The 66,428-nt window shown below is 59.1% G+C and overlaps 20 non-coding genes and 2 pseudogenes across 20 annotated transcripts; 20 read left to right on the top strand and 2 right to left on the bottom strand.

Moving 5' to 3' along the window:
- Positions 1–15,785: 15,785 nt before the first annotated feature.
- Positions 15,786–18,357, bottom strand: LOC129532115 (dual specificity protein phosphatase 5-like; annotated as a pseudogene).
- Positions 16,075–16,199, bottom strand: LOC129529617 (uncharacterized; annotated as a pseudogene).
- A 4,149-nt stretch (positions 18,358–22,506) lies between the features above and the next one.
- Positions 22,507–22,625, top strand: LOC129529555 (5S ribosomal RNA). The gene has a single exon (XR_008675102.1). It is a non-coding gene; the product is annotated as a 5S ribosomal RNA (ribosomal RNA).
- A 2,129-nt stretch (positions 22,626–24,754) lies between these two features.
- Positions 24,755–24,873, top strand: LOC129529867 (5S ribosomal RNA). The gene has a single exon (XR_008675381.1). It is a non-coding gene; the product is annotated as a 5S ribosomal RNA (ribosomal RNA).
- A 2,129-nt stretch (positions 24,874–27,002) lies between these two features.
- On the top strand, positions 27,003–27,121 carry LOC134758066 (5S ribosomal RNA). Its single transcript, XR_010132872.1, has one exon. It is a non-coding gene; the product is annotated as a 5S ribosomal RNA (ribosomal RNA).
- Positions 27,122–29,250: 2,129 nt separating this feature from the next.
- LOC129529756 (5S ribosomal RNA) lies at positions 29,251–29,369 on the top strand. Its single transcript, XR_008675317.1, has one exon. It is a non-coding gene; the product is annotated as a 5S ribosomal RNA (ribosomal RNA).
- Positions 29,370–31,498: 2,129 nt separating this feature from the next.
- LOC129530090 (5S ribosomal RNA) lies at positions 31,499–31,617 on the top strand. Its single transcript, XR_008675631.1, has one exon. It is a non-coding gene; the product is annotated as a 5S ribosomal RNA (ribosomal RNA).
- A 2,129-nt stretch (positions 31,618–33,746) lies between these two features.
- On the top strand, positions 33,747–33,865 carry LOC129530159 (5S ribosomal RNA). Its single transcript, XR_008675722.1, has one exon. It is a non-coding gene; the product is annotated as a 5S ribosomal RNA (ribosomal RNA).
- A 2,129-nt stretch (positions 33,866–35,994) lies between these two features.
- LOC129529607 (5S ribosomal RNA) lies at positions 35,995–36,113 on the top strand. Its single transcript, XR_008675154.1, has one exon. It is a non-coding gene; the product is annotated as a 5S ribosomal RNA (ribosomal RNA).
- A 2,129-nt stretch (positions 36,114–38,242) lies between these two features.
- On the top strand, positions 38,243–38,361 carry LOC129529713 (5S ribosomal RNA). Its single transcript, XR_008675267.1, has one exon. It is a non-coding gene; the product is annotated as a 5S ribosomal RNA (ribosomal RNA).
- Positions 38,362–40,486: 2,125 nt separating this feature from the next.
- On the top strand, positions 40,487–40,605 carry LOC129529917 (5S ribosomal RNA). Its single transcript, XR_008675436.1, has one exon. It is a non-coding gene; the product is annotated as a 5S ribosomal RNA (ribosomal RNA).
- Positions 40,606–42,734: 2,129 nt separating this feature from the next.
- On the top strand, positions 42,735–42,853 carry LOC134758063 (5S ribosomal RNA). The gene has a single exon (XR_010132869.1). It is a non-coding gene; the product is annotated as a 5S ribosomal RNA (ribosomal RNA).
- Positions 42,854–44,982: 2,129 nt separating this feature from the next.
- Positions 44,983–45,101, top strand: LOC129529742 (5S ribosomal RNA). The gene has a single exon (XR_008675300.1). It is a non-coding gene; the product is annotated as a 5S ribosomal RNA (ribosomal RNA).
- A 2,129-nt stretch (positions 45,102–47,230) lies between these two features.
- On the top strand, positions 47,231–47,349 carry LOC129529779 (5S ribosomal RNA). The gene has a single exon (XR_008675334.1). It is a non-coding gene; the product is annotated as a 5S ribosomal RNA (ribosomal RNA).
- Positions 47,350–49,478: 2,129 nt separating this feature from the next.
- LOC129529828 (5S ribosomal RNA) lies at positions 49,479–49,597 on the top strand. The gene has a single exon (XR_008675362.1). It is a non-coding gene; the product is annotated as a 5S ribosomal RNA (ribosomal RNA).
- Positions 49,598–51,726: 2,129 nt separating this feature from the next.
- On the top strand, positions 51,727–51,845 carry LOC129529805 (5S ribosomal RNA). Its single transcript, XR_008675351.1, has one exon. It is a non-coding gene; the product is annotated as a 5S ribosomal RNA (ribosomal RNA).
- A 2,129-nt stretch (positions 51,846–53,974) lies between these two features.
- LOC129529874 (5S ribosomal RNA) lies at positions 53,975–54,093 on the top strand. Its single transcript, XR_008675390.1, has one exon. It is a non-coding gene; the product is annotated as a 5S ribosomal RNA (ribosomal RNA).
- A 2,123-nt stretch (positions 54,094–56,216) lies between these two features.
- Positions 56,217–56,335, top strand: LOC129529853 (5S ribosomal RNA). Its single transcript, XR_008675374.1, has one exon. It is a non-coding gene; the product is annotated as a 5S ribosomal RNA (ribosomal RNA).
- Positions 56,336–58,464: 2,129 nt separating this feature from the next.
- On the top strand, positions 58,465–58,583 carry LOC129529902 (5S ribosomal RNA). Its single transcript, XR_008675420.1, has one exon. It is a non-coding gene; the product is annotated as a 5S ribosomal RNA (ribosomal RNA).
- A 2,129-nt stretch (positions 58,584–60,712) lies between these two features.
- Positions 60,713–60,831, top strand: LOC129529887 (5S ribosomal RNA). Its single transcript, XR_008675403.1, has one exon. It is a non-coding gene; the product is annotated as a 5S ribosomal RNA (ribosomal RNA).
- A 2,129-nt stretch (positions 60,832–62,960) lies between these two features.
- Positions 62,961–63,079, top strand: LOC134758060 (5S ribosomal RNA). Its single transcript, XR_010132856.1, has one exon. It is a non-coding gene; the product is annotated as a 5S ribosomal RNA (ribosomal RNA).
- Positions 63,080–65,208: 2,129 nt separating this feature from the next.
- Positions 65,209–65,327, top strand: LOC129529938 (5S ribosomal RNA). The gene has a single exon (XR_008675457.1). It is a non-coding gene; the product is annotated as a 5S ribosomal RNA (ribosomal RNA).
- The last annotated feature ends 1,101 nt before the right edge of the window (positions 65,328–66,428 follow it).

Here is a 66,428-nt window from a genome sequence, read left to right as displayed (position 1 = left end):
CTAAGACAAAGCTCTTTTTATAATTTAGTGCCTGTGAAATCAGGATGTGTCTCACAACTAATGACATCTTAGCACTGTGTTATTGCTACTATGATCTGTTTCTGCCCACAGAACACTTCTGATGCCAAATGTGTGTGGTGGTTTGCCCTCACCGACCATTTCTCCGACACCAGCTAAGTGTTCTACAATTGAACTCTGACACTATCTACCAAGAGTTAGCTTGAAACTCACAGGTTAAAGGCTCGGTCCCACAAGACCACCCCCACTTCACATGCCAATTGCAATTTGGGGCCATCCATCCTTCTCATCAACTGGCTATAAATTGGGGGTTTCCACAACCCTCTTTTTAGGTTGGATATTTGCTAGAAGAGCTCACAGAACTCAGCATTTTGCTTACATTTACCAGTCCATTACAAAGGATACACATGAACAGCCATGTGCAAAGGTATATACAGCAAGGTCCAGAAGATGCTCAAGCACAGATGCTTCTGTCCCAGTGGAACTGGGGTGTGGCATCCTCCCAGCAAGTGGATGCATCCACTAACCTGGAAGCTGTTCAACCGCATTGCTTTGGGGTCTTACGGAGCTTCCATTACATAAGTAGGATTGATTAAATCATCGGCCATTGGTGAGTAACCCTCTAATCACTCTGGCAACCAGGTCCCATCCTAAAGCTATCTTGGCAACCACCAGGAGTTATCTCATCAGCATAAACTCATGTACAGTTGAAGAGGCTTACTATAAATAACAAAAGACTATCTCTCAGGAAATTCCACCAGTTTTAGAAGCTCTGTGCCAGGAACCTGGACCAAAGACCAAACCTTTATTTTTTATTATATGACAATATCACAATTATGGTTTTTACTGTATCATTTTTAAATAATACAATAAAAAAATCTTGGTGAGTCAAGTATGACTCTAGTTCTACTCCAGTAACTTCTCATAAGTTCTTAACCAGAGATATGGCTGTATTTATCACTTTATTGCTTTATTTAAAAATAGTATTGATCAAAGGTAACATCAAACGTAGTCATTGAAAACATGGGTCGATTTCCCAGAATCAAGTCCAACATGGAGGGGTAAACAGAGGCACAGGCCAGAGAGAGGCCTGGAGTCAGAAACTAGAGGAACAAGGTGAGAGAGGGGCTCCCACAGGCCAAGCAACTGTGAAGTTCCCAGCATCCTACATCCCCGACTGCTTCTGGCGTGGATGCAAGTGTGTTTAAGATTCAATGCCTCTGCACCTTTTCCCCTCCAGCATCTGCCTCCTCGTGTCTAAGTTTACCTTTTAAAACTCTGTCAACATGTTAGTTCCTTGAGCTCTTCCTGGATGCCACCAGGCAGTTACTGATCCCTCCCTCTGGGCTTCCACTGTTCTTTAAACATCTGTAACATGTTTTGTGATTATTGATTTATTTTTATGTCTTCTATTATTTAACCACTTGCTCCAAGGATGGGTCAGTCTCTGAATCCCAGCACTGGAGCAGTGTCCAGAAAAGAAGAAGCACTTCCTTGTTGGTTAAATGAAACTATTTAGGTGTTAAAACATACCTCTCAGGTGAACTGATAGCAAGCTCATGACAGAAGTTTATTTCACCCTGACTACAAGGAAAGCTATTTCCAACAGAGCCAGCTCCGATTTCCTTCTGTTAGAGAGCTTTCGATAGTTAAAAAATAATAATAATAACAGACAAGTGAGGCTAAATTGCCTTGCTAGATGAGGCACAAGAAAGGTAATGTTTTGCGCTAAAAGTCACTACGCAAATCTCAGACCCTGGGTCAGCCACCTGAGTTACATTCCACAAAACTAGGTGGGGAAATCTCTGGGAGGGCTTTTCTAGTCTCGTTACATTCCATGAGGGAATTGCTGTAACGTTTTACAGGAAATGCTGGATATTTATCCAAAAGCACAATAAATTTTGCTCCAGCCTACTTTTTCTCTGGTTTTAGTCCTACTTAGTACCCAAGTAGCCTGAGTCTTGTGGAATGGGGACTTTCAAGTCTTCAGTCACAGGGGTGCACATTCCCTGCTGGCTTCCAAACAGGGGCTGCCACACCACCCTGAGCAAGAATACTCTTACACTGGAGGCTAGGAAGGATAGGAAGGGAGGGATAGGGAGAGATTTGTTAAAGGATACAAAAAAACAGATAGGTAAGGGGAATTAGTTCTAGTGTTCTATATCACTGTAGGATGACTATAGTTAACAATAACATATTATATAGTTTCAAACAGTGAGAAAGAGGATATTGAATGTTCCCAACACAAAGAAATGATAAACATTTGAAATGATGAATACACTGATTACCATGATCTGATCACCAGATATTATTTGTATCAAAACATCACTAGGTACCTCATGACTATGTACAACAACTATTTGTCAATTAGGAAAAAATAAAATAAATTTTTAACAAAGAATGCTCTTAGACCAGGCACGGTGGCTCACACCTGTAATCCTAGCACTTGGAAAGGCTAAGGTGGATGGATCACTTGAAGTCAGGAGTTCGAGACCAGACTGGCCAACATGGTGAAATCCTGTTTCTACTAAAAATACAAAAAAATTAGCCAGGCATGGTGGTGCACGCCTGCAATCCTAGCTACTTGGGAGGCTCAGGTGGGGGGATCACTTGAACCTGGGAGGCAGAGGTTGCAGTGAGCCGAGATCGCACCACTACACTCCAGCCTTGGTGAGAGCAAGGTTCTGTCAAAAAAAAAAGAACGCTTCTAGATGTTGGGGTGAAGAAGGCTTTTGTCCATCTTGTGTTAATTATGACCTTTTTATTCTGTATTTTTGATGCTTTGACATCTTGGGGCCTTGCTGACCCTGGAGGGACTGCTTTCTCCCAGGGTAGAAGGTATTACTATTTGAACCACTAGACTGAGTCAAAATGATCTGTCCTCACCAGTGTGGATAGGCATTATTCTTCCAATTCCTTGAAGGTCTCAACAGAACAAAAAGACAGGGGAAGGGCAAATTTGCTCTTTATTCTGGAGCTAGGACATCCAACTTCTGCCCTCTGACATCAGAACTGCGGGTTCTCAATCTTGGGACTCTGGGACTCATATTAGTGTTCCCCATCCCACTCTACTCAAAGATATATTACTGTCCCCACTCCACTCAAAGATATATTACTGTTCCCCACTCCACTCTACCAAAGATACCTGATTTGAGTCACTCAGAAGACTAGGTAGGGGTTTATTGAGGGAGCTGGCAACCCATCCCCGACATGTGTGACCCAGCCAGAAAGAGAGCAGTAGGAGCCTCACTGCCTTCACCCTAGTGCTGCCATGTAGAGCAGCTAGAGCCTCTCCTGTGGACTTAAGCCTGACAGTGGGAGTTCCCTTAGGAAGGTAGGATCACCTTCACCTCTTTATCTTGGTTTCTTTATCGGTACAGTGGAAATGGTAATAATAGTACCTAAATCTTGGGGTTATCATAAAGATTAAAGTAATTAAAGCATGTGAAGTGCTTAGACCATGCCTAGTGCATAGCAGGCACTTCATAATCATTTACTTCAATAAAAACATAGGTCCTGGAGCCAAAGGCTTGACCTTAATTGATATGTGAACCAGGTAAAAGTCACTTAGCCATTCTGAGTTTCAGTTTTCTTATTTGTAAAATGAAAATAAAATAGTACCTATCTTGAAGGGTTTTCACGAAGATTAAATAAGCTAATAGGAAGAAATCACCATAACAGCCTGGCACCACAAATGTTAGTTAATAAAGCTTGGCAAGCCGGGCACGGTGGCTCACACCTGTAATCCCAGCACTTTGGGAGTCCGAGGCGGATGGATCACCTGAGGTCGGTGGATCATCTGAGGTCAGGATTTCGAGACCAAAATGGCCAACATGGTGAAACCCCATCTCTACCAAAATACAAAACATTAGCGGGTCACGGTGGCAGGCGCCTGTAAACCCAGCTACTCGGGAGGCTGAAGCAGAAAAATTGCTTGAACCTGGGAGACGGAGGTTGCAATGAGCTGAGATTGCGCCATTGCACTCCAGCCTGGGCAACAAGGACAAACCTCTGTCTCAAAATCAATCAATCTTGGCAATGAACACGGGTTCCTCCTGGCAAAGATTTTGGCTCTGTGGGGTAATGCTGCCCTCTGCCGGACAATTTGGTTTCTTGCTTTGTTTCTTTTAATAAACTGTTGGGTTTGTTCCCAAAGTCCCACCCCACCTAGCAAAAAGGTTAACATTCTTCAAAAAGATTATTTTCTCAGAATACGTTTCTGAGAAAATGAGTACAAACATGATTTGTTGATTCGCTATCCGCAAATGGCTTTCCTCATCTGAGGAACAAATGAGCCACTTGGAAGCTTACTTGGGCTGCAATTTTGTTTCCAATTTTATCTTTATGAAGAAATCCAGGCCGAGCGCAGTGGCTCACACCTGTAATCCCAACACTTTGGGAGGCCGAGGCGGGCCGATCGCTTGAGCCCAGGAGTTCGAGACCAGCCTGGGAAATATGGAGAAACCTCGCCTCTACAAAAAATACAAAAAATTAGCCGAGCGTGGTGGCACACATCTGTAGTCCCAGCTACTCGGTAGGCTGAAGTGGGAGATCACGCGAGCCCGAGAGGTCAAGACTGCAGTGAGCCGTGATAGTGCCACTGCTCTCCAGCCTGGCCCACAGAAGATAAGGAAAGAAGAGAAGGGAAGAGAAGAGAAGGAGAGGGGAGAGGAGGGGAGGGCAGGGGAGGGGAGGGGAGGGGAGGGGAGGGGAGGGGAGGGGAGGGGAGAAGAAAAAGAAATCCAGCTATGTTGGCCGGGTGTGGCGGCTCGCGCCTGTAATCCCAGCACTTGAGAGGCCAAGGCGGGTGGATCACTTGAGGTCAGGAGTTCGGGACCAGCCTGGCCAACATGGTGAAGCCCCGTCTCTACTAAAAATACAAAAATTAGCCAGGTATGGTGTTGCGCGCGCGTAATCCCAGCTACATGGGAGGCTGAGGCAGGAGAATCGCTTGATCTCGGGAGGCGGAGGTTGCAGTGAGTTGAGATCATGCCACTGCACCCCAGCCTGGGGGACAGAGTGAAATTCCGTCTCAAAAAAAAAAAAAAAAAAAAAAGAAAAGAAAAGAAAAACAGAAAAGAAAAATAAAAATAAAGAAAAATAATGTCAGCTATGTTGAGATATTGCTGCTTAATTTTTTTTAACTTTTCTTTTTTCTTCTTAAACTCAATAGTAAGAATATGCTTAACTTTTCCGATTTTCCTTATTATTGCTTTCCTATGAGTTGAGAATATTGTGATAAGGGCCTAGTCTGGTAATTTGCACACACATTGTATTCTCTTGTTACAGTTACAGAGTGATAAAATAAATAAATGAAAAGTCGTAGCATGGCAAAAAGTATAGCACTTGAAACACTGTAGTGTGCTAGTTGCCTCACTGTGGTTTGTGATGTGCCCAAAGCAAGGGGAAATAATGAGAACACCACACAAGGTCTCTGTCCAGACTATTCAACTCTGATCTTTGGATCACAAAAGCAGCCGTAAGATACATAAATGAATGAGCGCAACTGCGCTGTCATAAAACTTTATTCATAACTGTTGAAATTTGAATTTCACATAATTTTCAAATACTACAAAATATCATTCTTTTTATTTTTCTCAATTGTTTACAAAAGTTAAAACCATATACAAAAACAGGCAGCTGACAATTTGGGCACAGAATCTGTAGTTGTGGACCTCTGGTCTAGAGTCATCCACCAAGAGCAGCCAGATCCCGAGGGGACAGAATAGTGATTTAAACAGAAATATCATGGGGACACTATTGCTGCATTCTTTAGACCCTTGAGGGTGTCACTTATCTCTGCCATTCCCCTTGATGCAGCATTTTGTCTTGTTCTCTCTTGACTAGGGATATAGTTTTTTTAATGTGCAGAACATGCAGATTGGTTATATAGGTATACATGTGCCATGTTGGTTTGCTGCATCCATTAACTCGTCATTTACATTAGGTATTTCTCCTAATGCTATCCCTCCTCCAGCCCCCCACCCTACAACAGGACCCGGTGTGTGATATTCCCCGCCCCGTGTCCAACTGTTCTCATTGTTCAGTTCCCACCTATGAGTGAGAACATGCAGTGTTTGGTTTTCTGTCCTCGTGATAGTTTGCTCAGAATGATGGTTTACAGCTTCATCCATGTCCCTGCAAAAGACATGAACTCATCCTGTTTTGTGGCAGCATAGTATTCCATGGTGTATATGTGCCACATTTTCTTAACCCAGTCTATCATTGATGGACATTTGGGTTGGTTCCAAGTCTTTGCTATTGTGAATAGTGCTGCAAATAAACATTCGCGTGCATTTGTCTTAATAGTAGCATGATTTATAATCCTTTGGGTATATACCCAGTAATGGGATCGCTGGGTCAAATGGTATTTCTAGTTCTAGATCCTTGAGGAATCGCCACACTGTCTTCCACAGTGGTTGAGCTAGTTTACACTCCCACCAACAGTGTAAAAGTGTTCCTATTTCTCCACATCCTCTCCAGCACCTGTTGTTTCATGACTTTTTAATGATCACCATTCTAACTGGTGTGAGATGATATCTCATTGTGGTTTTGATTTGCATTTCTCTGATGACCAGTGATGATGAGCATTTTTTCATGTGTCTTTTGGCTGCATAAATGTCTTCTTTTGAGAAGTGTCTGTTCATATACTTTGTCCACTTTTTGACGGGGTTGTTTGTTTTTTTTCTTGTAAATTTGTTTAAGTTCTTTGTAGATTCTGGATATTAGTCCTTTGTCAGATGGGTAGATTGCAAAAATTTTCTCCCATTCTGTAGATTACCTGTTCACTCTGATGGTAGTTTCTTTGGCTGTGCAGAAGCTCTTTAATTTATTTAGACCCCATTTGTCAATTTTGGCTTTTGTTGCCATTGCTTTTGGTGTTTCAGTCATGAAGTCCTTGCCCATGCCTATGTCCTGAATGGTATTGCCTAGGTTTTCTTCTAGGGTTTTTATGGTTTTAGGCCTAATGTTAAGTCTTGAATCCATCTTGAATTAATTTTTGTATAAGGTGTAAGGAAGTGATCCAGTTTCAGCTTTCTACATATAGCTAGCCAGTTTTCCCAGCACCATTTATTAAATAGGGAATCCTTTTCCCAGTTATTGTTTTTGCCAGGTTTGTCAAAGATCAGATGGTTGTAGGTGTGTGGTGTTATTTCTGAGGGCTCTGTTCTGTTCCATTGGTCTATATCTCTGTTTTGGGACCAGTACCACGCTGTTTGGTTACTGTAGCCTTGTAGTATAGTTTGAAGTCAGGTAGCGTGATGCCTCCAGCTTTGTTCTTTTTGCTTAAGATTGTCTTGGCAATGAGGGCTCTTTTTTGGTTCCATGAACTTTAAAGTAGTTTTTTCCAATTCTGTTAAATCATTGGTAGCTTGATGGGGATGGCATTGAATCTATAAATTACCTCGGGCAGTATGGCCATTTTCATGATATTGATTCTTCCTATCCATGAGCATGGAATGTTCTTCCATTTGTTTGTCTCCTCCTTTATTTTGTTGAGCAGTGGTTTGTAGTTCTCCTTGAAGAGGTCCTTCACATCCCTTGTAAGTTGGATTCCTAGGTATTTTATTCTCTTTGTAGCAACTGTGAATGGGAGTTCACTCATGATTTGGCTCTCTGTTTGTCTGTTATTGGTGTATAGGAATGCTTGTTTGTCTGTTATTGGTGTATAGGAATGCTTGTGAGTTTTTGCACATTGATTTTGTATCCTGAGACTTTGCTGAAGTTGCTTATCAGCTTAAGGAGATTTTTTTTTTTTTTTGAGAGAGAGTTTCGCTCTTGTTGCCTAGGCTGGAGTACAATGGTGCAATATCAGCTCACCGCAACCTCTGCCTCCTGGGTTCAAGCAATTCTCCTGCCTCAGCCTCCTGACTAGCTGGGATTACAGGCATGCACCACCACACGCGGCTAATTTTGTATTTTTAGTAGAGATGGGGTTTCTCCTTGTTGGTTAGGTTGGTTTCGAACTCCCAACCTCAGGTAATCCACCCACCTCGGCCTCCCAAAATGCTAGGATTATAGGTGTGAGCCACCGCACCCAGGCAGACTAAGGGTATAGTTTTAGGCTTCTGCTTGGCTTTCCTTTTGTATGACGAATTTCACCTCACAGTCCTAGGATATGGTGAGGGTTTTTATACATCAATCTTCATATGGGATATTATTCTACAGTTTTTTCTTGTAAAATCTTTGTCTTGCTTTGGTATCAGGGCAATTGTAGCCTCATAGAATGAGTTAGGGAGTACTCCCTCCTCTTCAAGTTTTTGGAAGGGATTAAGAAGGATTAATATTAGTTATCTAAATATTTGATAGAAAAGTCAAGTCCAAGGCTTTTTTTTTTTCTTTTTTTTTTTTTGGTCAGGAGATTTTTGGTTACTGATTCAGTCTCCTTACTAGTTACTAGTCTATTCAGATTTTCAATTTCTTCATGATTCAGTCTCGGTAGGGTTCATATTCCTAGGAATTTGTCCATTTCATCCAGGTTATCCAATATGTTGGTGTACAATTGTTCTTAGCACTCTCTTACAATCCTATTCATTTATTTATTTGAGACAGGGTCTCATCTGTCACCCAGGCTGGGACAACAGGCTTTTGCCACCAAGATGGGCTGATTTTTCTTTTTCTTTCTTTCTTTTTTTTTTTTTTTTTTTTTTTTTTTTTGTAGAGACCAGGTTTTACCATGTTTCCCAGGCTAGTCTTGAACTCCTGAGCTCAAGTGATCCACCTGCCTGAGCCTCCCGAGTAGCTGGGATTACAGGCGCCTGCCACCACACCCGGCTACGTTTCTTGTATTTTTAGTAGAGATGGTTTCACCATGTTGGCCAGGCTAGTCTCGAACTCCTGACCTCAAGTGATCCACCTGCCTTGGCTTCCCAAAGTGCTGGGATTACAGGTGTGAGCCACTTCACCCTGCCAATCCTTTTCATTTTGACTGGATCAGATAGTAATGTCCCCAATTCCATTTCTGATTTTAGTAATTTGAGTCTTCTCTCTTTTTTTCTTAGTCAGTCTATGAAGTTTGTCAATTTTATCTTTAAAAAAAAAACAGCTTTTGGTTTTGTTGATTTTCTCCTTTTTTTAATGTTCTGTTTTATTTATTTCTGAAATAATCTTTATTTCCTTCCTTCTGCTAGTGTTGGGTTTAATTTTTTTCTTTTCTAGTTGCCTAAATTGTAAATTTAGGTTGCTAATTTGAGATCTTTTTGGTGTTTTTTGTTTTGTTTTGTTTTGTTTTTGAGACAGAGTTTCACTCTTGTTGCCCAGGCTGGAGTGCAATGGTGTGATCTCGGCTCACTGCAACCTCTGCCTCCTGGGTTTAAGTGATTCTCCTGCCTCAGCCTCCCAAGTAGCTGGGATTACAGGCACCTGCCACCACGCCCAGCTAATTTTGTATTTTTAGTAGAGACAGGGTTTCTCCATGTTGGTCAGGCTAGTCTGGAACTCCTGACCTCAGGTGATCCGCCCACCTCAGCCTCCCAAAGTGCTGGGATTACAGGCGTGAGCCATGACGCTCGGCTTTTTGTTTTTTGTTTTTTGTTTTTTTTAAATGTAAGCATTTCACACTATAAATTTCCCTGTTAGCACTGCTTTTACTGTATCCCAACGTTTTGCTGTACTGTGTTTTCATTTTCATTCATTTCTGAGTACTGCTGAGCCTTGAACAACATGGATCTGAACTGCAAGGGTGCATTTATACATTAATTGTTTTCAATAAATACAGTTGGTCCTCTGATTTCATGAATTCTGCATCTGTAACCAAAGGCAGATTGAAAATACAGTATTCACAGAGTGCAAAACCTGAGGATACAGAGGCCTAACTTTTTTAATACCCAGGTTTTACAGGGCCAACTGCAGGACTTGACTCTGTGTGGATTTTGGCCTACTTATGGGGTCCTGGAACCAATCCCCTGTGGATGCTGACAGTCAACTGTATTTTCTGATTTCTCTTGTGGTTTCATCTTTAACCCATTGGTTGTTTAAGAATATATCTTAATTTGTTCATGTTGCTGTAACAAAATACCTGAGATTGGATAATTTATTAAAAAAACAGACATTTATTTCTCTCAGTTCTAAAGGCTAGGGTGTCCAAGATCAAGGCATCAGCCCATTCAGTGTCTAGCGAGGGCCCAGTCTCTGCTTCCAAGATGGCACAACGTTGCTGCATCTTTCAGAGTGGAGGAACATTGTGTCCCCACGTGGAGGAGACAGGAGTGAATGAATCCACTCCTTCAAGTCCTTTTATAAGGGCTCTAATTTCATCCATAAGGACTTCTATCCTCATGAGATAATCACCTAAAGAATCCACCTTTTTACACTTTGTTTTTTTTTTTTTTTTTTGAGACAGGGTCTCATTCTATTGCCCCCATTGGAGTGCAGTAGCCTGTAGCCTGATCATGGCTCACTGCAGCCTTGACCTCCCAGGCTCAACCAGTCCTCCTGTTTCAGCCTCCTGAGTAGCTGGGACTACAGGCCTGCACCACCATGCCCACCTAATTTTTGTATTTTTTGTAGAGACAAGGTTTTCCCATGTTGCCCTGGCTGGTCTTAAACTCCTGGGCTCAAACAATCTGCCAGTCTCCTCCTCCCAAAGTGCTGGGATTACAGCATGAGCCACCACCCCAGGCCAGTGCCCACCTCTTAACACTATCATATTGGCAGTTAAATTTCAACATATAAATTTTGGGGGACATTCAGACCATAGCAGTGTGTTGTTTAATTTCCAAAAAGAAAAAAGGTCAGTTTATCAGTTTTACTTCTATTATTGATTTTTAACTCTATTCTGTTGTGGTCAGAGAAGATATTTGATATGCTATCTATCTTTTAAATTTTACTGAGACTAAAATTGTGGCCTGACATATGGTCTATACTGGAGAATGTCCTGTGTGCACTTGAGAAAAAAGTGTATATTGCTGCTGCTGGATATAGAGTCCTATACATGTCTGCCAGATTTAGCTGATTTATTGTGTTGTTCAAGTCCTTGTTTTCTTATCCTCTATCTGATCATTCTATCCATTATTACCAGTAGGGTATTGAACTCTCCATTTGTCTTTTGTAGAACTGTCTGTTTCTCCCTTCAGTCTATTAGGTTTTGCGTCATATATTTTAATGGTCTGTTACTAGGTGCATAAATGTTTACAATTGTTACATTTTCTTGTTATTTTAAACCTTTTATTAATATATATGCCCTTCTTTGTCTTATGTAAACCTATTTGATTTTGAAGTCTGTTTTGTCTGATATTAGTACAGCCACTACTGTTCTCTTTCGGTCACTATTTGCATGGAATATCTTTTTTCTTTTTTTTTTTCCTTTTTTTTTTTTTTTTTTTTTTTGAGATGGAGTTTTTTGCTCTTGTTGCCCAGGCTGGAGTGCAATGGTGTGATCTCGGCTCACTGCAACCTCCACCTCCTGGGTTGAAGCGATTCTCCTGCCTCAGCCTCCCCAGTAGCTGGGATTACAGGCACCTGCCACCATGCCCAGCTAATTTTTTGTATTTTTAGTAGAGACAGGGTTTCATCATGTTGGCCAGGCTGGTCTTGAACTCCTGACCTCAGGTGATCCACCTGCCTCGGCTTCCCAAAGTGCTGGGATTACAGGCGTGAGCCACCACTCCCAGCCTCTTTTTTCTATTTCTTCACTTTCATCCTATTCGTGGTTTTTAACCTAAAATTTCTCTCTTGTAGACAGCATAGAATTGGGTTTTATGTTTTTGTTTATTCTGCCAATCTCCATCTTTTGACTGAAGAGCTTAATCTAATTATATTTGAAATAATTACTGATAAGGAAGAACTTACTTCTGTCATTTTGCTACCTTTTTTTATATGCCTTATAGTTTTTCCCCTCATTTTCTGCATTACCATCTTCTGTTGCATTTGATTATTTTTGTAGTGAATAATTTTAATTCCGTTCTCATTTCCTTTTGTATATATTCTATAGCTGCTTTTTGTGGTTCCCATAGGAATTGCATTTAGGATCTTAAAGTTTTAACACTCAAATTTGGATTTATACCAATTTAACTTCAGTAACATGTAAAAACTCTTTTTTTTAAAGCTCCATCCCCCCTTTCAGTTACTGATGTCAAACAATTACATGTTTATGTATTATGGGTCCAAAAACATAGACTAAATTGTTTCTTATGCATTCGTCTCTTAAAACATGTAGAAAACAAAAAGTGAATGGTATTTTTGGGAAAAGCATAATTTTTAAAAAGAAAGAAAACAAAAAGTGGAGTTACAAACCGAAGTGTAAAGCTAAATAACAGATAGAGAAGTAATCTAAAAGAAAATGAAATTAGCCAGGTGTGGTGGCACATGCCTGTAGTCCCGGCTACTCAGGAGGCTGTGGGGAAAGGACTGCTTGAGGCCAGGAGGTCAAGGCTGCAATGAGCCATGATTGTGCCACTGCACTTCAGCCTAGGCAACAGAGCCAAACAAAACAAAACAAAAAAAAAGATATTTATTTGAGATTAAGCATTGCAAAGTGAATACGGAAGGCATATTCAGGGAGGTAAAAGAAGACAGGAGTTTTTTAAGGAAAAATGAGGAGAATTACATAATTGTTTTGAAATCATTATCATTGGCTACAAAGATCAATAGCACAGGTGGCCCCAGTCCAAGATTGTCAGGCAGCTGCTGGACAGATGTCTTCACAGTATTTTTTTGTGTAAGGCTGTGGTCTTTGTGCAAGTTTGTAGTTTTTGCAGAGTCTTTCGTGTGATAGTTTTTATCATTAGGCATACTTGTATGAGAACCCTCTCTTTGTGGCCTTCCCCAGCTCCATTTGTCAAGGTTTTAACACAAGTGACTTCATTTTGTTTCTGACAACTTTTCCATTTCCCCTTTTTGATCAAGATTGTTCTTTGAAAGCATCACTAACCAATCGTACTGTAGTTACATTCTGATTGTCCCTCAGTGCTGAGATGTACCTGTCCTGAGCTGTTAGTCTGGTCTAGCCCTGTGTTCAAGGGAAATGAATCGCGACTAGCGAAACCCTTTTTTGCCACATTTGAGCAACAAGAGAGGTTTAGAGGGAGTGGCTCTCAGGCTAAGTCTACCTGGAGTCCATTGTTAAGCCCAATTTTGTCTGTTCCATAGGCCTTTGCTATCATCCAAAGTTCTGGGCCAGAATTATTTTCTTAGGAGTTGCACTTTTGCATAAATTTGTTAAGCCATGGGCACAAAGTTTTTTAAAAATAAAATACAAAGCAAGGTTAGGCCAGGTGCAGTGGCTTATGCCTGTAATCCCAGCACTTTGGGAGGCCGAGGCGGGTGGATCTTGAGGTCAGGAGTTCAAGACCAGCCTGGCCAAGATGGTGAAACCCCGTCTCTACTAAAAATACAAAAATTAGCTGGGTATGGTGGTGGGCACCTGTAATCCCAGCTACTCGGGAGGCTGAGGCAGAGAATTGCTTGAACCCATGAGGTGGAGGTTGCAGTGAGCCAAGATCGCGCCACTGCACTCCAGCCTGGGTGACAGAGCAAGACTCCATCTCAAAAAAAAAAAAAAGCAAGGTTAATAGTAATATGATAACCCCAGTTTACATAATGATTTTGAGCCATGAACCTAGGATTAAATGCAATCAATTGAATAAATCAAATCATTATAGGGAACTAGGTGAGGTCTGTTATAACCATGTGGACTGTTTTTTTATTTTGTGTATTTGGGTCTCAACTTCTCCAGAAAAATTGTTCAGGTACAGCACATAGAATTAGCAATAACACAGGCATTTTCTTATTTAACCAAAAACTAATACGGAGCAATTTTATCATCTGGTATCCCATGACTGGGTTGAATTAAAGCCAAGAATGCTATCTAAAAAAAGAAAAAAGACCAATAGTACAATATGAACAAAAACCTGTGTTGGGGATGTTGCCAAAGTTACCCACTAGGTGCACTAAAGGATTTCTTAGATCAGGTTCTGTCGAGTTACCCACAGTAGCTACAATTGTGAAATTCAATTATGTCATTATCATGCCAAGTAAAAGAGGTAGGCATAAACAAGGAAAAATTAAAAGAAGCAAGATTCTCATGGTGATGGGGAGTCTTGTTCTATTATCTTGGGAAAAGCTGCCCACATCATGAAGCCAATCAACTTCTTGTTCTGGTTTGCAGTTTTAATGTCTCTGATTATGGCATCAGGTGGTCAGTGAACTTTCTGTATGGCCCATACATCAACTATGAGACTTGTCTTATAAAATCCAATTATGTTGGATATTGTGGTTCACAGCTGTAATCCCAACACTTTGGGAGGCTGAGGTTGGAGTATGGCTTGAAGTCAGAAGTTTGAGACCAGCCTGGGCAACAAAGAGACACATCATCTATAAAAAAATTAAAAATTACCTGGTCATGGTGATGTGTGCCTGTAGTTTCCAGGTACTTACGAAGTGGAGGCAAGAGAATCACTCGAACCCAGGAGTTCAAGGCTTCAGTAAGCTGATTGGGCCACTGTACTCCAGCCTGAGTGACAGAGCAAGACTCTGACTCAAAAAAAAAAAAAAAAATCAGCTAGTTTCAACTTACAGGGCTTCAGGAACACAGCAATTCTTGGTACTTACATGGAAGAAAGCTGGATTGGGGGAACCTAGAAAAATTTAGGTTGCAGTTCATTCTACAGGCAAATAATAAAAACTCAAAAACAATGCACAGGGCTATATTCTAGCAACAGGTGTATTACAGCTGTTCTTTGGAAACATAACTTTTCTCTTCACAGTCTTCCCAATTTCTACCAAAGATCATCAGAGAAAGACAAAATGTTTTGCAGAATGAGTTCAATTTTATCAAATTTTGCCTAATCATTTGCATAAGCATATCAAGAATAACAACTGGCTACATTGTAATTTCAGATTTAAAAACCTCTTGAGGCTGGTCACAGTGGCTCACACCTGTAATTCCAGCACTTTGGGAGACCAAGGTGGGAGGATTGCTTGAGGCCAGGAGTTCGAGACCAGCCTGGCCAAAATGGTGAAACCCCATCTCTACTAAAAATACAAAAATTAAGGCTGGGCGCAGTGGCTCATGCCTGTAATCTCAGCACTTTGGGAGGCCAAAGTGGGTGGATCACCTGAGGTTGGGAGTTCGAGACCAGCCAGACCAGCATGGAGAAACCCCATCTCTACTAAAAATACAAAATTAGCTGGTCATGGTGGAGCATGCCTGTAATCCCAGCTACTTGGAAGGCTGAGGCAGGAGAATCACTTGAACATGGGAGGCGGAGGTTGCAGTGAGCCGAGATTGCACCACTGCACTCCAGCTGGGGCAACAAGAGCAAAACTCCGTCAAAAAAAAAAAAAAATACACAAATTAGTCCGACATGATGGCACCAGCCTGACTCCCAGCTATTCATGAGGCTGAGGCATGAGAATCACTGGATTCCCCCTCCCAGGGGGCAGAGGTTACAGTGAGCCACGATCGTGCCACGCACTCCAGCCTAGGCGACAGAGGGAGACCTTGTCTCAAAAATAACAACAACAAACCCTTGAGGCTAGGTAGCCAAATCAAGACAGACTTTAGACTTTGTTTACAGTATCTATAAACCCCTTAAATATGACATTCCAAAGTCATGGCAATGTAACCAATATTTCCAATTGTATCTTGCTATAGAGGTGATTCTTATTGAACGTATGGAAATAATTACATTTCCATTAAAAATAAGTATACTCATGAAGTCATTTCCAAATTTTGGAGGTACTTAGTAGGAAGAAAAAAATAAATGCTTTCACTTTTGTTCATAAATGTATGCTTTATCAAATTGCTGAAAACTTTAGATAGCATAAGCGAAAATATTTTCTTAAATTTGGGAAACAAAACATATAAGTAAAGAGCCATCAGTATTTTAAATAAAAGTCATGAAAACATTATTAGTTATTCAATCTCATGTAATTAATTTTTTGTTTTGCTAAATCTTATTGGCAATTTCATGAATTCATCAGTTTCTTCATTAGAAGTTATGGACATCTTTTTTCCCAAGCACTTGGTAGTTGATAAAAGAGAAATATAAAATTTTTTTAAAAAAAGAAAGTTCTGGAAATGTTTATGTGGTCTGCTGATTTTATTTTCTTTTTCCATGTTGCCCCATTTATAATACAGACCAGGCTTGGACTGAGGTGTATATAGGATAGGTTTACTCTGCCTCCTCTCTCTATTCAGTCAGTGAAAGAGCACAGTCTGTGGTAAGCACCAAAAGGCCTCCATTGATCTTTTTTCCTTTTTGCTATTTTTATTTTGCACTATAAACAATAACAACAATGGTCAGTAACATAGAGCTTTTCTTCACATTTGCATGGATTGCAAAATCTGCAAATTCCAGAAGTCAGTGGCTTGAAGACAAAACAACTGTCACAAGAGACACAACACATAGAAGGACAGGAAGCTGAAGAAGACAGTTTTCAATATTACTGACCCAGGATACACAGCAAGTACCCTTTTCCGCCTGGCACCTGGTGCCGCCACCTTGATGGTATGATTTTTTGGTCTATGATCTGAAAAAATATTTTCTCAAATGAAGAGCTGCTGAGAAGAGGTGCAATGAGATAAGTTCAAGTATGAATAACAGTCATACTTATTCAAGTGTAGATTTGTATCATACTTATACAAGTCCAAGGTCAGTGAGGAAGCCACAGCAAAAGAGAAACCCAGAAAGGCCAACATCTTGCTACTTCAACCAACTGCCTCCGTTGGGCCCAAGAGGGTATGTAAAAAACATTTCAGGGTTCAAATTGGCATATATATCATGTCTCCACAAACCCTGTAGGGTTACTTTCCTGACTAGATGGTGATCAGCTTATTTCCTGAAGCAACGGAGACAGACATTGAGACTGCCAAAGTTCGAAAAATAAGGTGGAAATTGTGCTTCCTTCAAAATGAATTGGCTTCATAAGTGCCATTCTGCTGGTCCAGCAACTTCTTTCTCCCGTGTTGCTGCGGGTATTTATTGCCTTATGCTTGAAATGAAAAGGCGAACTTTGAGGTGCAAGGACTGGGCAGTCCCTTGAGGGCAGGGGGTCTGGAAGTACAGTAGTCAGCATGTGCTGTGCTCCTGTAATTGCTTGGCCTTCCTTCAATCCTGAGAACCTACCCTGAGGTCTGTGTGAAGTTCATTTGCAAGCCTGGTGACCTCTCACTATGTCACTGGGGCAACATGACAAAGTGAGGTCTTCAGTATTGCACAGATGTGAAATGTCCATTCTTAAAAACAAAAGTCATAGCTGCTCTTGGGGCTGGGCTTGTTCCTCTATCCCAGTTTTAGCAGAATGTGGCTGTGGCCACAGGGCTCCTGCTGAGCTCTGAGACTGTCCAGTGGGTGGGCACTGGAGCCAGCACTGAGGCAGGGAATGTGCAGTAGACACCCTTCAAGTCAGGGCTAAATGTCTGCAAATGGCTTATCAATGAAGAGCCTGCTGCCTCCCCCTGGTAGGAGGGAAGCTGGGGATTGGGTGTGGAAGGGAGGATTTCAAATTCCTACCGCAGGAGCTGGCCCATGAAGCCAAAGCTGGGTGAGATCATGCTCCTCTTCCACTTGACATAATTGAAGGCCTCCTTCAGGCAGAAGTGCTTGGTCTTTATGAGGTAAGCCATGCAGATGGTGGGTGAACAGGAGAACCCAGCTTCACGGTGGACCAGGACCTTGCCTTTCTTTTCTCTGACACAGTCAATGAAGTCTATTGCTTCTTGAAAGTGAGAGCTAATGTCAGCCATGTGGCCTTCTTCCACAAGGATCCATTTGTATGTAGGTGGGTCTTGCAGGCCTCACAGCCAGGTCCACAAGGGGACATTCAGCTGGGCTGTGATGTGTAGCTTGATGAGGAACTTGCACTTGGATGCATGGTAGGCACCTCCAAGGTAGAGGAAGGAAAGGATTTCAACTGGACCATCCTGATCATAAGCTGGCCTGTAGTTGATGTTTAGCACTACTAGCTTTCCACACTGGCTGATGAGAGCTCTCTCACTTTGAAACGAGTGAAACGAGTTTTACATCCATGCAACCCTGGAAGAAGGTCTCATATCCCCCTTTGAGGAAGTAGATCCGCCAGCAGGAGGGCAGGCAGGCGAGCAGTGAGGTGAGCACAACCCGCTGGGCACTCTCCTCGCGCAGCTTCTGCCCGTGGCGGCTCCCCTAGTTCATTCAGCACCATCACGGCCACCAGGATGCTGCCCTCCTGCAGCAGCAGCGTGCTCCGAGGCATCTGGCAGCAAGTAGCACGCTGACCCCACAGCCGCCCCGGGCTGGCGCACACCACTGAATAGAGGTTGATGTTGAGTGAGCCAGGCACGCTCAAGGTGGTAAAGGCCAGGTAGGGCCGGCAGCCAAGCACCATCCAGCCCGCCGCTGCCTCCTTGCGGAGCATCTTGCACACTGGCGCCAGCGACCCAGCGACCCAGCGCCACGTGCTCCACAGGTGCCCAAGGCCAGGGTCCCCATGGGCGACCCATGAGGCTGCAGCCGCTGACGGAACTAGGCCCTAACTGCAGTGCAGCTCTGCTTTCCATTGATCTTAAAGTTATTAGAAATCTGTATTCAAGAGTACTTGTTAGAGTTCTTTCTATGAATCTGATTGCAGATGCCTTTAGAGAAAAGTCAAAACAATAACTGTGCATAACAAAAACTTAGAATAGAATAACTATGGTTAAAAATCTGATGAAAGTTTATTATAACCAGAAATTGACAAGAAACTGGTTATTTTGTGTCAAACAACATAAGCAGAATTACAACTGATGACGTCTTAGATTTCTAGGAGTTTTACACAATTTTGGAACATTCATATCAATAACACACCCATAAAATATAACTGAAAGAAGATCTAGTGTAACTTATTTGACAATGTTTTTCATACAGTTTATCATCTTCAAATGAGCCTGATTTAGTTTAATATGTCTCTTTTATAAACATTTGAAAAGTTTCAGGGCCCTCTGGAACATCAAGTTAATTCAAGATAAAAAAAGAAAAGACAATTTAGGATGTGATCCCGGGAAAGCTTGCCAAAGATATCAAAAGGTTAAAAACACTTTATCAAAACAGCATCAAATGTCACTGTGAATTAATAGTCATTTATTTAACCAGGATGATAATCAAAATACTTCAAAATGAAATACAGAAAGTTACATGAATTTTTTAAAAAACCCTTAACCCTTTTAAGCGCTGTTTTGTCAAGCAATCAAAAACCTAATAAAAACAAGCAACAGGAACCACAGATAATTATCCTGATAAAATGTAAAATCTTTGTTTCTTAGACCAGTTATCAAAAAGGTAAAGAAATATCTCCAGCAATATGATTGCTTCAGCCTCCAGAAAGCACATTTAGAGAACCTGGAAGTCAAACCTGACGAAAAGGTACTTGAATTCAATAAGACAAAGGAAGAGTGTGTGCCCAAAATTAGTAATGTTTGCCATATTATAGAGGAATGTAAACAAGTACTCTAGTACCTTGAACAGGGTAATACATGGCTTTTAGAAAAAGTAAAAGCTGGCAGGCACGGTGGCTCACACCTGTAAACCTAGTATTTTAAGAGGCGAGGCAGGCAGATCACCCGAGGTCTGGAGTTTGAGACAGGACTGGCCAACGTGCAGAAACCATGTCATTGCTAAAAATACAAAAACTAGCCAGGCGAGGTTGGTGCGCGCCTTTAGTACAAGGTACTCGGGAGGCTGAGGCGAGAGAATGGCTTTAACCCAGAAGAGGAGGTTGCACTCCAGCCTGGCCAACAGAGCGAGAATCCGTCAGAAAGAAAGAAAGAAAAGAAAGAAAGAAAGAAAAAAAGAAAGAAAGAAAGAAAGAAAGAAAGAAAGGAAGGAAGGAAGAAAGGAAGAAAGAAAGAGAGAGGAAGAGAAAGAAAGAGAGAAAAAACAAATTTCAGACTATACGAAAAGCAATAATTCATTAAATAGGAAGAAACAGATCTCTAGCAGAAGTAATAGATTATAATGTGACTGTCTCAAAAATAAAAATTTTAAAAAAAGAAAAAGTAAAAGCATGTGAAATTGCCGGCTCACATGAAACAATTCAGGTATGTCAAGAAAAACCGAGTTCAGAATCAAATTATTCTGAAAGAAAATATTCAACTGTAAAGCTGCAGTTCAGAACATGGTTGAAATTTTAAAGAAACGGCTCTGGGTGGGTGAAGCAAGAGAGGGTCTTGCAAGAGGGGCAGCAAGGGATCCAAAACAATCCCCCCGCCGCAAGGCAAAAGACCAGAGAAGATCCCAGGACTGTGGGCCCTGGGCGTTGACACCTCAGAGCACACCAAGTCCGGAGCGGCCCAAAGTCATGGAAGCTCTGGAGCTCCGGAGCCGGGGAAGGCCTGGAGAGTCGGCGGAATGGAGGCTGCCCGGAGATCCCAGAGCTTGGGCAGGGGAAAAGGCCTCTGGCACTCCCGCGAGGAAACAGGGTGGCGCCGCGGAGGTCCAGCGAGTGGCCTAGGCGCAAGCAATCACGGAAGGCTCTAAGAGGCCAACAGAAGGCGCAAGGCGGCGGGCAACGGTGCTTGGGCGTAGACACGGAGAGCAACCCAGCCACGCCTCCGGCGAGCGGCTCCCGGTTCCCGATAAGATCCCCATGGCACCGGATTGGAGGTGGCGCATGGAGTCGGAAGGGCGTGGCTGAGCCGCGCCTTTGGGGCAGACAGGCTGCACTACCGGCGTCGAAGGCCATACCACCACGAAGGCGTCCGGTCTCCTCTGATCTCGTGAAGATAAGCAGGGTCTGGGCCAGACTGCTACTTAGATGAAACGCCACTTGAGAAAACCAGGAGACGCAGGCTTGTTTAGACTTCAAGTTTCTCCCTCTTTACCGTTTGGTCGCCGTACTTCTCAACCGCACCGTAAATCTGCTCCCCCTTTTCAGCACGCCTAAGCCCACGCCACAGCCCGGGACCGCTTAGTGTGGGCTAACCTGCAGCACAGCCAGGCAACAACATCACAACTATTCAGGATGGGCGGCGCAACACGATGAAACCGGATCCAGCAGACACAGCACGCCTCATATCACTAAGGTGCAGGCCAGGATTCCCTGCCGTTCGCGGTGCCTTCCCGCTCCCGGAACGACCAGGCAATTCAATTCACTCATCCGGCGCAGTCGCAACCTTATAAACCGGGGGAAGGGGCGGGCAGGGGCAGCGGGTACCACAGACGCCAGCCAAGACCTCCGCTCCAGAACGCATGGGCTGCTTTACCCGGGGGGAAGGACATTGCTTAGCCAACCACCACGAAAACAGTCCCTGTGAACCTGGATTCCTACTGCCCCCAACTTCGTGTCAACTCCAGTACCGAGGACACGCAAGAGACCCAGGCCTCCGAACGCGCCCGGTGCCACGGCTCCCGCCAAACGGGCGGGCGCACTCTGCAAATCTCGGGGCCCACTGCACCGCACCGAGAGCACAGTGAGGTGGCAAGAAAGAAAGGAACCTACGAAACCCACCTCCAAAGCAAGCAATTCATCCAAGAAAAAACCCGTCTCAGCGCTCCGTTGGACCTCTCCCATGGACCGCCTGGCCGCCCTGCTCACGCACAGCTCAAACCCCTACACCCTATTCCGGTCTGCTCAAAAGGGTCCTGCCTACCGAAGCAGGGTGCTTCCTCTCTAAGGCTCAATAGTCCTCGCTCTCTACCTCCCTCCACCTCTCTCTTCTATGTTTCCCCCTGGACCTCGCGTTACTTCTCTCGCCTTCCCTCTGTATCTCTGTCCCTCTCCCTTTCTCTGTCCTTCTTAGCCCTCTCTCATTCCTTATCCACCTCCCAGTCTCTCTCGATCGCTGTCTCTCTCCCTCTCTCGGTTTCTATCTCTCCATCCATCTTATCCTTGCTCTCCTACAAGCCGTGTGTGTATGTGTTTCAGTGTGTGTGTGAGTGTGTCTGTGTGTGCGTGCGTCTGCGCACCCGTGCTCGCGTGTGGGTTCCGGAGCGAGAATGACCGGGTGTGTCTGTGTGTGGGGGAGTGGATTTGCTCCTGCTGGTGGTGGGGTGTGTCTGGGTTTCTCTCAGGCCCTCTCACCCGAGATCAGGCCGCCGCCCCTAGTGCCAGCCCGGCGCAAAACGGGGCCACCCCACGACCGGCTACACCCCACGCCCTCTTGCCCCCCGGCCGGGTCTTGGTCGAGACCAGCGACCGTGGTGGGGGCGTTGTGAGAGAAAGGCACCGCGCGGCTAGGCCGGCTGTTGGCCTTTGGCCAGCACTGACGGCTCTGGGTGGGTGGGGCAAGAGGGGGCCTCGCAGGAGCCCCTGTGCGGCGAGGGATCCAAAACGCTGCGTCCGCCACAGGGCGGAGGAACGGAGGGCGTCCCAGGATGGTGGGCCCTGGGCCCTGACGCCTCGGAGCACTCCCTGCTCCCAGCGGGCCCGATGTGGTGGAACCTCGGGAGCACGGGAGCCGGGGGAAGGCCGCGGGCCAGCGGCTCGGGGGTCCCCGATCCGAGCCCCGCGGCCCCGGGCCGGCGGTGACGGCTGCAATCCGGCGGGCACGGCCCGGCCGGGCTCTTGGGGCAGCCAGGCGCCTCCTCGGGCGTCTACGGCCATACCACCCTGAACGCGCCCGATCTCGTCTGATCTCGGAAGCTAAGCAGGGTCGGGCCTGGTTAGTACTTGGATGGGAGACCGCCTGGGAATACCGGGTGCTGTAGGCTTTTTCTTTGGCTTTCTGCTTTTCTTTCCTTTTCTTCCAGACGGAGTCTCGCTCTGTCGCCCAGGCTGGAGTGCAGTGGCGCCATCTCGGCTCACTGCAAGCTCCGCCTCCCGGGTTCACGCCATTCTCCGGCCTCAGCCTCCCGAGTAGCTGGGCCTACAGGCGCCCGCCACCTCGCCCGGCTAATTTTTTCTCTTTTTCCTAGAGACGGGGTTTCACCCTGTTAGCCGGGATGGTCTCGAGCTCCTGACCTCGTGACCCACCCGCCTCTGCCTCCCAGAGTGCTGGGATTACAGGCGGGAGCCACCGCGCCCGCACGGCCTGCTGCAGGCTTTTTTGGCTTCCCCGCTGCCTCCCTTCCCCCTACAGTCGCCATGCTTCCCAACCTCCCCTGACTCTGCTCCCCCTTTACCGCCCACCTACACCCCCGCCGCAGCCGGGGTCCTCCTCCTGGGGGTCCGCCCCTACTGCACGCCGGGCAGCAGCGTCCCACCGCTTCCGCCTCGCCGCCGCCCCGCCAGGCGCCCGGCTCCAGCCTGGGAGGGCAGGGGGCCGGACCCCAAAGTCGCAGCCGCGGGGTCCCGTCCGTTCGCGGTGCCTTCCCGCTCCCGGAACGCCCAGGCCATTCAATTCACCCATCGGGCGCCGTCGTCGCACCCTTCCAAACCGGGGCAAGGGGCGGGCAGGGGCAGCGGGTGCCACGGACGCCAACCAAGACCTCGGCTCCAGAACGCATGGGCTGCTTTACCCGGGGGAAGGACATTGCTTCGCCAGCCACCAGGAAAACAGTCCCTGTGCACCCGGGATTCCCAATGCCCCCGACTTCGTGTCCACGACTCCAGTCCCGAGGACACGCCAGAGACCCAGGCCTCCGGGCCCGCCCGGTGCCACGGCTCCCGCCAAACGGGCGGGCGCGCTCTGCAAATCTCGGGGCCCGCCGCAAGGCACCCAGAGCACAGGGAGGTGCCAAGAAAGGCAGGAGCCTACGAAACCCACCTCCAAAGCAAGCAATTCATCCAAGAAAAAGCCCGTCTCAGCGCTCCGTCGGTCCTCTCGCACGGACCGCCTGGCCCCCGTGTTCTGGCGCAGCCCAAGCCCCCTCCACCCTATCCCGACCTGCTCAAGAGGGCGCTGCCTAACGGAGCCGGACGCTTCCTCTCTCAGTCTCTATCGCTCTCGCTCTCTAGCTCCCTCCGCCTCTCTCTTCTAGGTTTCCCCGTGGACCTCGCGCTACTTCTGCCGTTTTCCCTCCGTCTCTCTGTCTCTCTCTCTCTTTCTCTGTCCCTCTCTCTTTCTCAGCCTGTCTGTCTCCTTCCCTCTCGCCCTCCCCTCTCTCTGTCGATCGCTGTCTCTCTCCCTCACTCGGTTTCTATCTCTCCATCGATCTCGTCCTTGCTCTCCTTCAAGCCGCGTGTGTGTGTGCGTGCGCGTGTGTGTGGGTGTGCGTGTGTCTGTGTGTGTGTGTCTCTGTGTGTGTGTGTGTCAGTGTGTGTGTGTTTCTGTGTGTGTGTGTGTCCGCGAGCGCGCGTGCGAGCGCGCCCGGGTGTGTCTGTGTGTGGGGGAGTGGATTTGCTCCTGCTGGTGGTGGGGTGTGTCTGGGTTTCTCTCAGGCCCTCTCACCCGAGATCAGGCCGCCGCCCCTAGTGCCAGCCCGGCGCAAAACGGGGCCACCCCACGACCGGCTACACCCCACGCCCTCTTGCCCCCCGGCCGGGTCTTGGTCGAGACCAGCGACCGTGGTGGGGGCGTTGTGAGAGAAAGGCACCGCGCGGCTAGGCCGGCTGTAGGCCTTTGGCCAGCACTGACGGCTCTGGGTGGGTGGGGCAAGAGGGGGCCTCGCAGGAGCCCCTGTGCGGCGAGGGATCCAAAACGCTGCGTCCGCCACAGGGCGGAGGAACGGAGGGCGTCACAGGATCGTGGGCCCTGGGCCCTGACGCCTCGGAGCACTCCCTGCTCCCAGCGGGCCCGATGTGGTGGAACCTCGGGAGCACGGGAGCCGGGGGAAGGCCGCGGGCCAGCGGCTCGGGGGTCCCCGATCCGAGCCCCGCGGCCCCGGGCCGGCGGTGACGGCTGCAATCCGGCGGGCACGGCCCGGCCGGGCTCTTGGGGCAGCCAGGCGCCTCCTCGGGCGTCTACGGCCATACCACCCTGAACGCGCCCGATCTCGTCTGATCTCGGAAGCTAAGCAGGGTCGGGCCTGGTTAGTACTTGGATGGGAGACCGCCTGGGAATACCGGGTGCTGTAGGCTTTTTCTTTGGCTTTCTGCTTTTCTTTCCTTTTCTTCCAGACGGAGTCTCGCTCTGTCGCCCAGGCTGGAGTGCAGTGGCGCCATCTCGGCTCACTGCAAGCTCCGCCTCCCGGGTTCACGCCATTCTCCGGCCTCAGCCTCCCGAGTAGCTGGGCCTACAGGCGCCCGCCACCTCGCCCGGCTAATTTTTTCTCTTTTTCCTAGAGACGGGGTTTCACCCTGTTAGCCGGGATGGTCTCGAGCTCCTGACCTCGTGACCCACCCGCCTCTGCCTCCCAGAGTGCTGGGATTACAGGCGGGAGCCACCGCGCCCGCACGGCCTGCTGCAGGCTTTTTTGGCTTCCCCGCTGCCTCCCTTCCCCCTACAGTCGCCATGCTTCCCAACCTCCCCTGACTCTGCTCCCCCTTTACCGCCCACCTACACCCCCGCCGCAGCCGGGGTCCTCCTCCTGGGGGTCCGCCCCTACTGCACGCCGGGCAGCAGCGTCCCACCGCTTCCGCCTCGCCGCCGCCCCGCCAGGCGCCCGGCTCCAGCCTGGGAGGGCAGGGGGCCGGACCCCAAAGTCGCAGCCGCGGGGTCCCGTCCGTTCGCGGTGCCTTCCCGCTCCCGGAACGCCCAGGCCATTCAATTCACCCATCGGGCGCCGTCGTCGCACCCTTCCAAACCGGGGCAAGGGGCGGGCAGGGGCAGCGGGTGCCACGGACGCCAACCAAGACCTCGGCTCCAGAACGCATGGGCTGCTTTACCCGGGGGAAGGACATTGCTTCGCCAGCCACCAGGAAAACAGTCCCTGTGCACCCGGGATTCCCAATGCCCCCGACTTCGTGTCCACGACTCCAGTCCCGAGGACACGCCAGAGACCCAGGCCTCCGGGCCCGCCCGGTGCCACGGCTCCCGCCAAACGGGCGGGCGCGCTCTGCAAATCTCGGGGCCCGCCGCAAGGCACCCAGAGCACAGGGAGGTGCCAAGAAAGGCAGGAGCCTACGAAACCCACCTCCAAAGCAAGCAATTCATCCAAGAAAAAGCCCGTCTCAGCGCTCCGTCGGTCCTCTCGCACGGACCGCCTGGCCCCCGTGTTCTGGCGCAGCCCAAGCCCCCTCCACCCTATCCCGACCTGCTCAAGAGGGCGCTGCCTAACGGAGCCGGACGCTTCCTCTCTCAGTCTCTATCGCTCTCGCTCTCTAGCTCCCTCCGCCTCTCTCTTCTAGGTTTCCCCGTGGACCTCGCGCTACTTCTGCCGTTTTCCCTCCGTCTCTCTGTCTCTCTCTCTCTTTCTCTGTCCCTCTCTCTTTCTCAGCCTGTCTGTCTCCTTCCCTCTCGCCCTCCCCTCTCTCTGTCGATCGCTGTCTCTCTCCCTCACTCGGTTTCTATCTCTCCATCGATCTCGTCCTTGCTCTCCTTCAAGCCGCGTGTGTGTGTGCGTGCGCGTGTGTGTGGGTGTGCGTGTGTCTGTGTGTGTGTGTCTCTGTGTGTGTGTGTGTCAGTGTGTGTGTGTTTCTGTGTGTGTGTGTGTCCGCGAGCGCGCGTGCGAGCGCGCCCGGGTGTGTCTGTGTGTGGGGGAGTGGATTTGCTCCTGCTGGTGGTGGGGTGTGTCTGGGTTTCTCTCAGGCCCTCTCACCCGAGATCAGGCCGCCGCCCCTAGTGCCAGCCCGGCGCAAAACGGGGCCACCCCACGACCGGCTACACCCCACGCCCTCTTGCCCCCCGGCCGGGTCTTGGTCGAGACCAGCGACCGTGGTGGGGGCGTTGTGAGAGAAAGGCACCGCGCGGCTAGGCCGGCTGTTGGCCTTTGGCCAGCACTCACGGCTCTGGGTGGGTGGGGCAAGAGGGGGCCTCGCAGGAGCCCCTGTGCGGCGAGGGATCCAAAACGCTGCGTCCGCCACAGGGCGGAGGAACGGAGGGCGTCCCAGGATGGTGGGCCCTGGGCCCTGACGCCTCGGAGCACTCCCTGCTCCCAGCGGGCCCGATGTGGTGGAACCTCGGGAGCACGGGAGCCGGGGGAAGGCCGCGGGCCAGCGGCTCGGGGGTCCCCGATCCGAGCCCCGCGGCCCCGGGCCGGCGGTGACGGCTGCAATCCGGCGGGCACGGCCCGGCCGGGCTCTTGGGGCAGCCAGGCGCCTCCTCGGGCGTCTACGGCCATACCACCCTGAACGCGCCCGATCTCGTCTGATCTCGGAAGCTAAGCAGGGTCGGGCCTGGTTAGTACTTGGATGGGAGACCGCCTGGGAATACCGGGTGCTGTAGGCTTTTTCTTTGGCTTTCTGCTTTTCTTTCCTTTTCTTCCAGACGGAGTCTCGCTCTGTCGCCCAGGCTGGAGTGCAGTGGCGCCATCTCGGCTCACTGCAAGCTCCGCCTCCCGGGTTCACGCCATTCTCCGGCCTCAGCCTCCCGAGTAGCTGGGCCTACAGGCGCCCGCCACCTCGCCCGGCTAATTTTTTCTCTTTTTCCTAGAGACGGGGTTTCACCCTGTTAGCCGGGATGGTCTCGAGCTCCTGACCTCGTGACCCACCCGCCTCTGCCTCCCAGAGTGCTGGGATTACAGGCGGGAGCCACCGCGCCCGCACGGCCTGCTGCAGGCTTTTTTGGCTTCCCCGCTGCCTCCCTTCCCCCTACAGTCGCCATGCTTCCCAACCTCCCCTGACTCTGCTCCCCCTTTACCGCCCACCTACACCCCCGCCGCAGCCGGGGTCCTCCTCCTGGGGGTCCGCCCCTACTGCACGCCGGGCAGCAGCGTCCCACCGCTTCCGCCTCGCCGCCGCCCCGCCAGGCGCCCGGCTCCAGCCTGGGAGGGCAGGGGGCCGGACCCCAAAGTCGCAGCCGCGGGGTCCCGTCCGTTCGCGGTGCCTTCCCGCTCCCGGAACGCCCAGGCCATTCAATTCACCCATCGGGCGCCGTCGTCGCACCCTTCCAAACCGGGGCAAGGGGCGGGCAGGGGCAGCGGGTGCCACGGACGCCAACCAAGACCTCGGCTCCAGAACGCATGGGCTGCTTTACCCGGGGGAAGGACATTGCTTCGCCAGCCACCAGGAAAACAGTCCCTGTGCACCCGGGATTCCCAATGCCCCCGACTTCGTGTCCACGACTCCAGTCCCGAGGACACGCCAGAGACCCAGGCCTCCGGGCCCGCCCGGTGCCACGGCTCCCGCCAAACGGGCGGGCGCGCTCTGCAAATCTCGGGGCCCGCCGCAAGGCACCCAGAGCACAGGGAGGTGCCAAGAAAGGCAGGAGCCTACGAAACCCACCTCCAAAGCAAGCAATTCATCCAAGAAAAAGCCCGTCTCAGCGCTCCGTCGGTCCTCTCGCACGGACCGCCTGGCCCCCGTGTTCTGGCGCAGCCCAAGCCCCCTCCACCCTATCCCGACCTGCTCAAGAGGGCGCTGCCTAACGGAGCCGGACGCTTCCTCTCTCAGTCTCTATCGCTCTCGCTCTCTAGCTCCCTCCGCCTCTCTCTTCTAGGTTTCCCCGTGGACCTCGCGCTACTTCTGCCGTTTTCCCTCCGTCTCTCTGTCTCTCTCTCTCTTTCTCTGTCCCTCTCTCTTTCTCAGCCTGTCTGTCTCCTTCCCTCTCGCCCTCCCCTCTCTCTGTCGATCGCTGTCTCTCTCCCTCACTCGGTTTCTATCTCTCCATCGATCTCGTCCTTGCTCTCCTTCAAGCCGCGTGTGTGTGTGCGTGCGCGTGTGTGTGGGTGTGCGTGTGTCTGTGTGTGTGTGTCTCTGTGTGTGTGTGTGTCAGTGTGTGTGTGTTTCTGTGTGTGTGTGTGTCCGCGAGCGCGCGTGCGAGCGCGCCCGGGTGTGTCTGTGTGTGGGGGAGTGGATTTGCTCCTGCTGGTGGTGGGGTGTGTCTGGGTTTCTCTCAGGCCCTCTCACCCGAGATCAGGCCGCCGCCCCTAGTGCCAGCCCGGCGCAAAACGGGGCCACCCCACGACCGGCTACACCCCACGCCCTCTTGCCCCCCGGCCGGGTCTTGGTCGAGACCAGCGACCGTGGTGGGGGCGTTGTGAGAGAAAGGCACCGCGCGGCTAGGCCGGCTGTTGGCCTTTGGCCAGCACTCACGGCTCTGGGTGGGTGGGGCAAGAGGGGGCCTCGCAGGAGCCCCTGTGCGGCGAGGGATCCAAAACGCTGCCTCCGCCACAGGGCGGAGGAACGGAGGGCGTCACAGGATCGTGGGCCCTGGGCCCTGACGCCTCGGAGCACTCCCTGCTCCCAGCGGGCCCGATGTGGTGGAACCTCGGGAGCACGGGAGCCGGGGGAAGGCCGCGGGCCAGCGGCTCGGGGGTCCCCGATCCGAGCCCCGCGGCCCCGGGCCGGCGGTGACGGCTGCAATCCGGCGGGCACGGCCCGGCCGGGCTCTTGGGGCAGCCAGGCGCCTCCTCGGGCGTCTACGGCCATACCACCCTGAACGCGCCCGATCTCGTCTGATCTCGGAAGCTAAGCAGGGTCGGGCCTGGTTAGTACTTGGATGGGAGACCGCCTGGGAATACCGGGTGCTGTAGGCTTTTTCTTTGGCTTTCTGCTTTTCTTTCCTTTTCTTCCAGACGGAGTCTCGCTCTGTCGCCCAGGCTGGAGTGCAGTGGCGCCATCTCGGCTCACTGCAAGCTCCGCCTCCCGGGTTCACGCCATTCTCCGGCCTCAGCCTCCCGAGTAGCTGGGCCTACAGGCGCCCGCCACCTCGCCCGGCTAATTTTTTCTCTTTTTCCTAGAGACGGGGTTTCACCCTGTTAGCCGGGATGGTCTCGAGCTCCTGACCTCGTGACCCACCCGCCTCTGCCTCCCAGAGTGCTGGGATTACAGGCGGGAGCCACCGCGCCCGCACGGCCTGCTGCAGGCTTTTTTGGCTTCCCCGCTGCCTCCCTTCCCCCTACAGTCGCCATGCTTCCCAACCTCCCCTGACTCTGCTCCCCCTTTACCGCCCACCTACACCCCCGCCGCAGCCGGGGTCCTCCTCCTGGGGGTCCGCCCCTACTGCACGCCGGGCAGCAGCGTCCCACCGCTTCCGCCTCGCCGCCGCCCCGCCAGGCGCCCGGCTCCAGCCTGGGAGGGCAGGGGGCCGGACCCCAAAGTCGCAGCCGCGGGGTCCCGTCCGTTCGCGGTGCCTTCCCGCTCCCGGAACGCCCAGGCCATTCAATTCACCCATCGGGCGCCGTCGTCGCACCCTTCCAAACCGGGGCAAGGGGCGGGCAGGGGCAGCGGGTGCCACGGACGCCAACCAAGACCTCGGCTCCAGAACGCATGGGCTGCTTTACCCGGGGGAAGGACATTGCTTCGCCAGCCACCAGGAAAACAGTCCCTGTGCACCCGGGATTCCCAATGCCCCCGACTTCGTGTCCACGACTCCAGTCCCGAGGACACGCCAGAGACCCAGGCCTCCGGGCCCGCCCGGTGCCACGGCTCCCGCCAAACGGGCGGGCGCGCTCTGCAAATCTCGGGGCCCGCCGCAAGGCACCCAGAGCACAGGGAGGTGCCAAGAAAGGCAGGAGCCTACGAAACCCACCTCCAAAGCAAGCAATTCATCCAAGAAAAAGCCCGTCTCAGCGCTCCGTCGGTCCTCTCGCACGGACCGCCTGGCCCCCGTGTTCTGGCGCAGCCCAAGCCCCCTCCACCCTATCCCGACCTGCTCAAGAGGGCGCTGCCTAACGGAGCCGGACGCTTCCTCTCTCAGTCTCTATCGCTCTCGCTCTCTAGCTCCCTCCGCCTCTCTCTTCTAGGTTTCCCCGTGGACCTCGCGCTACTTCTGCCGTTTTCCCTCCGTCTCTCTGTCTCTCTCTCTCTTTCTCTGTCCCTCTCTCTTTCTCAGCCTGTCTGTCTCCTTCCCTCTCGCCCTCCCCTCTCTCTGTCGATCGCTGTCTCTCTCCCTCACTCGGTTTCTATCTCTCCATCGATCTCGTCCTTGCTCTCCTTCAAGCCGCGTGTGTGTGTGCGTGCGCGTGTGTGTGGGTGTGCGTGTGTCTGTGTGTGTGTGTCTCTGTGTGTGTGTGTGTCAGTGTGTGTGTGTTTCTGTGTGTGTGTGTGTCCGCGAGCGCGCGTGCGAGCGCGCCCGGGTGTGTCTGTGTGTGGGGGAGTGGATTTGCTCCTGCTGGTGGTGGGGTGTGTCTGGGTTTCTCTCAGGCCCTCTCACCCGAGATCAGGCCGCCGCCCCTAGTGCCAGCCCGGCGCAAAACGGGGCCACCCCACGACCGGCTACACCCCACGCCCTCTTGCCCCCCGGCCGGGTCTTGGTCGAGACCAGCGACCGTGGTGGGGGCGTTGTGAGAGAAAGGCACCGCGCGGCTAGGCCGGCTGTAGGCCTTTGGCCAGCACTGACGGCTCTGGGTGGGTGGGGCAAGAGGGGGCCTCGCAGGAGCCCCTGTGCGGCGAGGGATCCAAAACGCTGCGTCCGCCACAGGGCGGAGGAACGGAGGGCGTCCCAGGATGGTGGGCCCTGGGCCCTGACGCCTCGGAGCACTCCCTGCTCCCAGCGGGCCCGATGTGGTGGAACCTCGGGAGCACGGGAGCCGGGGGAAGGCCGCGGGCCAGCGGCTCGGGGGTCCCCGATCCGAGCCCCGCGGCCCCGGGCCGGCGGTGACGGCTGCAATCCGGCGGGCACGGCCCGGCCGGGCTCTTGGGGCAGCCAGGCGCCTCCTCGGGCGTCTACGGCCATACCACCCTGAACGCGCCCGATCTCGTCTGATCTCGGAAGCTAAGCAGGGTCGGGCCTGGTTAGTACTTGGATGGGAGACCGCCTGGGAATACCGGGTGCTGTAGGCTTTTTCTTTGGCTTTCTGCTTTTCTTTCCTTTTCTTCCAGACGGAGTCTCGCTCTGTCGCCCAGGCTGGAGTGCAGTGGCGCCATCTCGGCTCACTGCAAGCTCCGCCTCCCGGGTTCACGCCATTCTCCGGCCTCAGCCTCCCGAGTAGCTGGGCCTACAGGCGCCCGCCACCTCGCCCGGCTAATTTTTTCTCTTTTTCCTAGAGACGGGGTTTCACCCTGTTAGCCGGGATGGTCTCGAGCTCCTGACCTCGTGACCCACCCGCCTCTGCCTCCCAGAGTGCTGGGATTACAGGCGGGAGCCACCGCGCCCGCACGGCCTGCTGCAGGCTTTTTTGGCTTCCCCGCTGCCTCCCTTCCCCCTACAGTCGCCATGCTTCCCAACCTCCCCTGACTCTGCTCCCCCTTTACCGCCCACCTACACCCCCGCCGCAGCCGGGGTCCTCCTCCTGGGGGTCCGCCCCTACTGCACGCCGGGCAGCAGCGTCCCACCGCTTCCGCCTCGCCGCCGCCCCGCCAGGCGCCCGGCTCCAGCCTGGGAGGGCAGGGGGCCGGACCCCAAAGTCGCAGCCGCGGGGTCCCGTCCGTTCGCGGTGCCTTCCCGCTCCCGGAACGCCCAGGCCATTCAATTCACCCATCGGGCGCCGTCGTCGCACCCTTCCAAACCGGGGCAAGGGGCGGGCAGGGGCAGCGGGTGCCACGGACGCCAACCAAGACCTCGGCTCCAGAACGCATGGGCTGCTTTACCCGGGGGAAGGACATTGCTTCGCCAGCCACCAGGAAAACAGTCCCTGTGCACCCGGGATTCCCAATGCCCCCGACTTCGTGTCCACGACTCCAGTCCCGAGGACACGCCAGAGACCCAGGCCTCCGGGCCCGCCCGGTGCCACGGCTCCCGCCAAACGGGCGGGCGCGCTCTGCAAATCTCGGGGCCCGCCGCAAGGCACCCAGAGCACAGGGAGGTGCCAAGAAAGGCAGGAGCCTACGAAACCCACCTCCAAAGCAAGCAATTCATCCAAGAAAAAGCCCGTCTCAGCGCTCCGTCGGTCCTCTCGCACGGACCGCCTGGCCCCCGTGTTCTGGCGCAGCCCAAGCCCCCTCCACCCTATCCCGACCTGCTCAAGAGGGCGCTGCCTAACGGAGCCGGACGCTTCCTCTCTCAGTCTCTATCGCTCTCGCTCTCTAGCTCCCTCCGCCTCTCTCTTCTAGGTTTCCCCGTGGACCTCGCGCTACTTCTGCCGTTTTCCCTCCGTCTCTCTGTCTCTCTCTCTCTTTCTCTGTCCCTCTCTCTTTCTCAGCCTGTCTGTCTCCTTCCCTCTCGCCCTCCCCTCTCTCTGTCGATCGCTGTCTCTCTCCCTCACTCGGTTTCTATCTCTCCATCGATCTCGTCCTTGCTCTCCTTCAAGCCGCGTGTGTGTGTGCGTGCGCGTGTGTGTGGGTGTGCGTGTGTCTGTGTGTGTGTGTCTCTGTGTGTGTGTGTGTCAGTGTGTGTGTGTTTCTGTGTGTGTGTGTGTCCGCGAGCGCGCGTGCGAGCGCGCCCGGGTGTGTCTGTGTGTGGGGGAGTGGATTTGCTCCTGCTGGTGGTGGGGTGTGTCTGGGTTTCTCTCAGGCCCTCTCACCCGAGATCAGGCCGCCGCCCCTAGTGCCAGCCCGGCGCAAAACGGGGCCACCCCACGACCGGCTACACCCCACGCCCTCTTGCCCCCCGGCCGGGTCTTGGTCGAGACCAGCGACCGTGGTGGGGGCGTTGTGAGAGAAAGGCACCGCGCGGCTAGGCCGGCTGTAGGCCTTTGGCCAGCACTGACGGCTCTGGGTGGGTGGGGCAAGAGGGGGCCTCGCAGGAGCCCCTGTGCGGCGAGGGATCCAAAACGCTGCGTCCGCCACAGGGCGGAGGAACGGAGGGCGTCCCAGGATGGTGGGCCCTGGGCCCTGACGCCTCGGAGCACTCCCTGCTCCCAGCGGGCCCGATGTGGTGGAACCTCGGGAGCACGGGAGCCGGGGGAAGGCCGCGGGCCAGCGGCTCGGGGGTCCCCGATCCGAGCCCCGCGGCCCCGGGCCGGCGGTGACGGCTGCAATCCGGCGGGCACGGCCCGGCCGGGCTCTTGGGGCAGCCAGGCGCCTCCTCGGGCGTCTACGGCCATACCACCCTGAACGCGCCCGATCTCGTCTGATCTCGGAAGCTAAGCAGGGTCGGGCCTGGTTAGTACTTGGATGGGAGACCGCCTGGGAATACCGGGTGCTGTAGGCTTTTTCTTTGGCTTTCTGCTTTTCTTTCCTTTTCTTCCAGACGGAGTCTCGCTCTGTCGCCCAGGCTGGAGTGCAGTGGCGCCATCTCGGCTCACTGCAAGCTCCGCCTCCCGGGTTCACGCCATTCTCCGGCCTCAGCCTCCCGAGTAGCTGGGCCTACAGGCGCCCGCCACCTCGCCCGGCTAATTTTTTCTCTTTTTCCTAGAGACGGGGTTTCACCCTGTTAGCCGGGATGGTCTCGAGCTCCTGACCTCGTGACCCACCCGCCTCTGCCTCCCAGAGTGCTGGGATTACAGGCGGGAGCCACCGCGCCCGCACGGCCTGCTGCAGGCTTTTTTGGCTTCCCCGCTGCCTCCCTTCCCCCTACAGTCGCCATGCTTCCCAACCTCCCCTGACTCTGCTCCCCCTTTACCGCCCACCTACACCCCCGCCGCAGCCGGGGTCCTCCTCCTGGGGGTCCGCCCCTACTGCACGCCGGGCAGCAGCGTCCCACCGCTTCCGCCTCGCCGCCGCCCCGCCAGGCGCCCGGCTCCAGCCTGGGAGGGCAGGGGGCCGGACCCCAAAGTCGCAGCCGCGGGGTCCCGTCCGTTCGCGGTGCCTTCCCGCTCCCGGAACGCCCAGGCCATTCAATTCACCCATCGGGCGCCGTCGTCGCACCCTTCCAAACCGGGGCAAGGGGCGGGCAGGGGCAGCGGGTGCCACGGACGCCAACCAAGACCTCGGCTCCAGAACGCATGGGCTGCTTTACCCGGGGGAAGGACATTGCTTCGCCAGCCACCAGGAAAACAGTCCCTGTGCACCCGGGATTCCCAATGCCCCCGACTTCGTGTCCACGACTCCAGTCCCGAGGACACGCCAGAGACCCAGGCCTCCGGGCCCGCCCGGTGCCACGGCTCCCGCCAAACGGGCGGGCGCGCTCTGCAAATCTCGGGGCCCGCCGCAAGGCACCCAGAGCACAGGGAGGTGCCAAGAAAGGCAGGAGCCTACGAAACCCACCTCCAAAGCAAGCAATTCATCCAAGAAAAAGCCCGTCTCAGCGCTCCGTCGGTCCTCTCGCACGGACCGCCTGGCCCCCGTGTTCTGGCGCAGCCCAAGCCCCCTCCACCCTATCCCGACCTGCTCAAGAGGGCGCTGCCTAACGGAGCCGGACGCTTCCTCTCTCAGTCTCTATCGCTCTCGCTCTCTAGCTCCCTCCGCCTCTCTCTTCTAGGTTTCCCCGTGGACCTCGCGCTACTTCTGCCGTTTTCCCTCCGTCTCTCTGTCTCTCTCTCTCTTTCTCTGTCCCTCTCTCTTTCTCAGCCTGTCTGTCTCCTTCCCTCTCGCCCTCCCCTCTCTCTGTCGATCGCTGTCTCTCTCCCTCACTCGGTTTCTATCTCTCCATCGATCTCGTCCTTGCTCTCCTTCAAGCCGCGTGTGTGTGTGCGTGCGCGTGTGTGTGGGTGTGCGTGTGTCTGTGTGTGTGTGTCTCTGTGTGTGTGTGTGTCAGTGTGTGTGTGTTTCTGTGTGTGTGTGTGTCCGCGAGCGCGCGTGCGAGCGCGCCCGGGTGTGTCTGTGTGTGGGGGAGTGGATTTGCTCCTGCTGGTGGTGGGGTGTGTCTGGGTTTCTCTCAGGCCCTCTCACCCGAGATCAGGCCGCCGCCCCTAGTGCCAGCCCGGCGCAAAACGGGGCCACCCCACGACCGGCTACACCCCACGCCCTCTTGCCCCCCGGCCGGGTCTTGGTCGAGACCAGCGACCGTGGTGGGGGCGTTGTGAGAGAAAGGCACCGCGCGGCTAGGCCGGCTGTTGGCCTTTGGCCAGCACTCACGGCTCTGGGTGGGTGGGGCAAGAGGGGGCCTCGCAGGAGCCCCTGTGCGGCGAGGGATCCAAAACGCTGCCTCCGCCACAGGGCGGAGGAACGGAGGGCGTCACAGGATCGTGGGCCCTGGGCCCTGACGCCTCGGAGCACTCCCTGCTCCCAGCGGGCCCGATGTGGTGGAACCTCGGGAGCACGGGAGCCGGGGGAAGGCCGCGGGCCAGCGGCTCGGGGGTCCCCGATCCGAGCCCCGCGGCCCCGGGCCGGCGGTGACGGCTGCAATCCGGCGGGCACGGCCCGGCCGGGCTCTTGGGGCAGCCAGGCGCCTCCTCGGGCGTCTACGGCCATACCACCCTGAACGCGCCCGATCTCGTCTGATCTCGGAAGCTAAGCAGGGTCGGGCCTGGTTAGTACTTGGATGGGAGACCGCCTGGGAATACCGGGTGCTGTAGGCTTTTTCTTTGGCTTTCTGCTTTTCTTTCCTTTTCTTCCAGACGGAGTCTCGCTCTGTCGCCCAGGCTGGAGTGCAGTGGCGCCATCTCGGCTCACTGCAAGCTCCGCCTCCCGGGTTCACGCCATTCTCCGGCCTCAGCCTCCCGAGTAGCTGGGCCTACAGGCGCCCGCCACCTCGCCCGGCTAATTTTTTCTCTTTTTCCTAGAGACGGGGTTTCACCCTGTTAGCCGGGATGGTCTCGAGCTCCTGACCTCGTGACCCACCCGCCTCTGCCTCCCAGAGTGCTGGGATTACAGGCGGGAGCCACCGCGCCCGCACGGCCTGCTGCAGGCTTTTTTGGCTTCCCCGCTGCCTCCCTTCCCCCTACAGTCGCCATGCTTCCCAACCTCCCCTGACTCTGCTCCCCCTTTACCGCCCACCTACACCCCCGCCGCAGCCGGGGTCCTCCTCCTGGGGGTCCGCCCCTACTGCACGCCGGGCAGCAGCGTCCCACCGCTTCCGCCTCGCCGCCGCCCCGCCAGGCGCCCGGCTCCAGCCTGGGAGGGCAGGGGGCCGGACCCCAAAGTCGCAGCCGCGGGGTCCCGTCCGTTCGCGGTGCCTTCCCGCTCCCGGAACGCCCAGGCCATTCAATTCACCCATCGGGCGCCGTCGTCGCACCCTTCCAAACCGGGGCAAGGGGCGGGCAGGGGCAGCGGGTGCCACGGACGCCAACCAAGACCTCGGCTCCAGAACGCATGGGCTGCTTTACCCGGGGGAAGGACATTGCTTCGCCAGCCACCAGGAAAACAGTCCCTGTGCACCCGGGATTCCCAATGCCCCCGACTTCGTGTCCACGACTCCAGTCCCGAGGACACGCCAGAGACCCAGGCCTCCGGGCCCGCCCGGTGCCACGGCTCCCGCCAAACGGGCGGGCGCGCTCTGCAAATCTCGGGGCCCGCCGCAAGGCACCCAGAGCACAGGGAGGTGCCAAGAAAGGCAGGAGCCTACGAAACCCACCTCCAAAGCAAGCAATTCATCCAAGAAAAAGCCCGTCTCAGCGCTCCGTCGGTCCTCTCGCACGGACCGCCTGGCCCCCGTGTTCTGGCGCAGCCCAAGCCCCCTCCACCCTATCCCGACCTGCTCAAGAGGGCGCTGCCTAACGGAGCCGGACGCTTCCTCTCTCAGTCTCTATCGCTCTCGCTCTCTAGCTCCCTCCGCCTCTCTCTTCTAGGTTTCCCCGTGGACCTCGCGCTACTTCTGCCGTTTTCCCTCCGTCTCTCTGTCTCTCTCTCTCTTTCTCTGTCCCTCTCTCTTTCTCAGCCTGTCTGTCTCCTTCCCTCTCGCCCTCCCCTCTCTCTGTCGATCGCTGTCTCTCTCCCTCACTCGGTTTCTATCTCTCCATCGATCTCGTCCTTGCTCTCCTTCAAGCCGCGTGTGTGTGTGCGTGCGCGTGTGTGTGGGTGTGCGTGTGTCTGTGTGTGTGTGTCTCTGTGTGTGTGTGTGTCAGTGTGTGTGTGTTTCTGTGTGTGTGTGTGTCCGCGAGCGCGCGTGCGAGCGCGCCCGGGTGTGTCTGTGTGTGGGGGAGTGGATTTGCTCCTGCTGGTGGTGGGGTGTGTCTGGGTTTCTCTCAGGCCCTCTCACCCGAGATCAGGCCGCCGCCCCTAGTGCCAGCCCGGCGCAAAACGGGGCCACCCCACGACCGGCTACACCCCACGCCCTCTTGCCCCCCGGCCGGGTCTTGGTCGAGACCAGCGACCGTGGTGGGGGCGTTGTGAGAGAAAGGCACCGCGCGGCTAGGCCGGCTGTAGGCCTTTGGCCAGCACTGACGGCTCTGGGTGGGTGGGGCAAGAGGGGGCCTCGCAGGAGCCCCTGTGCGGCGAGGGATCCAAAACGCTGCGTCCGCCACAGGGCGGAGGAACGGAGGGCGTCCCAGGATGGTGGGCCCTGGGCCCTGACGCCTCGGAGCACTCCCTGCTCCCAGCGGGCCCGATGTGGTGGAACCTCGGGAGCACGGGAGCCGGGGGAAGGCCGCGGGCCAGCGGCTCGGGGGTCCCCGATCCGAGCCCCGCGGCCCCGGGCCGGCGGTGACGGCTGCAATCCGGCGGGCACGGCCCGGCCGGGCTCTTGGGGCAGCCAGGCGCCTCCTCGGGCGTCTACGGCCATACCACCCTGAACGCGCCCGATCTCGTCTGATCTCGGAAGCTAAGCAGGGTCGGGCCTGGTTAGTACTTGGATGGGAGACCGCCTGGGAATACCGGGTGCTGTAGGCTTTTTCTTTGGCTTTCTGCTTTTCTTTCCTTTTCTTCCAGACGGAGTCTCGCTCTGTCGCCCAGGCTGGAGTGCAGTGGCGCCATCTCGGCTCACTGCAAGCTCCGCCTCCCGGGTTCACGCCATTCTCCGGCCTCAGCCTCCCGAGTAGCTGGGCCTACAGGCGCCCGCCACCTCGCCCGGCTAATTTTTTCTCTTTTTCCTAGAGACGGGGTTTCACCCTGTTAGCCGGGATGGTCTCGAGCTCCTGACCTCGTGACCCACCCGCCTCTGCCTCCCAGAGTGCTGGGATTACAGGCGGGAGCCACCGCGCCCGCACGGCCTGCTGCAGGCTTTTTTGGCTTCCCCGCTGCCTCCCTTCCCCCTACAGTCGCCATGCTTCCCAACCTCCCCTGACTCTGCTCCCCCTTTACCGCCCACCTACACCCCCGCCGCAGCCGGGGTCCTCCTCCTGGGGGTCCGCCCCTACTGCACGCCGGGCAGCAGCGTCCCACCGCTTCCGCCTCGCCGCCGCCCCGCCAGGCGCCCGGCTCCAGCCTGGGAGGGCAGGGGGCCGGACCCCAAAGTCGCAGCCGCGGGGTCCCGTCCGTTCGCGGTGCCTTCCCGCTCCCGGAACGCCCAGGCCATTCAATTCACCCATCGGGCGCCGTCGTCGCACCCTTCCAAACCGGGGCAAGGGGCGGGCAGGGGCAGCGGGTGCCACGGACGCCAACCAAGACCTCGGCTCCAGAACGCATGGGCTGCTTTACCCGGGGGAAGGACATTGCTTCGCCAGCCACCAGGAAAACAGTCCCTGTGCACCCGGGATTCCCAATGCCCCCGACTTCGTGTCCACGACTCCAGTCCCGAGGACACGCCAGAGACCCAGGCCTCCGGGCCCGCCCGGTGCCACGGCTCCCGCCAAACGGGCGGGCGCGCTCTGCAAATCTCGGGGCCCGCCGCAAGGCACCCAGAGCACAGGGAGGTGCCAAGAAAGGCAGGAGCCTACGAAACCCACCTCCAAAGCAAGCAATTCATCCAAGAAAAAGCCCGTCTCAGCGCTCCGTCGGTCCTCTCGCACGGACCGCCTGGCCCCCGTGTTCTGGCGCAGCCCAAGCCCCCTCCACCCTATCCCGACCTGCTCAAGAGGGCGCTGCCTAACGGAGCCGGACGCTTCCTCTCTCAGTCTCTATCGCTCTCGCTCTCTAGCTCCCTCCGCCTCTCTCTTCTAGGTTTCCCCGTGGACCTCGCGCTACTTCTGCCGTTTTCCCTCCGTCTCTCTGTCTCTCTCTCTCTTTCTCTGTCCCTCTCTCTTTCTCAGCCTGTCTGTCTCCTTCCCTCTCGCCCTCCCCTCTCTCTGTCGATCGCTGTCTCTCTCCCTCACTCGGTTTCTATCTCTCCATCGATCTCGTCCTTGCTCTCCTTCAAGCCGCGTGTGTGTGTGCGTGCGCGTGTGTGTGGGTGTGCGTGTGTCTGTGTGTGTGTGTCTCTGTGTGTGTGTGTGTCAGTGTGTGTGTGTTTCTGTGTGTGTGTCCGCGAGCGCGCGTGCGAGCGCGCCCGGGTGTGTCTGTGTGTGGGGGAGTGGATTTGCTCCTGCTGGTGGTGGGGTGTGTCTGGGTTTCTCTCAGGCCCTCTCACCCGAGATCAGGCCGCCGCCCCTAGTGCCAGCCCGGCGCAAAACGGGGCCACCCCACGACCGGCTACACCCCACGCCCTCTTGCCCCCCGGCCGGGTCTTGGTCGAGACCAGCGACCGTGGTGGGGGCGTTGTGAGAGAAAGGCACCGCGCGGCTAGGCCGGCTGTTGGCCTTTGGCCAGCACTCACGGCTCTGGGTGGGTGGGGCAAGAGGGGGCCTCGCAGGAGCCCCTGTGCGGCGAGGGATCCAAAACGCTGCCTCCGCCACAGGGCGGAGGAACGGAGGGCGTCCCAGGATGGTGGGCCCTGGGCCCTGACGCCTCGGAGCACTCCCTGCTCCCAGCGGGCCCGATGTGGTGGAACCTCGGGAGCACGGGAGCCGGGGGAAGGCCGCGGGCCAGCGGCTCGGGGGTCCCCGATCCGAGCCCCGCGGCCCCGGGCCGGCGGTGACGGCTGCAATCCGGCGGGCACGGCCCGGCCGGGCTCTTGGGGCAGCCAGGCGCCTCCTCGGGCGTCTACGGCCATACCACCCTGAACGCGCCCGATCTCGTCTGATCTCGGAAGCTAAGCAGGGTCGGGCCTGGTTAGTACTTGGATGGGAGACCGCCTGGGAATACCGGGTGCTGTAGGCTTTTTCTTTGGCTTTCTGCTTTTCTTTCCTTTTCTTCCAGACGGAGTCTCGCTCTGTCGCCCAGGCTGGAGTGCAGTGGCGCCATCTCGGCTCACTGCAAGCTCCGCCTCCCGGGTTCACGCCATTCTCCGGCCTCAGCCTCCCGAGTAGCTGGGCCTACAGGCGCCCGCCACCTCGCCCGGCTAATTTTTTCTCTTTTTCCTAGAGACGGGGTTTCACCCTGTTAGCCGGGATGGTCTCGAGCTCCTGACCTCGTGACCCACCCGCCTCTGCCTCCCAGAGTGCTGGGATTACAGGCGGGAGCCACCGCGCCCGCACGGCCTGCTGCAGGCTTTTTTGGCTTCCCCGCTGCCTCCCTTCCCCCTACAGTCGCCATGCTTCCCAACCTCCCCTGACTCTGCTCCCCCTTTACCGCCCACCTACACCCCCGCCGCAGCCGGGGTCCTCCTCCTGGGGGTCCGCCCCTACTGCACGCCGGGCAGCAGCGTCCCACCGCTTCCGCCTCGCCGCCGCCCCGCCAGGCGCCCGGCTCCAGCCTGGGAGGGCAGGGGGCCGGACCCCAAAGTCGCAGCCGCGGGGTCCCGTCCGTTCGCGGTGCCTTCCCGCTCCCGGAACGCCCAGGCCATTCAATTCACCCATCGGGCGCCGTCGTCGCACCCTTCCAAACCGGGGCAAGGGGCGGGCAGGGGCAGCGGGTGCCACGGACGCCAACCAAGACCTCGGCTCCAGAACGCATGGGCTGCTTTACCCGGGGGAAGGACATTGCTTCGCCAGCCACCAGGAAAACAGTCCCTGTGCACCCGGGATTCCCAATGCCCCCGACTTCGTGTCCACGACTCCAGTCCCGAGGACACGCCAGAGACCCAGGCCTCCGGGCCCGCCCGGTGCCACGGCTCCCGCCAAACGGGCGGGCGCGCTCTGCAAATCTCGGGGCCCGCCGCAAGGCACCCAGAGCACAGGGAGGTGCCAAGAAAGGCAGGAGCCTACGAAACCCACCTCCAAAGCAAGCAATTCATCCAAGAAAAAGCCCGTCTCAGCGCTCCGTCGGTCCTCTCGCACGGACCGCCTGGCCCCCGTGTTCTGGCGCAGCCCAAGCCCCCTCCACCCTATCCCGACCTGCTCAAGAGGGCGCTGCCTAACGGAGCCGGACGCTTCCTCTCTCAGTCTCTATCGCTCTCGCTCTCTAGCTCCCTCCGCCTCTCTCTTCTAGGTTTCCCCGTGGACCTCGCGCTACTTCTGCCGTTTTCCCTCCGTCTCTCTGTCTCTCTCTCTCTTTCTCTGTCCCTCTCTCTTTCTCAGCCTGTCTGTCTCCTTCCCTCTCGCCCTCCCCTCTCTCTGTCGATCGCTGTCTCTCTCCCTCACTCGGTTTCTATCTCTCCATCGATCTCGTCCTTGCTCTCCTTCAAGCCGCGTGTGTGTGTGCGTGCGCGTGTGTGTGGGTGTGCGTGTGTCTGTGTGTGTGTGTCTCTGTGTGTGTGTGTGTCAGTGTGTGTGTGTTTCTGTGTGTGTGTGTGTCCGCGAGCGCGCGTGCGAGCGCGCCCGGGTGTGTCTGTGTGTGGGGGAGTGGATTTGCTCCTGCTGGTGGTGGGGTGTGTCTGGGTTTCTCTCAGGCCCTCTCACCCGAGATCAGGCCGCCGCCCCTAGTGCCAGCCCGGCGCAAAACGGGGCCACCCCACGACCGGCTACACCCCACGCCCTCTTGCCCCCCGGCCGGGTCTTGGTCGAGACCAGCGACCGTGGTGGGGGCGTTGTGAGAGAAAGGCACCGCGCGGCTAGGCCGGCTGTTGGCCTTTGGCCAGCACTGACGGCTCTGGGTGGGTGGGGCAAGAGGGGGCCTCGCAGGAGCCCCTGTGCGGCGAGGGATCCAAAACGCTGCGTCCGCCACAGGGCGGAGGAACGGAGGGCGTCCCAGGATGGTGGGCCCTGGGCCCTGACGCCTCGGAGCACTCCCTGCTCCCAGCGGGCCCGATGTGGTGGAACCTCGGGAGCACGGGAGCCGGGGGAAGGCCGCGGGCCAGCGGCTCGGGGGTCCCCGATCCGAGCCCCGCGGCCCCGGGCCGGCGGTGACGGCTGCAATCCGGCGGGCACGGCCCGGCCGGGCTCTTGGGGCAGCCAGGCGCCTCCTCGGGCGTCTACGGCCATACCACCCTGAACGCGCCCGATCTCGTCTGATCTCGGAAGCTAAGCAGGGTCGGGCCTGGTTAGTACTTGGATGGGAGACCGCCTGGGAATACCGGGTGCTGTAGGCTTTTTCTTTGGCTTTCTGCTTTTCTTTCCTTTTCTTCCAGACGGAGTCTCGCTCTGTCGCCCAGGCTGGAGTGCAGTGGCGCCATCTCGGCTCACTGCAAGCTCCGCCTCCCGGGTTCACGCCATTCTCCGGCCTCAGCCTCCCGAGTAGCTGGGCCTACAGGCGCCCGCCACCTCGCCCGGCTAATTTTTTCTCTTTTTCCTAGAGACGGGGTTTCACCCTGTTAGCCGGGATGGTCTCGAGCTCCTGACCTCGTGACCCACCCGCCTCTGCCTCCCAGAGTGCTGGGATTACAGGCGGGAGCCACCGCGCCCGCACGGCCTGCTGCAGGCTTTTTTGGCTTCCCCGCTGCCTCCCTTCCCCCTACAGTCGCCATGCTTCCCAACCTCCCCTGACTCTGCTCCCCCTTTACCGCCCACCTACACCCCCGCCGCAGCCGGGGTCCTCCTCCTGGGGGTCCGCCCCTACTGCACGCCGGGCAGCAGCGTCCCACCGCTTCCGCCTCGCCGCCGCCCCGCCAGGCGCCCGGCTCCAGCCTGGGAGGGCAGGGGGCCGGACCCCAAAGTCGCAGCCGCGGGGTCCCGTCCGTTCGCGGTGCCTTCCCGCTCCCGGAACGCCCAGGCCATTCAATTCACCCATCGGGCGCCGTCGTCGCACCCTTCCAAACCGGGGCAAGGGGCGGGCAGGGGCAGCGGGTGCCACGGACGCCAACCAAGACCTCGGCTCCAGAACGCATGGGCTGCTTTACCCGGGGGAAGGACATTGCTTCGCCAGCCACCAGGAAAACAGTCCCTGTGCACCCGGGATTCCCAATGCCCCCGACTTCGTGTCCACGACTCCAGTCCCGAGGACACGCCAGAGACCCAGGCCTCCGGGCCCGCCCGGTGCCACGGCTCCCGCCAAACGGGCGGGCGCGCTCTGCAAATCTCGGGGCCCGCCGCAAGGCACCCAGAGCACAGGGAGGTGCCAAGAAAGGCAGGAGCCTACGAAACCCACCTCCAAAGCAAGCAATTCATCCAAGAAAAAGCCCGTCTCAGCGCTCCGTCGGTCCTCTCGCACGGACCGCCTGGCCCCCGTGTTCTGGCGCAGCCCAAGCCCCCTCCACCCTATCCCGACCTGCTCAAGAGGGCGCTGCCTAACGGAGCCGGACGCTTCCTCTCTCAGTCTCTATCGCTCTCGCTCTCTAGCTCCCTCCGCCTCTCTCTTCTAGGTTTCCCCGTGGACCTCGCGCTACTTCTGCCGTTTTCCCTCCGTCTCTCTGTCTCTCTCTCTCTTTCTCTGTCCCTCTCTCTTTCTCAGCCTGTCTGTCTCCTTCCCTCTCGCCCTCCCCTCTCTCTGTCGATCGCTGTCTCTCTCCCTCACTCGGTTTCTATCTCTCCATCGATCTCGTCCTTGCTCTCCTTCAAGCCGCGTGTGTGTGTGCGTGCGCGTGTGTGTGGGTGTGCGTGTGTCTGTGTGTGTGTGTCTCTGTGTGTGTGTGTGTCAGTGTGTGTGTGTTTCTGTGTGTGTGTGTGTCCGCGAGCGCGCGTGCGAGCGCGCCCGGGTGTGTCTGTGTGTGGGGGAGTGGATTTGCTCCTGCTGGTGGTGGGGTGTGTCTGGGTTTCTCTCAGGCCCTCTCACCCGAGATCAGGCCGCCGCCCCTAGTGCCAGCCCGGCGCAAAACGGGGCCACCCCACGACCGGCTACACCCCACGCCCTCTTGCCCCCCGGCCGGGTCTTGGTCGAGACCAGCGACCGTGGTGGGGGCGTTGTGAGAGAAAGGCACCGCGCGGCTAGGCCGGCTGTTGGCCTTTGGCCAGCACTCACGGCTCTGGGTGGGTGGGGCAAGAGGGGGCCTCGCAGGAGCCCCTGTGCGGCGAGGGATCCAAAACGCTGCCTCCGCCACAGGGCGGAGGAACGGAGGGCGTCACAGGATCGTGGGCCCTGGGCCCTGACGCCTCGGAGCACTCCCTGCTCCCAGCGGGCCCGATGTGGTGGAACCTCGGGAGCACGGGAGCCGGGGGAAGGCCGCGGGCCAGCGGCTCGGGGGTCCCCGATCCGAGCCCCGCGGCCCCGGGCCGGCGGTGACGGCTGCAATCCGGCGGGCACGGCCCGGCCGGGCTCTTGGGGCAGCCAGGCGCCTCCTCGGGCGTCTACGGCCATACCACCCTGAACGCGCCCGATCTCGTCTGATCTCGGAAGCTAAGCAGGGTCGGGCCTGGTTAGTACTTGGATGGGAGACCGCCTGGGAATACCGGGTGCTGTAGGCTTTTTCTTTGGCTTTCTGCTTTTCTTTCCTTTTCTTCCAGACGGAGTCTCGCTCTGTCGCCCAGGCTGGAGTGCAGTGGCGCCATCTCGGCTCACTGCAAGCTCCGCCTCCCGGGTTCACGCCATTCTCCGGCCTCAGCCTCCCGAGTAGCTGGGCCTACAGGCGCCCGCCACCTCGCCCGGCTAATTTTTTCTCTTTTTCCTAGAGACGGGGTTTCACCCTGTTAGCCGGGATGGTCTCGAGCTCCTGACCTCGTGACCCACCCGCCTCTGCCTCCCAGAGTGCTGGGATTACAGGCGGGAGCCACCGCGCCCGCACGGCCTGCTGCAGGCTTTTTTGGCTTCCCCGCTGCCTCCCTTCCCCCTACAGTCGCCATGCTTCCCAACCTCCCCTGACTCTGCTCCCCCTTTACCGCCCACCTACACCCCCGCCGCAGCCGGGGTCCTCCTCCTGGGGGTCCGCCCCTACTGCACGCCGGGCAGCAGCGTCCCACCGCTTCCGCCTCGCCGCCGCCCCGCCAGGCGCCCGGCTCCAGCCTGGGAGGGCAGGGGGCCGGACCCCAAAGTCGCAGCCGCGGGGTCCCGTCCGTTCGCGGTGCCTTCCCGCTCCCGGAACGCCCAGGCCATTCAATTCACCCATCGGGCGCCGTCGTCGCACCCTTCCAAACCGGGGCAAGGGGCGGGCAGGGGCAGCGGGTGCCACGGACGCCAACCAAGACCTCGGCTCCAGAACGCATGGGCTGCTTTACCCGGGGGAAGGACATTGCTTCGCCAGCCACCAGGAAAACAGTCCCTGTGCACCCGGGATTCCCAATGCCCCCGACTTCGTGTCCACGACTCCAGTCCCGAGGACACGCCAGAGACCCAGGCCTCCGGGCCCGCCCGGTGCCACGGCTCCCGCCAAACGGGCGGGCGCGCTCTGCAAATCTCGGGGCCCGCCGCAAGGCACCCAGAGCACAGGGAGGTGCCAAGAAAGGCAGGAGCCTACGAAACCCACCTCCAAAGCAAGCAATTCATCCAAGAAAAAGCCCGTCTCAGCGCTCCGTCGGTCCTCTCGCACGGACCGCCTGGCCCCCGTGTTCTGGCGCAGCCCAAGCCCCCTCCACCCTATCCCGACCTGCTCAAGAGGGCGCTGCCTAACGGAGCCGGACGCTTCCTCTCTCAGTCTCTATCGCTCTCGCTCTCTAGCTCCCTCCGCCTCTCTCTTCTAGGTTTCCCCGTGGACCTCGCGCTACTTCTGCCGTTTTCCCTCCGTCTCTCTGTCTCTCTCTCTCTTTCTCTGTCCCTCTCTCTTTCTCAGCCTGTCTGTCTCCTTCCCTCTCGCCCTCCCCTCTCTCTGTCGATCGCTGTCTCTCTCCCTCACTCGGTTTCTATCTCTCCATCGATCTCGTCCTTGCTCTCCTTCAAGCCGCGTGTGTGTGTGCGTGCGCGTGTGTGTGGGTGTGCGTGTGTCTGTGTGTGTGTGTCTCTGTGTGTGTGTGTGTCAGTGTGTGTGTGTTTCTGTGTGTGTGTGTGTCCGCGAGCGCGCGTGCGAGCGCGCCCGGGTGTGTCTGTGTGTGGGGGAGTGGATTTGCTCCTGCTGGTGGTGGGGTGTGTCTGGGTTTCTCTCAGGCCCTCTCACCCGAGATCAGGCCGCCGCCCCTAGTGCCAGCCCGGCGCAAAACGGGGCCACCCCACGACCGGCTACACCCCACGCCCTCTTGCCCCCCGGCCGGGTCTTGGTCGAGACCAGCGACCGTGGTGGGGGCGTTGTGAGAGAAAGGCACCGCGCGGCTAGGCCGGCTGTAGGCCTTTGGCCAGCACTGACGGCTCTGGGTGGGTGGGGCAAGAGGGGGCCTCGCAGGAGCCCCTGTGCGGCGAGGGATCCAAAACGCTGCGTCCGCCACAGGGCGGAGGAACGGAGGGCGTCCCAGGATGGTGGGCCCTGGGCCCTGACGCCTCGGAGCACTCCCTGCTCCCAGCGGGCCCGATGTGGTGGAACCTCGGGAGCACGGGAGCCGGGGGAAGGCCGCGGGCCAGCGGCTCGGGGGTCCCCGATCCGAGCCCCGCGGCCCCGGGCCGGCGGTGACGGCTGCAATCCGGCGGGCACGGCCCGGCCGGGCTCTTGGGGCAGCCAGGCGCCTCCTCGGGCGTCTACGGCCATACCACCCTGAACGCGCCCGATCTCGTCTGATCTCGGAAGCTAAGCAGGGTCGGGCCTGGTTAGTACTTGGATGGGAGACCGCCTGGGAATACCGGGTGCTGTAGGCTTTTTCTTTGGCTTTCTGCTTTTCTTTCCTTTTCTTCCAGACGGAGTCTCGCTCTGTCGCCCAGGCTGGAGTGCAGTGGCGCCATCTCGGCTCACTGCAAGCTCCGCCTCCCGGGTTCACGCCATTCTCCGGCCTCAGCCTCCCGAGTAGCTGGGCCTACAGGCGCCCGCCACCTCGCCCGGCTAATTTTTTCTCTTTTTCCTAGAGACGGGGTTTCACCCTGTTAGCCGGGATGGTCTCGAGCTCCTGACCTCGTGACCCACCCGCCTCTGCCTCCCAGAGTGCTGGGATTACAGGCGGGAGCCACCGCGCCCGCACGGCCTGCTGCAGGCTTTTTTGGCTTCCCCGCTGCCTCCCTTCCCCCTACAGTCGCCATGCTTCCCAACCTCCCCTGACTCTGCTCCCCCTTTACCGCCCACCTACACCCCCGCCGCAGCCGGGGTCCTCCTCCTGGGGGTCCGCCCCTACTGCACGCCGGGCAGCAGCGTCCCACCGCTTCCGCCTCGCCGCCGCCCCGCCAGGCGCCCGGCTCCAGCCTGGGAGGGCAGGGGGCCGGACCCCAAAGTCGCAGCCGCGGGGTCCCGTCCGTTCGCGGTGCCTTCCCGCTCCCGGAACGCCCAGGCCATTCAATTCACCCATCGGGCGCCGTCGTCGCACCCTTCCAAACCGGGGCAAGGGGCGGGCAGGGGCAGCGGGTGCCACGGACGCCAACCAAGACCTCGGCTCCAGAACGCATGGGCTGCTTTACCCGGGGGAAGGACATTGCTTCGCCAGCCACCAGGAAAACAGTCCCTGTGCACCCGGGATTCCCAATGCCCCCGACTTCGTGTCCACGACTCCAGTCCCGAGGACACGCCAGAGACCCAGGCCTCCGGGCCCGCCCGGTGCCACGGCTCCCGCCAAACGGGCGGGCGCGCTCTGCAAATCTCGGGGCCCGCCGCAAGGCACCCAGAGCACAGGGAGGTGCCAAGAAAGGCAGGAGCCTACGAAACCCACCTCCAAAGCAAGCAATTCATCCAAGAAAAAGCCCGTCTCAGCGCTCCGTCGGTCCTCTCGCACGGACCGCCTGGCCCCCGTGTTCTGGCGCAGCCCAAGCCCCCTCCACCCTATCCCGACCTGCTCAAGAGGGCGCTGCCTAACGGAGCCGGACGCTTCCTCTCTCAGTCTCTATCGCTCTCGCTCTCTAGCTCCCTCCGCCTCTCTCTTCTAGGTTTCCCCGTGGACCTCGCGCTACTTCTGCCGTTTTCCCTCCGTCTCTCTGTCTCTCTCTCTCTTTCTCTGTCCCTCTCTCTTTCTCAGCCTGTCTGTCTCCTTCCCTCTCGCCCTCCCCTCTCTCTGTCGATCGCTGTCTCTCTCCCTCACTCGGTTTCTATCTCTCCATCGATCTCGTCCTTGCTCTCCTTCAAGCCGCGTGTGTGTGTGCGTGCGCGTGTGTGTGGGTGTGCGTGTGTCTGTGTGTGTGTGTCTCTGTGTGTGTGTGTGTCAGTGTGTGTGTGTTTCTGTGTGTGTGTGTGTCCGCGAGCGCGCGTGCGAGCGCGCCCGGGTGTGTCTGTGTGTGGGGGAGTGGATTTGCTCCTGCTGGTGGTGGGGTGTGTCTGGGTTTCTCTCAGGCCCTCTCACCCGAGATCAGGCCGCCGCCCCTAGTGCCAGCCCGGCGCAAAACGGGGCCACCCCACGACCGGCTACACCCCACGCCCTCTTGCCCCCCGGCCGGGTCTTGGTCGAGACCAGCGACCGTGGTGGGGGCGTTGTGAGAGAAAGGCACCGCGCGGCTAGGCCGGCTGTAGGCCTTTGGCCAGCACTGACGGCTCTGGGTGGGTGGGGCAAGAGGGGGCCTCGCAGGAGCCCCTGTGCGGCGAGGGATCCAAAACGCTGCGTCCGCCACAGGGCGGAGGAACGGAGGGCGTCCCAGGATGGTGGGCCCTGGGCCCTGACGCCTCGGAGCACTCCCTGCTCCCAGCGGGCCCGATGTGGTGGAACCTCGGGAGCACGGGAGCCGGGGGAAGGCCGCGGGCCAGCGGCTCGGGGGTCCCCGATCCGAGCCCCGCGGCCCCGGGCCGGCGGTGACGGCTGCAATCCGGCGGGCACGGCCCGGCCGGGCTCTTGGGGCAGCCAGGCGCCTCCTCGGGCGTCTACGGCCATACCACCCTGAACGCGCCCGATCTCGTCTGATCTCGGAAGCTAAGCAGGGTCGGGCCTGGTTAGTACTTGGATGGGAGACCGCCTGGGAATACCGGGTGCTGTAGGCTTTTTCTTTGGCTTTCTGCTTTTCTTTCCTTTTCTTCCAGACGGAGTCTCGCTCTGTCGCCCAGGCTGGAGTGCAGTGGCGCCATCTCGGCTCACTGCAAGCTCCGCCTCCCGGGTTCACGCCATTCTCCGGCCTCAGCCTCCCGAGTAGCTGGGCCTACAGGCGCCCGCCACCTCGCCCGGCTAATTTTTTCTCTTTTTCCTAGAGACGGGGTTTCACCCTGTTAGCCGGGATGGTCTCGAGCTCCTGACCTCGTGACCCACCCGCCTCTGCCTCCCAGAGTGCTGGGATTACAGGCGGGAGCCACCGCGCCCGCACGGCCTGCTGCAGGCTTTTTTGGCTTCCCCGCTGCCTCCCTTCCCCCTACAGTCGCCATGCTTCCCAACCTCCCCTGACTCTGCTCCCCCTTTACCGCCCACCTACACCCCCGCCGCAGCCGGGGTCCTCCTCCTGGGGGTCCGCCCCTACTGCACGCCGGGCAGCAGCGTCCCACCGCTTCCGCCTCGCCGCCGCCCCGCCAGGCGCCCGGCTCCAGCCTGGGAGGGCAGGGGGCCGGACCCCAAAGTCGCAGCCGCGGGGTCCCGTCCGTTCGCGGTGCCTTCCCGCTCCCGGAACGCCCAGGCCATTCAATTCACCCATCGGGCGCCGTCGTCGCACCCTTCCAAACCGGGGCAAGGGGCGGGCAGGGGCAGCGGGTGCCACGGACGCCAACCAAGACCTCGGCTCCAGAACGCATGGGCTGCTTTACCCGGGGGAAGGACATTGCTTCGCCAGCCACCAGGAAAACAGTCCCTGTGCACCCGGGATTCCCAATGCCCCCGACTTCGTGTCCACGACTCCAGTCCCGAGGACACGCCAGAGACCCAGGCCTCCGGGCCCGCCCGGTGCCACGGCTCCCGCCAAACGGGCGGGCGCGCTCTGCAAATCTCGGGGCCCGCCGCAAGGCACCCAGAGCACAGGGAGGTGCCAAGAAAGGCAGGAGCCTACGAAACCCACCTCCAAAGCAAGCAATTCATCCAAGAAAAAGCCCGTCTCAGCGCTCCGTCGGTCCTCTCGCACGGACCGCCTGGCCCCCGTGTTCTGGCGCAGCCCAAGCCCCCTCCACCCTATCCCGACCTGCTCAAGAGGGCGCTGCCTAACGGAGCCGGACGCTTCCTCTCTCAGTCTCTATCGCTCTCGCTCTCTAGCTCCCTCCGCCTCTCTCTTCTAGGTTTCCCCGTGGACCTCGCGCTACTTCTGCCGTTTTCCCTCCGTCTCTCTGTCTCTCTCTCTCTTTCTCTGTCCCTCTCTCTTTCTCAGCCTGTCTGTCTCCTTCCCTCTCGCCCTCCCCTCTCTCTGTCGATCGCTGTCTCTCTCCCTCACTCGGTTTCTATCTCTCCATCGATCTCGTCCTTGCTCTCCTTCAAGCCGCGTGTGTGTGTGCGTGCGCGTGTGTGTGGGTGTGCGTGTGTCTGTGTGTGTGTGTCTCTGTGTGTGTGTGTGTCAGTGTGTGTGTGTTTCTGTGTGTGTGTGTGTCCGCGAGCGCGCGTGCGAGCGCGCCCGGGTGTGTCTGTGTGTGGGGGAGTGGATTTGCTCCTGCTGGTGGTGGGGTGTGTCTGGGTTTCTCTCAGGCCCTCTCACCCGAGATCAGGCCGCCGCCCCTAGTGCCAGCCCGGCGCAAAACGGGGCCACCCCACGACCGGCTACACCCCACGCCCTCTTGCCCCCCGGCCGGGTCTTGGTCGAGACCAGCGACCGTGGTGGGGGCGTTGTGAGAGAAAGGCACCGCGCGGCTAGGCCGGCTGTTGGCCTTTGGCCAGCACTCACGGCTCTGGGTGGGTGGGGCAAGAGGGGGCCTCGCAGGAGCCCCTGTGCGGCGAGGGATCCAAAACGCTGCCTCCGCCACAGGGCGGAGGAACGGAGGGCGTCACAGGATCGTGGGCCCTGGGCCCTGACGCCTCGGAGCACTCCCTGCTCCCAGCGGGCCCGATGTGGTGGAACCTCGGGAGCACGGGAGCCGGGGGAAGGCCGCGGGCCAGCGGCTCGGGGGTCCCCGATCCGAGCCCCGCGGCCCCGGGCCGGCGGTGACGGCTGCAATCCGGCGGGCACGGCCCGGCCGGGCTCTTGGGGCAGCCAGGCGCCTCCTCGGGCGTCTACGGCCATACCACCCTGAACGCGCCCGATCTCGTCTGATCTCGGAAGCTAAGCAGGGTCGGGCCTGGTTAGTACTTGGATGGGAGACCGCCTGGGAATACCGGGTGCTGTAGGCTTTTTCTTTGGCTTTCTGCTTTTCTTTCCTTTTCTTCCAGACGGAGTCTCGCTCTGTCGCCCAGGCTGGAGTGCAGTGGCGCCATCTCGGCTCACTGCAAGCTCCGCCTCCCGGGTTCACGCCATTCTCCGGCCTCAGCCTCCCGAGTAGCTGGGCCTACAGGCGCCCGCCACCTCGCCCGGCTAATTTTTTCTCTTTTTCCTAGAGACGGGGTTTCACCCTGTTAGCCGGGATGGTCTCGAGCTCCTGACCTCGTGACCCACCCGCCTCTGCCTCCCAGAGTGCTGGGATTACAGGCGGGAGCCACCGCGCCCGCACGGCCTGCTGCAGGCTTTTTTGGCTTCCCCGCTGCCTCCCTTCCCCCTACAGTCGCCATGCTTCCCAACCTCCCCTGACTCTGCTCCCCCTTTACCGCCCACCTACACCCCCGCCGCAGCCGGGGTCCTCCTCCTGGGGGTCCGCCCCTACTGCACGCCGGGCAGCAGCGTCCCACCGCTTCCGCCTCGCCGCCGCCCCGCCAGGCGCCCGGCTCCAGCCTGGGAGGGCAGGGGGCCGGACCCCAAAGTCGCAGCCGCGGGGTCCCGTCCGTTCGCGGTGCCTTCCCGCTCCCGGAACGCCCAGGCCATTCAATTCACCCATCGGGCGCCGTCGTCGCACCCTTCCAAACCGGGGCAAGGGGCGGGCAGGGGCAGCGGGTGCCACGGACGCCAACCAAGACCTCGGCTCCAGAACGCATGGGCTGCTTTACCCGGGGGAAGGACATTGCTTCGCCAGCCACCAGGAAAACAGTCCCTGTGCACCCGGGATTCCCAATGCCCCCGACTTCGTGTCCACGACTCCAGTCCCGAGGACACGCCAGAGACCCAGGCCTCCGGGCCCGCCCGGTGCCACGGCTCCCGCCAAACGGGCGGGCGCGCTCTGCAAATCTCGGGGCCCGCCGCAAGGCACCCAGAGCACAGGGAGGTGCCAAGAAAGGCAGGAGCCTACGAAACCCACCTCCAAAGCAAGCAATTCATCCAAGAAAAAGCCCGTCTCAGCGCTCCGTCGGTCCTCTCGCACGGACCGCCTGGCCCCCGTGTTCTGGCGCAGCCCAAGCCCCCTCCACCCTATCCCGACCTGCTCAAGAGGGCGCTGCCTAACGGAGCCGGACGCTTCCTCTCTCAGTCTCTATCGCTCTCGCTCTCTAGCTCCCTCCGCCTCTCTCTTCTAGGTTTCCCCGTGGACCTCGCGCTACTTCTGCCGTTTTCCCTCCGTCTCTCTGTCTCTCTCTCTCTTTCTCTGTCCCTCTCTCTTTCTCAGCCTGTCTGTCTCCTTCCCTCTCGCCCTCCCCTCTCTCTGTCGATCGCTGTCTCTCTCCCTCACTCGGTTTCTATCTCTCCATCGATCTCGTCCTTGCTCTCCTTCAAGCCGCGTGTGTGTGTGCGTGCGCGTGTGTGTGGGTGTGCGTGTGTCTGTGTGTGTGTGTCTCTGTGTGTGTGTGTGTCAGTGTGTGTGTGTTTCTGTGTGTGTGTGTGTCCGCGAGCGCGCGTGCGAGCGCGCCCGGGTGTGTCTGTGTGTGGGGGAGTGGATTTGCTCCTGCTGGTGGTGGGGTGTGTCTGGGTTTCTCTCAGGCCCTCTCACCCGAGATCAGGCCGCCGCCCCTAGTGCCAGCCCGGCGCAAAACGGGGCCACCCCACGACCGGCTACACCCCACGCCCTCTTGCCCCCCGGCCGGGTCTTGGTCGAGACCAGCGACCGTGGTGGGGGCGTTGTGAGAGAAAGGCACCGCGCGGCTAGGCCGGCTGTAGGCCTTTGGCCAGCACTGACGGCTCTGGGTGGGTGGGGCAAGAGGGGGCCTCGCAGGAGCCCCTGTGCGGCGAGGGATCCAAAACGCTGCGTCCGCCACAGGGCGGAGGAACGGAGGGCGTCCCAGGATGGTGGGCCCTGGGCCCTGACGCCTCGGAGCACTCCCTGCTCCCAGCGGGCCCGATGTGGTGGAACCTCGGGAGCACGGGAGCCGGGGGAAGGCCGCGGGCCAGCGGCTCGGGGGTCCCCGATCCGAGCCCCGCGGCCCCGGGCCGGCGGTGACGGCTGCAATCCGGCGGGCACGGCCCGGCCGGGCTCTTGGGGCAGCCAGGCGCCTCCTCGGGCGTCTACGGCCATACCACCCTGAACGCGCCCGATCTCGTCTGATCTCGGAAGCTAAGCAGGGTCGGGCCTGGTTAGTACTTGGATGGGAGACCGCCTGGGAATACCGGGTGCTGTAGGCTTTTTCTTTGGCTTTCTGCTTTTCTTTCCTTTTCTTCCAGACGGAGTCTCGCTCTGTCGCCCAGGCTGGAGTGCAGTGGCGCCATCTCGGCTCACTGCAAGCTCCGCCTCCCGGGTTCACGCCATTCTCCGGCCTCAGCCTCCCGAGTAGCTGGGCCTACAGGCGCCCGCCACCTCGCCCGGCTAATTTTTTCTCTTTTTCCTAGAGACGGGGTTTCACCCTGTTAGCCGGGATGGTCTCGAGCTCCTGACCTCGTGACCCACCCGCCTCTGCCTCCCAGAGTGCTGGGATTACAGGCGGGAGCCACCGCGCCCGCACGGCCTGCTGCAGGCTTTTTTGGCTTCCCCGCTGCCTCCCTTCCCCCTACAGTCGCCATGCTTCCCAACCTCCCCTGACTCTGCTCCCCCTTTACCGCCCACCTACACCCCCGCCGCAGCCGGGGTCCTCCTCCTGGGGGTCCGCCCCTACTGCACGCCGGGCAGCAGCGTCCCACCGCTTCCGCCTCGCCGCCGCCCCGCCAGGCGCCCGGCTCCAGCCTGGGAGGGCAGGGGGCCGGACCCCAAAGTCGCAGCCGCGGGGTCCCGTCCGTTCGCGGTGCCTTCCCGCTCCCGGAACGCCCAGGCCATTCAATTCACCCATCGGGCGCCGTCGTCGCACCCTTCCAAACCGGGGCAAGGGGCGGGCAGGGGCAGCGGGTGCCACGGACGCCAACCAAGACCTCGGCTCCAGAACGCATGGGCTGCTTTACCCGGGGGAAGGACATTGCTTCGCCAGCCACCAGGAAAACAGTCCCTGTGCACCCGGGATTCCCAATGCCCCCGACTTCGTGTCCACGACTCCAGTCCCGAGGACACGCCAGAGACCCAGGCCTCCGGGCCCGCCCGGTGCCACGGCTCCCGCCAAACGGGCGGGCGCGCTCTGCAAATCTCGGGGCCCGCCGCAAGGCACCCAGAGCACAGGGAGGTGCCAAGAAAGGCAGGAGCCTACGAAACCCACCTCCAAAGCAAGCAATTCATCCAAGAAAAAGCCCGTCTCAGCGCTCCGTCGGTCCTCTCGCACGGACCGCCTGGCCCCCGTGTTCTGGCGCAGCCCAAGCCCCCTCCACCCTATCCCGACCTGCTCAAGAGGGCGCTGCCTAACGGAGCCGGACGCTTCCTCTCTCAGTCTCTATCGCTCTCGCTCTCTAGCTCCCTCCGCCTCTCTCTTCTAGGTTTCCCCGTGGACCTCGCGCTACTTCTGCCGTTTTCCCTCCGTCTCTCTGTCTCTCTCTCTCTTTCTCTGTCCCTCTCTCTTTCTCAGCCTGTCTGTCTCCTTCCCTCTCGCCCTCCCCTCTCTCTGTCGATCGCTGTCTCTCTCCCTCACTCGGTTTCTATCTCTCCATCGATCTCGTCCTTGCTCTCCTTCAAGCCGCGTGTGTGTGTGCGTGCGCGTGTGTGTGGGTGTGCGTGTGTCTGTGTGTGTGTCTCTGTGTGTGTGTGTGTCAGTGTGTGTGTGTTTCTGTGTGTGTGTCCGCGAGCGCGCGTGCGAGCGCGCCCGGGTGTGTCTGTGTGTGGGGGAGTGGATTTGCTCCTGCTGGTGGTGGGGTGTGTCTGGGTTTCTCTCAGGCCCTCTCACCCGAGATCAGGCCGCCGCCCCTAGTGCCAGCCCGGCGCAAAACGGGGCCACCCCACGACCGGCTACACCCCACGCCCTCTTGCCCCCCGGCCGGGTCTTGGTCGAGACCAGCGACCGTGGTGGGGGCGTTGTGAGAGAAAGGCACCGCGCGGCTAGGCCGGCTGTTGGCCTTTGGCCAGCACTCACGGCTCTGGGTGGGTGGGGCAAGAGGGGGCCTCGCAGGAGCCCCTGTGCGGCGAGGGATCCAAAACGCTGCCTCCGCCACAGGGCGGAGGAACGGAGGGCGTCCCAGGATGGTGGGCCCTGGGCCCTGACGCCTCGGAGCACTCCCTGCTCCCAGCGGGCCCGATGTGGTGGAACCTCGGGAGCACGGGAGCCGGGGGAAGGCCGCGGGCCAGCGGCTCGGGGGTCCCCGATCCGAGCCCCGCGGCCCCGGGCCGGCGGTGACGGCTGCAATCCGGCGGGCACGGCCCGGCCGGGCTCTTGGGGCAGCCAGGCGCCTCCTCGGGCGTCTACGGCCATACCACCCTGAACGCGCCCGATCTCGTCTGATCTCGGAAGCTAAGCAGGGTCGGGCCTGGTTAGTACTTGGATGGGAGACCGCCTGGGAATACCGGGTGCTGTAGGCTTTTTCTTTGGCTTTCTGCTTTTCTTTCCTTTTCTTCCAGACGGAGTCTCGCTCTGTCGCCCAGGCTGGAGTGCAGTGGCGCCATCTCGGCTCACTGCAAGCTCCGCCTCCCGGGTTCACGCCATTCTCCGGCCTCAGCCTCCCGAGTAGCTGGGCCTACAGGCGCCCGCCACCTCGCCCGGCTAATTTTTTCTCTTTTTCCTAGAGACGGGGTTTCACCCTGTTAGCCGGGATGGTCTCGAGCTCCTGACCTCGTGACCCACCCGCCTCTGCCTCCCAGAGTGCTGGGATTACAGGCGGGAGCCACCGCGCCCGCACGGCCTGCTGCAGGCTTTTTTGGCTTCCCCGCTGCCTCCCTTCCCCCTACAGTCGCCATGCTTCCCAACCTCCCCTGACTCTGCTCCCCCTTTACCGCCCACCTACACCCCCGCCGCAGCCGGGGTCCTCCTCCTGGGGGTCCGCCCCTACTGCACGCCGGGCAGCAGCGTCCCACCGCTTCCGCCTCGCCGCCGCCCCGCCAGGCGCCCGGCTCCAGCCTGGGAGGGCAGGGGGCCGGACCCCAAAGTCGCAGCCGCGGGGTCCCGTCCGTTCGCGGTGCCTTCCCGCTCCCGGAACGCCCAGGCCATTCAATTCACCCATCGGGCGCCGTCGTCGCACCCTTCCAAACCGGGGCAAGGGGCGGGCAGGGGCAGCGGGTGCCACGGACGCCAACCAAGACCTCGGCTCCAGAACGCATGGGCTGCTTTACCCGGGGGAAGGACATTGCTTCGCCAGCCACCAGGAAAACAGTCCCTGTGCACCCGGGATTCCCAATGCCCCCGACTTCGTGTCCACGACTCCAGTCCCGAGGACACGCCAGAGACCCAGGCCTCCGGGCCCGCCCGGTGCCACGGCTCCCGCCAAACGGGCGGGCGCGCTCTGCAAATCTCGGGGCCCGCCGCAAGGCACCCAGAGCACAGGGAGGTGCCAAGAAAGGCAGGAGCCTACGAAACCCACCTCCAAAGCAAGCAATTCATCCAAGAAAAAGCCCGTCTCAGCGCTCCGTCGGTCCTCTCGCACGGACCGCCTGGCCCCCGTGTTCTGGCGCAGCCCAAGCCCCCTCCACCCTATCCCGACCTGCTCAAGAGGGCGCTGCCTAACGGAGCCGGACGCTTCCTCTCTCAGTCTCTATCGCTCTCGCTCTCTAGCTCCCTCCGCCTCTCTCTTCTAGGTTTCCCCGTGGACCTCGCGCTACTTCTGCCGTTTTCCCTCCGTCTCTCTGTCTCTCTCTCTCTTTCTCTGTCCCTCTCTCTTTCTCAGCCTGTCTGTCTCCTTCCCTCTCGCCCTCCCCTCTCTCTGTCGATCGCTGTCTCTCTCCCTCACTCGGTTTCTATCTCTCCATCGATCTCGTCCTTGCTCTCCTTCAAGCCGCGTGTGTGTGTGCGTGCGCGTGTGTGTGGGTGTGCGTGTGTCTGTGTGTGTGTGTCTCTGTGTGTGTGTGTGTCAGTGTGTGTGTGTTTCTGTGTGTGTGTGTGTCCGCGAGCGCGCGTGCGAGCGCGCCCGGGTGTGTCTGTGTGTGGGGGAGTGGATTTGCTCCTGCTGGTGGTGGGGTGTGTCTGGGTTTCTCTCAGGCCCTCTCACCCGAGATCAGGCCGCCGCCCCTAGTGCCAGCCCGGCGCAAAACGGGGCCACCCCACGACCGGCTACACCCCACGCCCTCTTGCCCCCCGGCCGGGTCTTGGTCGAGACCAGCGACCGTGGTGGGGGCGTTGTGAGAGAAAGGCACCGCGCGGCTAGGCCGGCTGTAGGCCTTTGGCCAGCACTGACGGCTCTGGGTGGGTGGGGCAAGAGGGGGCCTCGCAGGAGCCCCTGTGCGGCGAGGGATCCAAAACGCTGCGTCCGCCACAGGGCGGAGGAACGGAGGGCGTCCCAGGATGGTGGGCCCTGGGCCCTGACGCCTCGGAGCACTCCCTGCTCCCAGCGGGCCCGATGTGGTGGAACCTCGGGAGCACGGGAGCCGGGGGAAGGCCGCGGGCCAGCGGCTCGGGGGTCCCCGATCCGAGCCCCGCGGCCCCGGGCCGGCGGTGACGGCTGCAATCCGGCGGGCACGGCCCGGCCGGGCTCTTGGGGCAGCCAGGCGCCTCCTCGGGCGTCTACGGCCATACCACCCTGAACGCGCCCGATCTCGTCTGATCTCGGAAGCTAAGCAGGGTCGGGCCTGGTTAGTACTTGGATGGGAGACCGCCTGGGAATACCGGGTGCTGTAGGCTTTTTCTTTGGCTTTCTGCTTTTCTTTCCTTTTCTTCCAGACGGAGTCTCGCTCTGTCGCCCAGGCTGGAGTGCAGTGGCGCCATCTCGGCTCACTGCAAGCTCCGCCTCCCGGGTTCACGCCATTCTCCGGCCTCAGCCTCCCGAGTAGCTGGGCCTACAGGCGCCCGCCACCTCGCCCGGCTAATTTTTTCTCTTTTTCCTAGAGACGGGGTTTCACCCTGTTAGCCGGGATGGTCTCGAGCTCCTGACCTCGTGACCCACCCGCCTCTGCCTCCCAGAGTGCTGGGATTACAGGCGGGAGCCACCGCGCCCGCACGGCCTGCTGCAGGCTTTTTTGGCTTCCCCGCTGCCTCCCTTCCCCCTACAGTCGCCATGCTTCCCAACCTCCCCTGACTCTGCTCCCCCTTTACCGCCCACCTACACCCCCGCCGCAGCCGGGGTCCTCCTCCTGGGGGTCCGCCCCTACTGCACGCCGGGCAGCAGCGTCCCACCGCTTCCGCCTCGCCGCCGCCCCGCCAGGCGCCCGGCTCCAGCCTGGGAGGGCAGGGGGCCGGACCCCAAAGTCGCAGCCGCGGGGTCCCGTCCGTTCGCGGTGCCTTCCCGCTCCCGGAACGCCCAGGCCATTCAATTCACCCATCGGGCGCCGTCGTCGCACCCTTCCAAACCGGGGCAAGGGGCGGGCAGGGGCAGCGGGTGCCACGGACGCCAACCAAGACCTCGGCTCCAGAACGCATGGGCTGCTTTACCCGGGGGAAGGACATTGCTTCGCCAGCCACCAGGAAAACAGTCCCTGTGCACCCGGGATTCCCAATGCCCCCGACTTCGTGTCCACGACTCCAGTCCCGAGGACACGCCAGAGACCCAGGCCTCCGGGCCCGCCCGGTGCCACGGCTCCCGCCAAACGGGCGGGCGCGCTCTGCAAATCTCGGGGCCCGCCGCAAGGCACCCAGAGCACAGGGAGGTGCCAAGAAAGGCAGGAGCCTACGAAACCCACCTCCAAAGCAAGCAATTCATCCAAGAAAAAGCCCGTCTCAGCGCTCCGTCGGTCCTCTCGCACGGACCGCCTGGCCCCCGTGTTCTGGCGCAGCCCAAGCCCCCTCCACCCTATCCCGACCTGCTCAAGAGGGCGCTGCCTAACGGAGCCGGACGCTTCCTCTCTCAGTCTCTATCGCTCTCGCTCTCTAGCTCCCTCCGCCTCTCTCTTCTAGGTTTCCCCGTGGACCTCGCGCTACTTCTGCCGTTTTCCCTCCGTCTCTCTGTCTCTCTCTCTCTTTCTCTGTCCCTCTCTCTTTCTCAGCCTGTCTGTCTCCTTCCCTCTCGCCCTCCCCTCTCTCTGTCGATCGCTGTCTCTCTCCCTCACTCGGTTTCTATCTCTCCATCGATCTCGTCCTTGCTCTCCTTCAAGCCGCGTGTGTGTGTGCGTGCGCGTGTGTGTGGGTGTGCGTGTGTCTGTGTGTGTGTGTCTCTGTGTGTGTGTGTGTCAGTGTGTGTGTGTTTCTGTGTGTGTGTGTGTCCGCGAGCGCGCGTGCGAGCGCGCCCGGGTGTGTCTGTGTGTGGGGGAGTGGATTTGCTCCTGCTGGTGGTGGGGTGTGTCTGGGTTTCTCTCAGGCCCTCTCACCCGAGATCAGGCCGCCGCCCCTAGTGCCAGCCCGGCGCAAAACGGGGCCACCCCACGACCGGCTACACCCCACGCCCTCTTGCCCCCCGGCCGGGTCTTGGTCGAGACCAGCGACCGTGGTGGGGGCGTTGTGAGAGAAAGGCACCGCGCGGCTAGGCCGGCTGTTGGCCTTTGGCCAGCACTCACGGCTCTGGGTGGGTGGGGCAAGAGGGGGCCTCGCAGGAGCCCCTGTGCGGCGAGGGATCCAAAACGCTGCCTCCGCCACAGGGCGGAGGAACGGAGGGCGTCACAGGATCGTGGGCCCTGGGCCCTGACGCCTCGGAGCACTCCCTGCTCCCAGCGGGCCCGATGTGGTGGAACCTCGGGAGCACGGGAGCCGGGGGAAGGCCGCGGGCCAGCGGCTCGGGGGTCCCCGATCCGAGCCCCGCGGCCCCGGGCCGGCGGTGACGGCTGCAATCCGGCGGGCACGGCCCGGCCGGGCTCTTGGGGCAGCCAGGCGCCTCCTCGGGCGTCTACGGCCATACCACCCTGAACGCGCCCGATCTCGTCTGATCTCGGAAGCTAAGCAGGGTCGGGCCTGGTTAGTACTTGGATGGGAGACCGCCTGGGAATACCGGGTGCTGTAGGCTTTTTCTTTGGCTTTCTGCTTTTCTTTCCTTTTCTTCCAGACGGAGTCTCGCTCTGTCGCCCAGGCTGGAGTGCAGTGGCGCCATCTCGGCTCACTGCAAGCTCCGCCTCCCGGGTTCACGCCATTCTCCGGCCTCAGCCTCCCGAGTAGCTGGGCCTACAGGCGCCCGCCACCTCGCCCGGCTAATTTTTTCTCTTTTTCCTAGAGACGGGGTTTCACCCTGTTAGCCGGGATGGTCTCGAGCTCCTGACCTCGTGACCCACCCGCCTCTGCCTCCCAGAGTGCTGGGATTACAGGCGGGAGCCACCGCGCCCGCACGGCCTGCTGCAGGCTTTTTTGGCTTCCCCGCTGCCTCCCTTCCCCCTACAGTCGCCATGCTTCCCAACCTCCCCTGACTCTGCTCCCCCTTTACCGCCCACCTACACCCCCGCCGCAGCCGGGGTCCTCCTCCTGGGGGTCCGCCCCTACTGCACGCCGGGCAGCAGCGTCCCACCGCTTCCGCCTCGCCGCCGCCCCGCCAGGCGCCCGGCTCCAGCCTGGGAGGGCAGGGGGCCGGACCCCAAAGTCGCAGCCGCGGGGTCCCGTCCGTTCGCGGTGCCTTCCCGCTCCCGGAACGCCCAGGCCATTCAATTCACCCATCGGGCGCCGTCGTCGCACCCTTCCAAACCGGGGCAAGGGGCGGGCAGGGGCAGCGGGTGCCACGGACGCCAACCAAGACCTCGGCTCCAGAACGCATGGGCTGCTTTACCCGGGGGAAGGACATTGCTTCGCCAGCCACCAGGAAAACAGTCCCTGTGCACCCGGGATTCCCAATGCCCCCGACTTCGTGTCCACGACTCCAGTCCCGAGGACACGCCAGAGACCCAGGCCTCCGGGCCCGCCCGGTGCCACGGCTCCCGCCAAACGGGCGGGCGCGCTCTGCAAATCTCGGGGCCCGCCGCAAGGCACCCAGAGCACAGGGAGGTGCCAAGAAAGGCAGGAGCCTACGAAACCCACCTCCAAAGCAAGCAATTCATCCAAGAAAAAGCCCGTCTCAGCGCTCCGTCGGTCCTCTCGCACGGACCGCCTGGCCCCCGTGTTCTGGCGCAGCCCAAGCCCCCTCCACCCTATCCCGACCTGCTCAAGAGGGCGCTGCCTAACGGAGCCGGACGCTTCCTCTCTCAGTCTCTATCGCTCTCGCTCTCTAGCTCCCTCCGCCTCTCTCTTCTAGGTTTCCCCGTGGACCTCGCGCTACTTCTGCCGTTTTCCCTCCGTCTCTCTGTCTCTCTCTCTCTTTCTCTGTCCCTCTCTCTTTCTCAGCCTGTCTGTCTCCTTCCCTCTCGCCCTCCCCTCTCTCTGTCGATCGCTGTCTCTCTCCCTCACTCGGTTTCTATCTCTCCATCGATCTCGTCCTTGCTCTCCTTCAAGCCGCGTGTGTGTGTGCGTGCGCGTGTGTGTGGGTGTGCGTGTGTCTGTGTGTGTGTGTCTCTGTGTGTGTGTGTGTCAGTGTGTGTGTGTTTCTGTGTGTGTGTGTGTCCGCGAGCGCGCGTGCGAGCGCGCCCGGGTGTGTCTGTGTGTGGGGGAGTGGATTTGCTCCTGCTGGTGGTGGGGTGTGTCTGGGTTTCTCTCAGGCCCTCTCACCCGAGATCAGGCCGCCGCCCCTAGTGCCAGCCCGGCGCAAAACGGGGCCACCCCACGACCGGCTACACCCCACGCCCTCTTGCCCCCCGGCCGGGTCTTGGTCGAGACCAGCGACCGTGGTGGGGGCGTTGTGAGAGAAAGGCACCGCGCGGCTAGGCCGGCTGTAGGCCTTTGGCCAGCACTGACGGCTCTGGGTGGGTGGGGCAAGAGGGGGCCTCGCAGGAGCCCCTGTGCGGCGAGGGATCCAAAACGCTGCGTCCGCCACAGGGCGGAGGAACGGAGGGCGTCACAGGATCGTGGGCCCTGGGCCCTGACGCCTCGGAGCACTCCCTGCTCCCAGCGGGCCCGATGTGGTGGAACCTCGGGAGCACGGGAGCCGGGGGAAGGCCGCGGGCCAGCGGCTCGGGGGTCCCCGATCCGAGCCCCGCGGCCCCGGGCCGGCGGTGACGGCTGCAATCCGGCGGGCACGGCCCGGCCGGGCTCTTGGGGCAGCCAGGCGCCTCCTCGGGCGTCTACGGCCATACCACCCTGAACGCGCCCGATCTCGTCTGATCTCGGAAGCTAAGCAGGGTCGGGCCTGGTTAGTACTTGGATGGGAGACCGCCTGGGAATACCGGGTGCTGTAGGCTTTTTCTTTGGCTTTCTGCTTTTCTTTCCTTTTCTTCCAGACGGAGTCTCGCTCTGTCGCCCAGGCTGGAGTGCAGTGGCGCCATCTCGGCTCACTGCAAGCTCCGCCTCCCGGGTTCACGCCATTCTCCGGCCTCAGCCTCCCGAGTAGCTGGGCCTACAGGCGCCCGCCACCTCGCCCGGCTAATTTTTTCTCTTTTTCCTAGAGACGGGGTTTCACCCTGTTAGCCGGGATGGTCTCGAGCTCCTGACCTCGTGACCCACCCGCCTCTGCCTCCCAGAGTGCTGGGATTACAGGCGGGAGCCACCGCGCCCGCACGGCCTGCTGCAGGCTTTTTTGGCTTCCCCGCTGCCTCCCTTCCCCCTACAGTCGCCATGCTTCCCAACCTCCCCTGACTCTGCTCCCCCTTTACCGCCCACCTACACCCCCGCCGCAGCCGGGGTCCTCCTCCTGGGGGTCCGCCCCTACTGCACGCCGGGCAGCAGCGTCCCACCGCTTCCGCCTCGCCGCCGCCCCGCCAGGCGCCCGGCTCCAGCCTGGGAGGGCAGGGGGCCGGACCCCAAAGTCGCAGCCGCGGGGTCCCGTCCGTTCGCGGTGCCTTCCCGCTCCCGGAACGCCCAGGCCATTCAATTCACCCATCGGGCGCCGTCGTCGCACCCTTCCAAACCGGGGCAAGGGGCGGGCAGGGGCAGCGGGTGCCACGGACGCCAACCAAGACCTCGGCTCCAGAACGCATGGGCTGCTTTACCCGGGGGAAGGACATTGCTTCGCCAGCCACCAGGAAAACAGTCCCTGTGCACCCGGGATTCCCAATGCCCCCGACTTCGTGTCCACGACTCCAGTCCCGAGGACACGCCAGAGACCCAGGCCTCCGGGCCCGCCCGGTGCCACGGCTCCCGCCAAACGGGCGGGCGCGCTCTGCAAATCTCGGGGCCCGCCGCAAGGCACCCAGAGCACAGGGAGGTGCCAAGAAAGGCAGGAGCCTACGAAACCCACCTCCAAAGCAAGCAATTCATCCAAGAAAAAGCCCGTCTCAGCGCTCCGTCGGTCCTCTCGCACGGACCGCCTGGCCCCCGTGTTCTGGCGCAGCCCAAGCCCCCTCCACCCTATCCCGACCTGCTCAAGAGGGCGCTGCCTAACGGAGCCGGACGCTTCCTCTCTCAGTCTCTATCGCTCTCGCTCTCTAGCTCCCTCCGCCTCTCTCTTCTAGGTTTCCCCGTGGACCTCGCGCTACTTCTGCCGTTTTCCCTCCGTCTCTCTGTCTCTCTCTCTCTTTCTCTGTCCCTCTCTCTTTCTCAGCCTGTCTGTCTCCTTCCCTCTCGCCCTCCCCTCTCTCTGTCGATCGCTGTCTCTCTCCCTCACTCGGTTTCTATCTCTCCATCGATCTCGTCCTTGCTCTCCTTCAAGCCGCGTGTGTGTGTGCGTGCGCGTGTGTGTGGGTGTGCGTGTGTCTGTGTGTGTGTGTCTCTGTGTGTGTGTGTGTCAGTGTGTGTGTGTTTCTGTGTGTGTGTGTGTCCGCGAGCGCGCGTGCGAGCGCGCCCGGGTGTGTCTGTGTGTGGGGGAGTGGATTTGCTCCTGCTGGTGGTGGGGTGTGTCTGGGTTTCTCTCAGGCCCTCTCACCCGAGATCAGGCCGCCGCCCCTAGTGCCAGCCCGGCGCAAAACGGGGCCACCCCACGACCGGCTACACCCCACGCCCTCTTGCCCCCCGGCCGGGTCTTGGTCGAGACCAGCGACCGTGGTGGGGGCGTTGTGAGAGAAAGGCACCGCGCGGCTAGGCCGGCTGTAGGCCTTTGGCCAGCACTGACGGCTCTGGGTGGGTGGGGCAAGAGGGGGCCTCGCAGGAGCCCCTGTGCGGCGAGGGATCCAAAACGCTGCGTCCGCCACAGGGCGGAGGAACGGAGGGCGTCCCAGGATGGTGGGCCCTGGGCCCTGACGCCTCGGAGCACTCCCTGCTCCCAGCGGGCCCGATGTGGTGGAACCTCGGGAGCACGGGAGCCGGGGGAAGGCCGCGGGCCAGCGGCTCGGGGGTCCCCGATCCGAGCCCCGCGGCCCCGGGCCGGCGGTGACGGCTGCAATCCGGCGGGCACGGCCCGGCCGGGCTCTTGGGGCAGCCAGGCGCCTCCTCGGGCGTCTACGGCCATACCACCCTGAACGCGCCCGATCTCGTCTGATCTCGGAAGCTAAGCAGGGTCGGGCCTGGTTAGTACTTGGATGGGAGACCGCCTGGGAATACCGGGTGCTGTAGGCTTTTTCTTTGGCTTTCTGCTTTTCTTTCCTTTTCTTCCAGACGGAGTCTCGCTCTGTCGCCCAGGCTGGAGTGCAGTGGCGCCATCTCGGCTCACTGCAAGCTCCGCCTCCCGGGTTCACGCCATTCTCCGGCCTCAGCCTCCCGAGTAGCTGGGCCTACAGGCGCCCGCCACCTCGCCCGGCTAATTTTTTCTCTTTTTCCTAGAGACGGGGTTTCACCCTGTTAGCCGGGATGGTCTCGAGCTCCTGACCTCGTGACCCACCCGCCTCTGCCTCCCAGAGTGCTGGGATTACAGGCGGGAGCCACCGCGCCCGCACGGCCTGCTGCAGGCTTTTTTGGCTTCCCCGCTGCCTCCCTTCCCCCTACAGTCGCCATGCTTCCCAACCTCCCCTGACTCTGCTCCCCCTTTACCGCCCACCTACACCCCCGCCGCAGCCGGGGTCCTCCTCCTGGGGGTCCGCCCCTACTGCACGCTGGGCAGCAGCGTCCCACCGCTTCCGCCTCGCCGCCGCCCCGCCAGGCGCCCGGCTCCAGCCTGGGAGGGCAGGGGGCCGGACCCCAAAGTCGCAGCCGCGGGGTCCCGTCCGTTCGCGGTGCCTTCCCGCTCCCGGAACGCCCAGGCCATTCAATTCACCCATCGGGCGCCGTCGTCGCACCCTTCCAAACCGGGGCAAGGGGCGGGCAGGGGCAGCGGGTGCCACGGACGCCAACCAAGACCTCGGCTCCAGAACGCATGGGCTGCTTTACCCGGGGGAAGGACATTGCTTCGCCAGCCACCAGGAAAACAGTCCCTGTGCACCCGGGATTCCCAATGCCCCCGACTTCGTGTCCACGACTCCAGTCCCGAGGACACGCCAGAGACCCAGGCCTCCGGGCCCGCCCGGTGCCACGGCTCCCGCCAAACGGGCGGGCGCGCTCTGCAAATCTCGGGGCCCGCCGCAAGGCACCCAGAGCACAGGGAGGTGCCAAGAAAGGCAGGAGCCTACGAAACCCACCTCCAAAGCAAGCAATTCATCCAAGAAAAAGCCCGTCTCAGCGCTCCGTCGGTCCTCTCGCACGGACCGCCTGGCCCCCGTGTTCTGGCGCAGCCCAAGCCCCCTC

This window comes from Gorilla gorilla, chromosome 1 (genome assembly GCF_029281585.2).
Source record: "Gorilla gorilla gorilla isolate KB3781 chromosome 1, NHGRI_mGorGor1-v2.1_pri, whole genome shotgun sequence".
Taxonomy (NCBI): Eukaryota; Metazoa; Chordata; class Mammalia; order Primates; family Hominidae; genus Gorilla; species Gorilla gorilla.
This window is presented reverse-complemented; position numbering and strand designations above follow the sequence as displayed.